A 72089-nucleotide genomic window follows, 5' to 3' on the forward strand; every position below is an offset into this window, starting at 1 on the left:
TCTCTGTGAAGTGCTGGTTTAGGAAGAGGCCCAGCTCTGGTGAGAGCTTAAAGTCTCTATATTCAATTTTTAGAAAGCAAGATGAGAGAACTCCTGGGCCTAGAATCTACTTGGTGCTTAATAATCATGAAACAAGTGAATAAGGGAATGGGAGAGAGAGAGAGATGACTGTTAGCCCACTGGTTTAAAATATAGATTCAAATCCTGATTTCTTCACAGAATTTGGGTTTGTATGGTTTTTTGTTGTTGTTGTTGTTGGTGGTGGTGGTGGTGGTTTTTCCCCTGAGCTTCTATTTCTCAAACTGTGCATGAAGAGTTTAAACTAGATAAGTTTTGAGATCTCATCCACCTCTGCAAAGAGTTATGACCAGGAAAATATACTGTGTTGGAAGGAATTTTAAAGGGAAGTAACAAGTTTTAAATACTGAAGGTCAGACAGGTCAGTAAAAAGTGAGCTACCAGTAGCATCTACATTACCCAGCACAATTGACCTAAAAGCCGTTTATCACTTTGTTCTTCACTAGCAATTTCATATACATCCTTAGAACACCTCATTCAGGCCATTTCACAAATGACAAGACTAAGGTTCTGCAAGTTAAATAATTTTCAGAATTATAGGCAGAGCTGTTTGGAAACTGAGTCTTGAGACTCCATCACCCCATGGACTCAAATATATAGGAAGGAGAGAGGGAAAGACAAAGTGACAGGATTCCACAGAGTTGGTTTGGCCCAGTTCTCGTTCCCTGAAAAGGAGCCCCATAACCTAAGTCTCATAATTTCCGATCCAGAGTTTCATGCATGAAACTTTACTGCCTCTTGAAAGGTGAATGAGTAGATTTGATTCACTGGAAGTCAGAAACAGCTTTTTAAACATTTGGGAATCAGGGTAGGTAGTTAGTCTGTCTTGTAAAATTTTCTTATGGATGTCACCATTAGAAAAATTTATCTTACCTTAGTAGAGTACAAAGCTTATTCAAACCCATCACATCTTCAGATTCAGTCATTGTTAGTTGAGAGATTCTACATTAATCCTTGCTGCATCTTAATTCATGAGATCTTGGGAAGTAGTGATTTGCTTTGCTCTCACCAGATTTCATCCATGAAAAACAGGTCACCGAGATGTCACATTTTATGAGGTTATTTATACCTCCTTTCGCTTTTGGACTTTTACAGATTATTTTTTTCTCTCTAGATTCCTGAGAGGAGATCAGAGTACTGAATTTTGTTTATTGAAGAAATTGGCATCTGGAAATCCTGAGTAAACAAAAGTACAGAATATGAAATATTGAAATACTTTAGCCATGAAAAGGTAACTTCTAATTTTACAATATTAATCAGGAGAAATTTAACATGTAAAATGTTCTTTATTTTCTAGTTTATTTATAAACAAATGTAACCTATTCTTGTAACTTTCAGAATCACCCTATTATGTTTTCATAATCTTATATATGTGTATATAAAAATATTCATATGCACACACATATTCCAGCACAATGATCAATTCTGATTCTTTTTGTAGAAAAGGGCCAGTAAGTGCAGTTTCTATGCATATGGACAAGATAACTTCCTACAGTATCAAAGAAAGTTAACAAATAGCAACTATAGGTCTATTAACATACTAATAACTATAAGTTCTAGCTTGTCCTAATTATTTCTAATAATCTCTGGGGAGACTAATATCTTTTAAAAGTATGTATGTGTTGATGATAGAAAGCAGGTTGAAAAGTACTGATTTATTATAACCCTTCATTAAGGTTAAAAGCATTCCAGTGAGATGAAGACATCTGCCTTGTATTTTCACATTGCAGAAGAGAAGTTAAGGACAGGAAGAACAAAAAGAAAGAAAACAATGTTTCAAGTTGAATTCAAGCCAGGTTTGAAGAAAACAATTCTTGCCTCATATCCTAAAAGTTCTCAAGAAAATTCCCCATATCCATGACTATCACTTATTATTATTGCTACCAAGTGTATTTAACATTGTGTATTAGCTATGAAAATTAGCTATATGCCCTGAAGTTATTTTTCAAAGTTTTACACACAGTTAATCAACACATGTATCTCTGTCTCTCACAATGTTTTATTTCTTAAAAAAAAAATAACCAAGAAAGCTACTACTGGAAAGAATTAAGATGAGTTAATTATGCAAGGTATTGAAAAATAATTTTTGAACTTGGACATTTCTTTCCTCTTCTTTTAAAGGTAGGACTGGCTAAGGTTGGCAATTATAGGGTGTAGTTAATTGTCACTTGATATCTTGGAAATCAAAGGAAAGGGCCACTGGAGAGAGGCTGAACTGAGCTGTTACTGGATTTTTATCTCTCTAAATGAGTGCTACTGACAGGAACCATATGTGTTACTTAGTTTAGCTGAGGAAGAGAACATGGGTGGTTTTCCAAGGAGCTGTGACCTGCCTGTGTATGCATGTCTACCTGTGAGCCCATGGACAAATCTGATGTATTTATGATGTTTAATAAACACTTAGAGCCACATGTGAGCTTGGGGACTGTGTTTCTCTCCTTTAAAGGATTATATGTGAATATCCAGGTTGATTTTGCCTTAGAATTAAAAATCAATCTTTCTACTTAGTAGTGTTTGTCACTGCACAAAAACATTCATGAAAGTGTAAGGCCCCCTTTGAAATGACAGAAGAAAGATGAAGTAGTTCCCAATTAAGCTTGTATTTAGCCCAGTTGAAAATAAGAAATACCCTGAGCAGAGCTGAACTCTCAAAACACTAAGTTAAGGATTTCACTTAAGTAATCAAATGCATTTAGTTTGTATTGTGGTATCAGGGTTCTTGAATGACAGGCATTTACCCAGGAAAAGCAGACAGAAGTGATATTTTAACTTGTATTTTGTGGTTTATCTTTTTCTATATTTTTACTTGTAACTTATTTATATCATTATATGTGAAGCCAGTTTCTTAATGAAAGTACATAGTTGGGGGGCAGGTAGGGTCATGATAAAAAATCATTTCTGCTAATCTTTGCTTTGAATGATGTGTATTATATCTAACATAATTATTGAAATATTTAGATTTAGGTCTGTTTTTCTTTTATGTTTTTTCCTTCTTTTCTAGTCATATTTATACATTTTCTTGCCTTCTTTTGGATTATATGAACAATTTTTTAGAATTCTATTTTGGTTTATTGTGATTTTGACCGTGTCTCTTTATACAGTCAAGTGTTTTTTTTTTAATCATTTCTCTACAAACTGTATAATACATCTAAGTTTTTATAATCTACTTAGAATCAATGTTTTACCATTTTGAGTGAATGTAGAAAATATACCACCATATTGATCCATTTCTACACTCCTCCTGTGAAGTTAGAGTTGTTATGTACATACATTAAAGCCCTATGAGACAATGTTATATTGCTTTCCTCTTCAACTTTTTGACATCTTCTTTTAGAATAAGAGAGTATATAATACCATGCATTGCTATTTCTGTTGCATTCCCTTTGTTCTTGATGTTAAACTTCTTCAGCAATGAATTGTCTTAGTTTTCCTTCATCTAAGAATGTTTCACCATCATTCCTGAAGGATATTTTTCCTAGATAGAGAATTCTGTGTTGATAGTTCTTTTCATTCAACACTTGAAAACCTTTATGCCACTTCCCTTATTTTTTTTCTTTTCTTTCTTTCCTTTTTCTTTTTCTCTCTTTCTTTTTTCTTTTAGCAACATACTCTTTCTTCTCTTATAAATTTTGAGGCATAGTGTCCATAATAACTTAGGTTTTAAAAGGAAGTTTTCAGATTTAAGTCGTAAATCCCTTGATGTTAAAAGGAATGTCATGCTTAAGTAATGAACAAGCATCATAAAACAACATAGGCATGACTGTATAGTTATTCAGATACCTGCCAAAGACATGCATACAACTCTAAAATTTGAGACCTATTTACACAGTGGTTCCACAACAGATTATTATATAATACTATAATGTGGATTTTTTTAGTTCACAAATGTTTCTCCTGTTTGTAAGTACATGTATATACAAATGTCCCCTACACCCAATGTATAACCTTATTTCCAAAACTGATCTGTTTGGAATTATATTTTCCTAAAACTGTGATTCTTAGACTTTAATATAACTAATCTTCAGAGGTGTTGATTCAGTAATTCTGGGATAGAGTCCAAAACTTTACATTTCAAATAAGATGATACCAGATAATATCACTGTTGCTGGTTTTAAACTAAATTTTGAGAATAACTACCATAGGGAATAGGCAGAGCACCCCAGAATTTGACTGGTGACTCATCAAAAGGCATAAACTGAAAAGTAAATTGGAATTTATGACTTTCTACCAACTTTGTGAGATTTTATCAAAAGACAAATTCATGTGACCTTGAATTGATTTCGTATCACAATTATTTTTAAGTTCTTCTGAAAGCAAATATTTTTCATTCAATTGCTAATATATATGCATATACACACACATATACAGTTTATACACGTGAACACATACGGAGTATATTCATACTATTATTATAAGTTGAAATTAGAATAATTCAATCAAATAAATTATGTGGTTTCTCCAGTGTTAAAAACTTTATAACTTGCAATCATCTTAATTGTTTCTCACACATTTAGATTTAACTTTCTTTTAATCTAGAGTAGACCTTGGCAAATTATGGCTTAGGGACCAAATATACCCCATGGCCCATTTTTGTATGGTCAGTAAGTTAAGAATGGTTGTCACATTTTTTAAATGTAAAGAGAAGGAAGAAAAAGACAGCATAGCAATTGTCTGTGGTCCTCAAAGCATAGAATATTTATATGTCAGATAGCCCTTGTTCATATCCTGACTCTACTTACTGTTTTGTGTAGCTTTGAAATAGACACAAACTTTCTGTGTATTCATATTCTCATCTACAAAATGTAGATGATGAAAGTCCCTAACTTAGGACTATAGTGCAAATTAATTAGTTAATACACACGAAGTGCTTAGAATAGCACCTGGCATATCATTAGCATAGATTAGACATGAGGCACCGTTGACATGGGTAGAGTATCGTGTATACATTAAAAGTAAAATTTGACTATGCATTCATAAAAGCATATATAAATATTTCTGTTTGATATTAAGTGAAAAAAGCAAAGCACAAAATGAACTGATGTTTTATAGAATAAGTAAAACAAAAAGTCTATGTGCTAGAAAAGAAACAAAGGAAGGAAATACTGCCACTTATTAGGAGTGGCCATGCTAGTTTGATGGAACTGTGTATGGTTTTCCTTCTTCCACCTTTCTATATTTTCCAAATTTCCTAAAATGCACTATGAGTTCTAGCTTAGCAGCAATACCTCAGGAGGAACTTACGCCTTTGCCAAGGTGCTTATCTCCTAGATAGGATAACAAGATGAGCTAAGGCTGCAGCGGCCACCATAACTCTGCCAGTATTTATTTTGGTCTCTGGAAGTCAGGCCCTTCACATTCTTTGTACATAGTTGTATTTAATTAGGACTCAAGCTAGCCATAAAGTGTGCATTAATTGTCTGTTATTTCATAAATGATGGCCAAAATAACAGCCTTTGATAGGAACAGTTTGGGGGTAAGCACCGCTTGGTCTGTTCATCTTCCAAGGCTCCCTGCCCCAAGCAAGAGATTTCTATTTGTTATCTCCTTTTATCCTGGAGAATTACTAATCCTGCACTACCATATTAAGTACCAATTAAGCAGAGATTTGTCATTCCTGCTCGAGAACATTGAGCTGGGCTGTGGCTGCATATTTCACAGACTTCTGACAGAAATTATTTTAATTAGACTGCTGCTAGCAGCATTTAAAATAGTCTGTATGGCCAGAGAGAGGAAGAATGGTTCCTCAGTCAGATAATTTACTTATTTTTCTTTTTCACTCACCATAAATCTTAGAGTTGAGGTTATTAAGCCTCTGGAGGGGGAAGGGGATCGTCAGGGAAAGAAATCAGCTAAACTTTATCTTACTTTAAATACCAGAAAAGAAAAATCTCCCACAGATTTACTGGAAAGAAAAAAAAAAACTTTTAAAAGAAAAATGTGTTCAAACAAAATCTGACAGGATATTTTTACATTCTGAATGTCTAACATGTTTAAACAATAAGGAGGATATGTGCACCTTTTACATATAATTAAGGTGGACTCTTTTTATTTTTGTTCTGTTCCCCCAAATTGAAGTCATTACTTGGCAATTATTGGGTTACTCTGACTCTAAAAAGCAAACTAAATAAATTACTAAATTGAATACCACATTTAGTAAACCTTGATTAAAAGCACAAGTTTTACAGGGATACATTTTATTTTATGAATTCATTTCCTAAGATGAGAAATTGGATGGATGCAAGCATTTATCCTCTTTTAAAATTCTTTAATAAGGATTTATCCTTTCACTTTCAGAATTTCTGATCAATACATAATTGGAATATTATTTGGAGTTCCTTATTTGCAAGCATTCTGATTTATTTAATCAAATCAAATTTATTTGAGTACATATTTTAAAAGCATGTTCTATAATATTTGACCATCAAAATGCACATTTTTCCTTTGAGTTCCTCACTCACACATATGATCTAATCCTCCCTTTAGGAAGTAGCCACAACCCTATCATTTTATTTATAATTGGAATTTTAGTGCTTTGTGGCTTACTTGAATAATTTTCCCCATGAAAGCCAAAAATTTCTAAAATACAAGATGAATTCAAAGACTGTGGGTACCACCCTGATCATTGAAAATAATAAAATGAGCATCACATGACTAAAGGGAACATTGGGAGAATGGACTTGCTTTGGATGTGACACTAGAAACACTGCCCATAGATACTCAGTGGACTTCAGTAAATCACAAAGGGGGTTTATAATCTCTGTTCAGTCTCCACTCAGACTATTTCCTCTATTTGTTAAATTTTTTTTCCTTAAAGAGGGGATAGAAGACATGATTGCATTTCTTAACATAAAGGTTTAGAAATGGTAGAGTGTGTAATTCTGTTGGAGAACTGCTAAATATGCAGTTAGAACCGCTATTGAACTGTAAATGAATGGAATGGGTTAGGGGAGAAGAGATAGTGGACACACCCACCACAGCTGGTGTGGGAGGGAGCCTGCCCATGTGAAGGTTCCAGGTGCTGTCCATGCTCCCACATGGAGGCTGTGCAATCCCAAGATGAATTTCTGCTTTGCTTTATAACGAGCCATTCTCTTCTTGTTGATATATGTTCTTTCTGGTATCTTCTAAAACAGACCAAGTTTATCTATGTTGAAAGTCTGTTGTGGCAGGTCTCATTCCTTAGTGATCATCCAAATGTCATAGGAAATGATTTAGCAGCTGCCCTATCTCCCATTCTACTCCACACTTACCTTCACCATGTGTAGTTTCGTGTGGCCCTTGAGACTAAACAATGAGCCATAGGTGCTAAAACAACCTTCTATCAGGTGTGCTGCCACCATGAATTCAAGAACAAACCCTTAGGTTTCTCCTGAATTACTCTCAGATTTATGGGGGTCAAACCTTGAGGCTGAGTTACTAGGCCATTGTTTCTCAAGTATGCCTCCGAAAATAACAGCAGCAACATCAACTGGAAACTTATTAGAAAAGTTTTAAAAATTATTCAAGCATTATAATTATACATAATAATGGGATTCATTATGCCATATTCATGCATGCACATAATATAATTTGATCAGTCTTATTCCCCAATACCTTCTCTTTCCCTCTCCATCTCTCTCTAATGATCTCTATTCTATTGATCTCTCTTTTATTATTATTATTTTAACTACTGCTATATATATATATATATATATATATATATATATATATATAGAGAGAGAGAGAGAGAGAGAGAGAGAGAGAGAGAGAGAGAGAGATAGATATTCATACATGGACATAGAATAATTTGATAAGTTCCGTTTTCCAGTACTTCTCCATGTACTCTTCTCTCTTCCCTCCCCTCTTGCCGCAGCCTGGCTGGCTGGGCAAAATAACCCGGGGGTGATGAACAACTTGTGTACGTTGATACAGCAGGAGTGGGAGCCCTTTACTGTAGGACAACAGAGGTATTTATACATTCCACACAACTTATCTTAATTAACATAAACTAGATACAGCAGTCAACCAATAAGAAATCTCCACACTTAATGGCTCTCTGGTGCCACCTCACAAACCACTCCCCCTGGCAAAATGCCAGGTGCCATCCTGACTTGTTTACAGACTCTAACATTTCCCCCTTTTGTTTAAAATTTAAATGACGACCATAGTGGTTTTTACACAAACACCACAAACAATCTGCTACAAGCAGAAGGGGAGGATACAAAATGCCACAATACCAAGCCAATTGATGGCTCCATGCAAGAAGCCCTTGGAAAAATTAGACCAGCAATGACACCCTTAGCAAAGATACCAAGTTACAATTTGTTGTAGATTACAGTTTGTTGTCTCAGTCCAGGTAAAGCAGTGTCTCAATAGGTTAACTCACAGTCCAGGTAAATCATAGTCCAGGTAAGTTCTGTAGGCAGCTAGCTTGAGCCGAAGTCTCGTCCGGTTTTCAGCAACACTGGAAATTCTTCCATCCTCGTCCTCACCAGCACTGGGACGAAGGCAGGAACTAGCTTCCAGGTGTGGGAGAACCATTGTAGTTACTGGCCTTGGAAACGATCACACTCGATCAAACTTCAGGGACTCGGGCCATCTTCCTCCTGCAGCGTCCCGGGCAGCCCCAGATGGCCCTGGGGAGAGTCCAGGGAGTGTCCCAGACTCCCGGAAAGAATCCCAGGGAGCGTCCCGTACTCAAACTGCCACCGGGCACAGGTTTGGATTTGGGCTCTCGAAGTGGCGTCCCGCTCCCCAGGCGGGGGGCGGGGGGCTGGGAAGAGCCCGCTGCCAGCACTTGGAAAGTCCTTGTTGTGCCATGACCGGCTTGCGCACCTGGCAGCCACCGCACTGATTCACGCACCCTCTGGTAACGAAAAGTATTCAGTAATAGCCTTTTGCAATTTCTTTCTTGATAATCCTTCCTCCTCTGAACTTTTTTCTTCTTTCTGACTAGAGTTCCTGGGCTTCCATCAACACATGCCCTAACTATTCTTGGTTCCACTGGGGTGCCTCTTTCCCTTAGTAATTTACTTAACACCCCTTCCATATTTTCGTCACAAAGACAATACAATACACTGAGACAAAACAAGACACAAACATACTGAATCAATCTTCTCCATTTTCTCGAAATGGCCATTTTTCCTCTTGCCCTATCTGCCTAGGGACGAGCAGATTTGCTCCCGTCCTATCTATGGACGGGCAGCTTTTTTTCGTCACTTACTCCCCAGTGTCCCAGAGCTCCCCGTAAGGGGCCACTATCTGCCGCAGTACGGCTGTAACAAAATAACAGAGGGGGGGGCTCCCATTCCTGCTGTATCAACGTATGTACACAAGTTGTTCGTCACCCCCAGGTTAGTTTGCTGCAGCCGGACTGTGGCACCCTCTGATACCTTTCCTCTGGCCTATTGGTCTCTCTTCTATTTATAAATGCAAATTTTGGCCTTCACCCCCTGACCACCATCAGTGAACACTGAAAGTCGGGGCCCCCTAAAATATAGTATTATAAGGCTTCCTGGTGATTCTGATGCTAAAATCTAAGAACCATTTCAATAGCCCAAACTTGACTGCAGACTTGTAATCAATTGGAAAGCTTTAAAAACTGTTGATGTCTGTGTTTTAGCACTAGAAATTCTAATCTAATTGATTTGGAATTTGGCTCCAGAATCAGAATTTTTTAAAAAGATCCTTGATTGATTGGAATATGTAGTAAAGGTTGAAAACTACTTTAATAGTTCAGACCCAAAACCAAATAACCAAAACAACTCTTGTTTCATCAGTTGCTTGGCAACAACTGTCTATTATTTAAGTACATTCCTTTCCACAAATTGTATAGCTAATTTTCAACCTTCTGAATTATTCTTACTGTCAGATGTTTTGTTGTATATTGATGAGTGAGGTTTGTTTTATCTCAGCACTTTCATTTTTATAGCCCTTTTACATTAAAAATTATTTATTGTTTCCATCATAATCATATACTCAGTATCTTCAGGGTTCTCTTGCTTTTGTAGTTATCAACTATGATGAAATTAACAGTTATCTATCAAAGCCTCAAAATGATAGACACAGGAAACATAATTTTAATGCATCTGTGGTGGCAGGTATATTCATTCACACACTTCTGCTTTAGAGGGTCATTTTGTTCTCACCTTAAAATCTTTCCGTTAGATGAGCTACTTTACATGATTTATTTCAACATTTCTTTTGGGAATTAAACTGAGTCAGGGCTAACATACATAGAGGTGGATCTAACATATAAACCACTTTTCACCATAGGCCTTCTCCCCAACACTTTGCTACTTGTACCAATATTACATTTATGCATTGATCTATTCAACAGGTTTTCACTGAGAAAATGCTACACATTCAACTAAACATTTAAGTAATAGTATTGTATCACTGATGCTATTGACAGTAGTTCAACAGATATTAGAAAGTCAGTCTGGTAAAAATTTCATCAAGAAAGAGCAGCCATAGTCACGTTCAAGGATTCTTACTGTTAAGTGCTGGTGGCATGTGGTGCTGGTCCCAAGAAAATGATAATATATAGTAGTACAGCATAGTGGCTTAGCCTTCTGCCTTCTGATAAATAGACCCAATTCAATCAGATATTTATTGAACATCTACTAAATATTTATTAAGCATCTTCTATGTACATGCCATGATAGTATTTCCAAGTTACCAACCTATAAAAACAAAAGAGCTGATACCTATACATTATTCCAGACAGGCATTGGTGGCCCTATTAGGTCTGGGCTAAAGCATTCCAATTTCCTGGGTAACCATACCTGCTTGACCATGCCTGGGTTACTTGGTATTGGGGGTTGCTGAGTACCATGTGAATAAATGCATTGTCTATTATGTGCAGGTTTCACCCTGTGTGAAGGAAAGAAATGGAGACATTTTTTATGAAAGGAGTTATTCACTGGCTAATGGTCCAATGAGATTTGGGGAATGTCTGCTATCTGACTCTCCTTTCTGGTGAAAAGTCAAGAAAATGCACATGGGAAGATTACAGTCTGAATGAATATCCTAACTTGCTTCAGCACCCTTCCCCCTTCAAAATCAACAAGACAGCCCACTGTTTTCCCAGTGCACAGCCCTTCTCAGCACCCCCCCCCCCAGGGGTCAGGATCCACTGGGTGGTTCTGACCCATCTCTCAGCATTAGGAGGTTAGAGGTTGATTGTGCTGGATGCCCCAGCATTTCCAGGGTTCCCACCCCTCAGCTTTTAAAACATTGTGTTTTGAAGGTAAAGGTGTGGCGTGTGGCCAGTGCTGAGGCAGGGGAGCGAGGGATGGGCGTCAGGGGGATGTGGCAAGGAGGAAATAAGAGCAAATTCCTCCAAAAACGATCTGACAGGAAATGACAGAGTATCAGCCTCCTACCACCCCACTTGGCCGCTTAACGGAGGGAAAAGTCCTTCCTAATCACGCAGCGGTGCCAGAGCGCAGTAGGTGAGGATGATGAAATAATAAAGCATTTCCCGTGTGTGTTTTTCATTAGGCCTGTTTTGTTTCTCTTCCAAGTGCTGGGGAAACAGAACAGAAGCCCCGCTCCAAGCGCGCCACCGTGGCCGCCTCCCCTGGGAACAGCAGCTGCGCTAACAGGAGGGGCGCCCTGGGTGGAATGGGCTCTAAAACCTTCCTAATGGAAATAATGATTTGTAAAGCCTTCTTTATACCCTTCGCTACATAATTAGTAGCCCAAAGAGCTAAAGATTAAGACCGCTGTTCTCACTCCCAGCATTTTTTGAAAATTTGGCAAAACAGTAAATGTTCCGTTCTGAGAGCCAAACAGGTCTTTGAGTAGACCCCGCCCTGGCTGGTCGGGTTGGACCTTGAATCACTCAACACTTATTACATAGAAATTAACTGGCTTGATGTCAATTAGTGAGAATTTGTTAGCAGCCATATCTAATGGACCTCCCCCTCACCCAACTGGGTAGATGTCATGGAAAATACCCTCCATCCAAGCTGACTTGCTCTTAGGTACCACAAGTTGGATCAGTCTCCTTTGTGTTGCTTGGGTGTGTTCAAGGCCAAGGCTGAACATCAATTTTTACCCAACTCTCAGAGAAGATAATTAAGAGGAGCTCAGAAGGAGGCTGCCTGGAAAATTCTCTCTAGCCCTAAGAAATAACCAATCCAAAATGCCTGTTGTTAAATGGGTCATAAAAGCACTGGGAAATCAATATTTGACTTTCTGTTTCAGGAATGGTGGCGGCTCTGTGTAGTATCAGATCAATCTGCTGTGGTCCCAGTGCCTGAGACCCAGATAATTCCTGTGTTAACTCTGGACCCTTGGAAGGTAGAAATCTCACTTATCTTTTTATAAATAGATATTCCCAATATTGAATAGCCTAGGTTAAAAAAAGAAAGTGTGATACATAAAATAAGGACTCATTAAATATCTAGGAAAAAGTGTTCAGGTGACCTGAAAAGTAATTAAACCCGTAAATAAGCAGATTACTGGCTGAAATGCGAGATTGATAGATGAACTCCTTCAGCTAAAAGGGATTGCTTAATGGACTGAACAACAATCTTGGACTCTGTCCACTTCGGAATCACAGGTCCAGAATCAGACAGGCTGCACTCCACCACTTCCCCTCCTAAGATAAATGAAGCTCCAGGAAGCTGCTGTGAGGAGAGCCCAGAGGTGAAACCCGAGGCTGTGTGCACACAGACGTGCCATGCTCCTAGTAAAAATAGCCAAAAAGATGCCCAGAGCAGTGTTTCTAAGGTCTCCTCCCAACTTCCCACCCAGGAGGCCCGAAGAACGTGTTTGTCTCAGAGGGTTTTAGTTATTTCTGGTTTTTCGAAAAGAAGACATTAATTGCATAAGAAAATGAAGAGCTAAAAATGAAGTTAAAGCTTCTGTAGGATAAAATAAGCTAAAATGATGAAAAATTACCTGTTATAATTGTAATTGTATTCCTACCTTAGAAAGGAGCCCAAATCCTGCCTTTGTCATTGTAGTATCTAACTTTCTGAATCCATGCTTTAACCTTCTTTTCTGAAGGTGGTTTTGGTGAGGTTTGAGTACTGTAAAATTTGACTCCAATTCTATAAAACTGATAAATTTCAAGTTTAACTATTTGGAGCATTTTGGATTTATCATCTTGGTTTTCTGCTTTGTTTAATTCATAAACTTGAATTAAATGAGCCATTCCCTGTGGTGCTGTGTGACACTTTCAGAAATTGACAATGTCAAAACATAATGTCTTTTCTTTGGTGCTGATAGGGGCTCGGTAACCTATGTGATCAATGCAATTTATCATAAGGTAGAGATGGCATCCCTGACTCCAGAGCAGAGTGTCCAGGTTGAGTTCTTTTCATTTGCTGCTATTGGACATCCGGGCCTCTTTGCTTCATGACAAAGAGATCAGTTCTTACACCAGCATCTCCCTGGTAAATTCACTCACAGTCTGATTTGGTTCACAACGTTGATGCCACCCCTGAGAAGATAACTGAATGGATCCCCTCAATAAAACCCAATTTTGAAATCTTACTTTTACCAAAGCATTGCTGTCTCTCAAAATTTAAAAGGTAAAATTTTGTTCTTTTCTCACTTGTGGAAGGAGATAGTCCTCACCCCTATCAAAACCCAGGAAAGGACATCCTGAAAGCCATGACCCACTTGTGGATGCATTTAGCTAACAAACTGTAGTTTACTTCTTGGTGGCAATAACAGGAAAGGAAAAAAGCAGATTCAAGGCATACAGGCTGGTCTACAGTCATGCGCTTAACCCTGAATAGAGCAGAGAACAACTCTGATGCTGAAGTCATTTTATCCTCCCAGAGTTAATCATCAGTAAGATCAGTATTTCCCAAAGTGCCTCAATCTATCTTTTGATTGGAGCAACTCATTTAGCTCCCCAAATCCTCATCGTATGTGCTCTGTATTATCTTACTTCATTGTGAATTATGGGAGGGTGGCTTGGGTTTTAAGAATTAATCAGTTTCCAGATTGAGTACAAGAGTCTGTGGTTTTAACTTTAGTAACTATCCCAGACCATCTATAGAAATATCCTTCTCCCTGATATTTGTCTTGATGTGACACCCAGCAGGGATGGTGGGTCAAGGTATCCTTTAGAAAAATGACCTGACGGGACCAAGAACTGATTTGCTCTGAATTAATTCAAGATCTGTCAAAATAGAGGCCTTAAAGAGAAAAGATAGTCTGAATGCTGCTGGAGTCTTTTGCAATATTACTCAGTTATTACCCAATGCATAAAGGAAATAGGCCTGAAGCTAATGAAATTTACTAAAAGAATGAATCCTATTGGGGTGAAGTGGCTGACACCTGTAGCCCAAAGGTCTCAGAAGGCTGGAAAGGATCAGAACATTGAAGTCAGCCTCAGCAACTTAGTGAGACCCTGTATCAAAGACAAAAAAGGGTGATACAGCACCCCTGGGGTCAATCCTTAGTAGTAACACACACACACACACACACACACACACACACACACACTCTTTTTATATTTTAATTTCCTTAGGTTTATTAACCAACATTTATCAAATAATGAACAAGTAGTATTGTGAGCACATGAACAACTCAACATTTTGACATCTACCTGCTAGTCTCTTAAAGGGGGCGGGGGTTCACCTGTAAAGTCCTGTGTGAAAGGGGACATTCTGATTCAAGGTTTAGTCCAGAGCTTCAATGTCCCTTATGGCATAGAGAATAGATGTTGACTAGAGTGACTTCTACAGCCTGAGAGGTGAGAATCCATAGTGGTCCAGCACATAGACCAGGAGCCAGATTGCCTGCGCCTGAATTTCCTCTATACCTCTTCCTAGCTGGAGTATCCTTAGAAAGTTATGCAGCCTTTCTGGACCTCAGTCTTCTCATCTATGAAAGATAGTTAACACTATCTCCTGGAGTTGTGAGGGTTAAAAGAGTTGATGTAAGTCCCATACTTAGCTTGCTCTTGGGAGCAGAGGAAGTGGGTTTATGTTGGCAGCACTAGCTGTTCTAATTATTATGTGGGCACTATTCTCCACAGCAAAGGCCTGGTATGGAGGGAGGTCAGGAAAGGTCCTCTCTAGCAGTGATCCTCACCACGGCCGACTGTACAGAGCACAATGTGAATGTACTGGATGCTCCTGGCCACCAGAACTCTCCCCACAATCCCGCCCACATACTAACTGCTGAGTTCCAAAATGTTCTCAGTCCTTCCCTCTCTGGCCAGGATCCTGTCACCTTCTTCCCAGACCTGCTGGTTTTCTCCAGGCAGCTTTATATGCACATATATGTAGATCAAGTGGGTACCCTAGGTTTCTTCAAGTCTGCTTCTTCCCCGTTATCACATCCTGCCCATTGCTCTCAGTGCGGAAGGATCCTCCTGGGGAGGAAGGAGAGGGAAAAGGCTGTGTGAATAATTACACATTTAATATTTCTATCTCTGTCACATTAAATAACTTTCTAAAACACATGAATATGATCCTATGAATCTTTCTAATCTGAAGGCAATACCTAGTGTCTAGTCATTGGCATCTATTGCAGTGGCAAATTTATTTTTTTAAAATATACTATTTGCTGTCGAGCACCCTGGCAGCATGATAGAATCATTACTTTATTATTATTTGTTGTTTTTAAATTACTATAGCAATCTACATTAAGAAACCTACCGAAGCCTATATTTCTCTTTTTACTGAACCATCAGAATGGATTGAAATTAATTTCAAATCACTTCTTAAAAAGAACATTCAGTGTTTCCTTGTTATTTGCTACCTGGTTGACAAAGACAAATTCTATTTTGAAATATTATGTGACATTACCTGATACTGTTTTCCTATAAAGAAAAAAAAAAACGTACACCTATTTTTCTGTTTAATGAACTAAGATAACTGAAGGCTATGGCACACAATACATCTTGTGGCTTTTATGATATTGTCCAATTCTGCAAGATTCATAATTTACTACTCAAATGGAGAAGGTAGGGGTGGGCAGGAGTGGAAATTACTAACCTGTTGGGTAGTACAGCTGAGTGTAGAGGCTGATGGTAACTAGGATGAGAGGTTCCTAGCTCTTCTCCAAGTGTGCACCAAGTTGGCCCCAAAGACATCCTTGCCACACTTCCGTTACTACTGAAGAGAGAAAATCTACAGAACCCCTCGGGCTGCCAAAGCTGGCATTTGCTACTCTCTCCTTCCTGCCTCTTTTTAATATCCTTCGCTGAATGGCAAGCCAGATTTCTATCCCCCGTCTCTTCTCTGACCCATGAGGTTCTTCGCTGAATGGCTGTGATTTTAGCTGCTTTTTTAAAAATGTGTATCCCCCTTCCAGTGCCCTGGGAAATGCCTGCCTGGGGGACTTTATTTCCCAGCCCCACTTCCATCTGAGTAAAGCTTGGACTAGTTCTGATCAATATTCTGGGACAGTGGAGTGTGTCCAAGAAGTCTTCTTCGTGTTCTCTCTTTCCCCTTTTACCCTTGTCAACAGAGGACCCTTAAGAAGGCTAAGGATGCCAGGGCTGCAAGGTGCGAGGAGAGTGGGTCTCCACATTTCCACACAGAGAAGAGCCGTCTTACTCCATGATGCTTATCTTGTACTGTTGCATGATTAAAAAATAAACAATTTTTAGGTTAAACCACTGAAACTCTATGGGTTGACAGAGAAGCAAGCCTTACCCTAACTTAGATAATAAGCTAGTTCCTATTTATTCTCATTGAACTAAATATTAATGCCCAGGGCCAAGCATTGAGTCGAGGACTGTGACTCGACTGGGGGATTTGTGTTACCTGGGGAGCTTTCCTCCCTTCTCCTTTCTCAGACAAAGCTGTCGTGGTTGCTCATGCTGAGCATATAGGAGCTGACTCTGCCATAACAAAGAGAAAACAGTGCTGGTTAGAATCTGAATTCCTGGATCTAAGTTCTAGTAACTTAATACTTACCTGGACTGATCAGTTACTTAACTTTCTGAGCCTAAGTTTTCTTTCCAGAAAAATGTGTGGAATGAGTGTATGGTCAGGCTTAAGACCTTGGGACCTGACAGCCCTAGTTTGTGATCTATAAAATCTTAGCAAATACCTTATTCTTTTCTAACCTTGGTTTTCTCATGCACAAAGCACAGATAAGAACACTTTTCTCATGGGCTTATTGGCTTGCTTACTCTTCCAATTTGTTTTGGTACTGGGTATTCCTTCTTTATTAATTCATTCAAAAGTATTTAATGAGCATTTATTCCGTCTGTGCCAGACAGAATGATGAATACAGGGTATACAGCTATGAACATACCTCCCTTACAAAACTTATATGTTAGTGGGTATGGCAGGAAATAAACAATAACTAAGCCTGTGCTCAGCTAGTGTGGTGAGATGAAATGAGCTGATGCCTTTAAATTGCTTATACAGTGCCTGGTAAATGGTAAATACTAAGAAGTGGATGCTATTACTAACATTAACTATAAACATGAAATGTTCAGTAATTACATCTAATAGCATCCAATAAGGCCATTGTGAGGATTAAATTTAAAAGAAAAGAAATTCAGAAGCTATTTATTGTTATATTTACTTACTTGGTGATTGTTTTAGTCAGCTTTTTTGCTGCTGTGACCAAAAGACCTGACAAGAACAAATAGAGGAGAAAGAGTTTATTTGGGGGCTCATGGTTTCAGAGGTCTTATTCTATGGATGGCCAACTCCATTGTTTTGAGCCAGAGGTGAGGCAGAACGTCATGGTGGAAGAGTGTGGCAGAGGAATGCAGCTCAGGACATTGCAACAGGAAGCAGAGAGAGAAAGAGAAAGAGAGAGACTTCCCCTCACCCCGGACAAAATTTATATCCCAAAGGCACACCCTCAGTGACCCACATCCTTCATCCATACCCTACCTGACTACAGTAACCACCCAGTTAATCCCTAAAAGGGGATTAATGTACTTATTAGGTTAAGGCTGTCATAATTAAATCATTTCACCTCAAAATTTTATTGCCTTGTCTCACACATGAGCTTTCAGGGGACACCTCAGATCTAAACCATAACAATGATTCAATCAAAGAATAGAGGTGCCTCCTCATCATTTCAGTGAGGTTGAGATATTTTGGGTTGGCATGAGCTGTCTATATCTTGAGATGAGAGAAGCAGCAGTCTCCCACCCTTCTCAGCCCATGTCAATCTGGTTCATTTTGTTGAAAAGTCTTTGAGGTGCTGTGTCTGCCTTCAAGCAGTAATAATATAACTTTGACTAAATTTAATGAGAGACAGTAGGACCCCTTGAATGGCTTCAGCATTTGGCTATTGGCACAAAAGGAAGAGGAGACCTTGGACCCTGAATAGAGAATCTGACTTGTGTCTTGCAGTGTCTACCTGCTGGAGAGTATCTTTCAAGCCCCTGGTGTGGAATCATTGTGTGCACCACTCTGGAATACAAACTTCAGCTTAAATATGCATATAGGAAGGAGACCGGTGAGAGCAGGCAGGTAAAAATATGTGCAAGGCACACCCTCTTCTGGAAATTCTTACCATGTGATTTTCCTATAAACACACAAGCAGAACACAATGTTAGCTAATAGTTTGGTTTGGATGAATAGAGAAACTATAAAATTCATCATCTAGTGTGGGACACTTATAAACGATAAAGAGGACAGAATTAATAATTATACCAAAATAGCAGAAATAAATTGGGACTGTCCTAGGTGACAAAACAGGACACATGTCCATCCTGGGCATGCATTCTCAGGAATATAACTTTTATTGACTATTAATACTCATATTTCTTTTGTAGAAGGACAGGTTTGTGTTTATAAAAATGTCTCAGAAGTAACAATATACTAGTATATTTCTATCATGGTAACAGGAACAAACCAATTCTTTTGGCTCTTCCCTCCTTCATGTGAAAGGACTTTGCTAGACCTTACTAGGGCTATAAAGTTAGCCAAGACATGACCCCAGGCCTCAAGGAGTTTGTAATTTGGCAAAATGTAAAGTCAACCTCAAGGCAGAATGGGCTGATGCTATGGGAGAGGGGCTTGGAGCAGGATTTTGGAATGGGAGTTCGAGAAGACTGCACAGAGGAAATGCCCTTGAGCTGACCTGTTAGATTTGGGTGAGGTGGAACTGGTGCAAAAATGGAGAGGAAGGCTCAGATGGCAGGAGAATAGGAACAAAGTTCAAAGACAAAGCAACTTGTTGGGATTAGAACATGATGAGCAAATGAATGTTCTTGGATGGAAGGGTTTGAAGATAAGCATAAAGGGGGAGATGTGGGCTGGGGCCACATGGTGGAAAGTTGTGAATGTCACAACCTTGGAGGGGAGGGTTTAGATGCCTCTTGTGCCTGTGATCCTAGAGGAGAAGGAAAGCGCTGCCACCCCCCAGCGCAAGTCCTGTGCTCAAGCAGACCACGTGGCAAAGGTTTTGGGAATGTACCCATGCTAGTGGGGTGAAAAACTAATTTTCAAACCCCAGGTGTGATATTGAAAGCAGGTCCTTTTTTCCTTTAAGTGAGTTGGTCTTTACATAGAGAGGCAAACAAAGAAGGTGGAGAAAAATACAAGGGCTTTTGATGTTTCGATTGTCTGAAGACCTATGGGTGAGAAAGAGGAAATTCTAAGAAAGGAATGTCATCTGTTAACTGCATCTTACCACTCTAGAGCAGAGGTTAGCATAGACTGTTGGCAGGTGTGGGCAGAGTATTCCCAAGAGGGTTCTGTGGAAACTGAATTGTAACAGGTACAGAACTTTCATCAATGGGCCTCAAGAGGGGATGGAAACAGCAGGGAGGTGGTCATGTCCTGTTGCTTTGGGCCATTTTCCAGACTGGTGTCTATGGAGCCCTCCCTCCCTCTTCCAGGTCTGGCTGTGCATGGTCCTAATTCTTATCAAGAGGGGCCAGATATCTTAGGTTAGTTCTCTTGGAAACAGGCTCAAAATGGTGATTTGCTTTAGGAAATTTATGGAGGTAGACCTTTGAATAGAGAAGGAACAGTGTAATTGGGCAGAGAAAAGAGCTGAGTGGCAGTGCAGTCATTGCAAAGACCCCAGTGGGTCCCATGGGAAGCTCTGATTGAAATAGTCCTTCAGAATTGTACCATACTGAATATAGGGGGAAAGCTTTTGGATCCCCCAATCTTATACCTGTAGACTAGCTATGCATACAGGATGCACTGGAGAGGAGGTATGGTCTAGATGAAGTTCAGCTAAGGGAAACAGTAGGAGAGGAACTCAGCTGAGAGCTGGCAGCTGTTACTGCTCCTGGAGGAAGACTAGAGCAATCCAAAGTGGGGTATCTGGGCCAGCTACTGTGGCATATGCTATACCAGTGATCCCCAAATTTAGCATGGTGCATCAAAATTATCAGGAGAGCTTGTTAAAATAGTAGAGAATAGGACAGACAGCAGAATACATCAGAATCTAGAAAGGCAATATGTCAATCAATGGAAGGGAAACTGATGTGATACAGCAATCTGTATACGGGGTAAAAGCGGGAGTTCATAATCCACTTGAATCAAACCGTGTAATATGATGTATTAAGAACTATGTAATGTTATGAACGACTGACCAATAAAAAAAAAATAAAATAAAATAAAATACAGACTTCTCAACTCTATTCCTGGAGTTCCTAATCCATTAGGCGTGGGGTGCAGCCCAAGAACTTGTATTCCCAACAATTAGCCAGATGAGTGTTTCTCTCACTTGCCTCATTGTAAGGTTTACCTCTGAGATCCTGATTAGCCACATCTTGGTTAGAATGTGGGAAGCTTTGTTTTCAACAAGCACCCAAGGGATTCCAACATAGGCAGGCTCTGGACCACTCTTTGAGAAACATTAAATGAGATGATGCCTATGTTCTTTATTTCCCTTCAAAATGGATCTGAATTAAGCCCACAGAATGTAGTGTAGTGAAAGTGTATGTTTACATCACTCACATGTGAACATATGTGTAGTTGACATGTATAATTAGAAGCTTAAAGAAAAATTCATTAGTGAAAAGGTAAAATTCATTTATAAAGAGAAATTTCATGGTGGTTTTTCTTATCCTTGCTCATTTCTTCCAAGATGAGATTTAATTTTCCATGACAATCATTTTATCAAATGACACACTCACAAAAACATAATTTTCCTTTGAAAAAATTCAATATACTGTTCACCTCCAGGGTCTTTTCTTTGCAGTGGAATGATTTGTATAATTTCACACCTTAGCAGCATTCTTTGAATTCTTATTGATAATTGTGCATGATTTGTTATGAGGACAAACTCACATCAATAGGAGCATTGAGCACTACAAATTATAAACACAAATAAAATGAAGCCATTGTCTGTTTTTGCTAGCTTGTCTGGCAAAACATTTGATGTACTTTAACCTTGAAGCTCAAACTAGGTTTTAATCAATTATTCAATCATTTTGAGACAGAATTCATATAGGCTTTCATTCAATCTATTAATTTTGAAATTATAACTTTACGATTAAATGAAAATGTTTTAAAAGACCACTGCATCTCATTCTCTAGTTTTTAAAGTATATGACTGCTGCAGTAGGAGGTTGTTAATGCCTATTTTTAATTCATAAACTTGCTTTTTTCCCCCCTGACAGTCAATAACCTCTTGGTTTGTAACAAAGGTTTAATGAACAAACTCAGTAGAACTGTGGTATTCTAAGATGAAAGGTTTGCAAAATACATCACAGACATTTACTAGTCGGCAATATGTATTATCATTAGTAATTAAAACTACATTACCCTTGTCAAAATGAATGAAAAAATGAGCCTTATGGTGTGCTATTCTTGTATTTTATCATATTTGTGTCTCATCTGCCTATCATGCAGTGTTTCCTGGGGTCTCCCATTGCTGGTTCTGCAAAGACTGGTAGCAATATTAACAACATGAAAGAAGATGATGAATTCACCCCTTGTTTCTACACCAGGGACCCACATGCAAAATCCTATAATCTGAAGTGGGTCTCCCTATTGTCATTAGTGAGTATGCAAACTTCTGCTTTCTTTATCACCTTAGAAAAGTGTTCTAATTCCTACTTTTACTTTTGCCTTCAATTTCTGATATATGAATACCTTCTTGATTCCTGAAACTTTTTCCCTGAAAAGTATTTTCCCCTGAAATATGTTCTTTGAAATGGAGTCAAGGAATATGGAAATAATTTGTTTTTCTATAATGTGTTGCCTATTTGTGCAAGCAACACTTCGATACTTAAATACAGGAGTACCTAACATGTACCAAATGCTGGGCAGCAACAGGAAGGGAAGATTAAAATCAATAAGATAGCTCCTGCCTTTGGAACTGGCTTTCCGATTAGAGAGACCAAATGCATAAATAAATTAATTAAAGTGAAATGTGTCAAATGCAGTGGTATCCATCTGTGAGTCTTATACAAGACACACATGTGACACATACACAGGACATTGCTGAAGGAGCACATGGGATGATCATCCATGTGGTTCCAATATGTCACAAGCAGAGGACAAAGAGCCAAGAGTACATTCCAAGGGGAAGGAACTTTTATCTATCTATTTATTTATTTATTTTGGTACCAGGGATCAAACTCAGGGGCACTCAAATACAGAGCCACATTATTTAGAGACAGGGTCTCACTGAGTTGCTTAGCGCCTGTCCATTGCTGAGGCTGGCTTTGAACTCATGATCCTCCTGCCTCAACCTCCAGAGTCGCTGGGATTACAGGCATGCACCACGGTGCCCTGCAAGGGGAAGGAACCTGTGGGTGGGGTGACATAGGCTAACTGGCTGACTGTAAGGGGAATAGAGAAGGTAGAGATTATGTTGATGAATGGGAAAATCTCCATGTTAGGGACTGATTTATACCCCCTCACCAAATTCATACATTGAAGCACCAACCCCCAATGTGACTGTATTTGGAGACAGGGCCTTTATGGAGAAAGATTAAATGAGGTAATTAGAATCAGTCAGGAGAGCTGTTGTCTTTACAAGCAAAGGAAGGGGCACCAGAGCTCTGTGGCAAGAGAAAAGGTCATGTGAACACACAGGAAACAGCAGCCACCTGCAAACCAAGAGAAAAGGTTTCAGAATGCAGCCCACCTAGCTGGCATTTGGATCTTGGAATTTCTACCTCTGGATCTGTGAGAAATAAACTTGTGTTTATTTCTAAGCTACTATTCTGTGATATTTTGTTACTGCAACTCTCGTAGACTAATACAGTCTATAAGGCATGGTTTCAGGGCTGGTGCCTGCAGTGCTAAGGAGTTTGGACTAGAAGGGATAGATGGCCACTTCCCAGAGCAATATTATGATCAGATTTGAGCTTCTGCAAGACTGCTCTGTCAGCAGTGGGGAGGGCAGGTAGACTGAAACCCTGAAACATGCAAGGAATAGCAACAGAAGTTAGATCAAACCTGCTGTTTGACTTTGGGACAATCACTTTACCCTTCTTGGCCCCCACTTCTACTCCTGTAAAACAGAGAAAGTTGACTTATAAATGGTTATCATGGCCTCTGTAATAGACATTAATCTCTGAACCCCCCTTACTTTGCCCCACAATGTGAACCCCATGATCTAGCCTCAACGACTAGAGCCAAATGGATCAAAGTGATAAATTTATTTAGCTTGGGCCAATCTGGCTCCTTCTCTCAAGACTTTGGGCTGAGAATTAATCACAAAGACTGGGTTTTGGGAACTGCTATGTTCTATGTGTTATTCCCACCATTCCCAGCAAAATAATTCACATGTTGGATGCAACAGTATTGAGGTAGGGCCTTTGGGAAGTAATTAGACCAATCAAAGGTCTCTGTCTTCATGGATTGAGTTAGTGCCCTTATATAGGAGACTTAACAGAGCCTGCTTTCCCTTTCACCACATGAAAGCAAGAAGATAATCTCAATGAGGAAGAAGGCACTAAATCTGGTAGTGCCTTGATCTTGATCTTGAACTTCCCAGCATCCAAACCTGTAGGAAATATAGTTCTGTTGTTTATTACTTACCCTGACTAAGGCATTTTGTTATACCAGCTTTAATGGACTAAGATAGAAACTGAGTCACATTAACAATGAGAAAGTTTTTGAAATCCTACTTATATACGCCCAGAGTAGCCATTGTTTGTTTTCTTCCTGAGATCTGATTGTTTAACTTTTCCTTGGGACCTTGAATTCTCACCATCATACCCTTAAATTATTTTTTTCCTTTAAGCTAGCTTGAGTCTGTTTCTGTTATTTATAACCAAAAATGTATCATCCAAACTATTTCTTAATCTGATATTTGATGACTCTAAGACAAGAGCATGGCAAACATTTGTAACTCATCCAGGGCCAGACATATCCAATCCGGGTTGTCAGTGTGTTATAAAATCCTCAATCCTCCTATGAAACTCTTCCACTTATGTGCTGATGTGTCTGAAGTTCCCAATATGGCTGTCACATGGGGAATTCCTACAGGGCTACTGTCAACAGAGTCTTAGATTCTCAGGTTCATTCCTTATTCATCTATTAGAAAACAGATCCCAAACAAGAAGGTTCTGAGGATGGAGAAAATTAGAAAATAAAAATCAAAAAAGTCAGCAGATCAGAAGTGAGATTTCAGGATGCTGGAATCTGCTGGAGATAGTCATGAAGTCCAAATGACCCTGAATGTAGAAGGGTTCTCCAAATGGGGGAATGGAAAGAGGCATCCACCAGTGAAGTCATCCAAAATTCACTAAGTTACCTTGGTCAACCTTGGGCCAGATTGGGGCCTATGTGACATTCTGTGAGAATCTGCTTTGGGTCTTCACTCTTCTCCTTTCCAAACTGTAAGCAGAGAGTCCCTTTAGAAAGCCTAGATAAGCAAGTTCCTGGCAGAGCCTTAGAAAGGCTCTTTGCTTTAAGTCACACTTGAGTCCCAATCTTGTTTTGCCACTTACAGACCAAGGGCTTTAGCCAAGTCACACTACTTCCTGCACTGCAGTTCAATTTCTTACAAAGTGACTGTGAGTAGAAATTAAACAAGATGCCATATGGAGAGATGTTTAGTAAATGTTCACATTGAAAGAAAAAGACCTATTTATAACTACCCATTATGGTTTAGATCTTAAATATTCCAAAGTCATATGCTAAAAGCTTGGTGGTCAGCCTCTGGCACTCCTCGGAGTTGGTGGAACACTTGGGAGGTGGAACCTATTTGAAGGACGTTAGGTCATTGGGGGAATGCCCTTGAAAGGGAGATTGGGGTCCTGACTCCTTCCTCTCTTACTTGTCCTTTTTGCTTCTCAAAGGTCTTGAGATGAGAAGTTCCCTCTGCCATGTGCTTTTGCCATGATATATCATGCTACCTCAGACCTACCACAGCACAGCCAACTGACGGTGGACTGACCTTTGAAACTGAGCCAAAATAAACCTTTCCTCTTGCTGTTTATCTCAGGTATTTTGTCACAGCAATGGAAAGCTTACTGATACTGTTCCAAAGTTAAATGGTATTCTTTGGAGATAAAAAGCCTTCGTCAGGATGCTATTAAATGAGAGAAAACTGAGAAATAGTCTGTGTAGTACAGATTTGTCAGATTTTGATGTTTTCCTATAAACTATGACTTGAAGAATTCATCTGGAAATAGGCATGATTTCTCAGAAATTTTTGTCCTTCTGTAATATCATTTTTATAGTTCTGCCTATTGGCATTTTGCTTGTTATTTAAGCAATATTGCTCTGGATGGAAACTCAGAGTCTGTGTTAGAATTCTTCACCCTCCGTAAATGGCCTACCTGTCTGTTTGGCAGATCCTTTATGTCTAAAAACAAACTCAGGCCTGCTACACTCTGGGAAACAAGAAACAAGAGTGATAACTAAGCACTCTTCTCCCAATCAGGTGCTATGAAGTTCGGTTATACAGTTATCAACTATTTTAAATCAACCTGGGAAATAAGCACTTACCTTCTCATTCAAGCTGATAAAAAATGTATGCCAACATAATAAAAAAAGCATACTGATTCTGTCCCTTCCATCTGTAAACTTGATTTCTTAAGAAAGAGAGTGAACTACTTACAAACACTTATGAGCTCATTTGGATGGTATAGATACTTACCTTCATATAAAGGTGTTACCTTAAGACCATGTTCAAGAAGAAGGTTGGAAAAAGGGTTGTATTAGATAAAACTACTGGCCCCATTGTTTTGACTTACAATTTCGCATACTTTTTGAGTGATTAAAAAAGAATCCATTTTCCGGGCATGGTGGCACATACCTATAATCTCAGCAGCTCAGGAGTCCAAGGCAGGAGGATTTAGAGTTCAAAGCCAGCTTCGGCAAAAGCAAGGCACTAAGCAACTCAGTGAGACCTTGCTCTAAATAAAATACAAAAAGGGCTGGAAATGTGGCTTAGTGGTTGAGTCCCTCTTAGTTCAATCCCCAGCACCACCCCCTCCGCAAAAAAAAAAAAAAAAAGATTCACTGACGGAAGCAAGAATCTCTGATTTGTCCGGTGTGATGGCACACTGCAAAAATCACCTCCATTTAGAGCATTGCTTTCAAACACTAATGGCAGCAACCCTCCAGGCTCTTCAGGATGCCAAATTGCCTATAATATCTGCCCTTGTCCTTTTTAAACCCTCCAGCATACCTGCAGCTATTTCCCAGGGTTCATTTGTCAATTGTTGGTGAAGGTTATGTAACCTTTTCAGAACTGAGTAACTCATGCCCTGGGAGCATACGTGCAGAACTGTGATTGTGTGTCTCTGTTGAGCTAATGAAGGTCTGAAAGTCCCCTCGAAAAAACTGGTGCTCCCTTCTCAGATGATCAGAGTGTGAATCCTAACTCAGTCATCAACTCTACTAATTCATTATATCATCATAAGCAAATTGATCAATCGTTCTGACCCTCAGTTCCTTCCTTAGTAAGATGGATACCTAGAAACGGAGTTGTATTAAATAAAACTACCAGTCCAAACTATGAGCCTTAACAAATATTTGTTTTCTCTTCAATTATAAAACCCTTAAGGTGATTCATGGTTAGGGACAGTTGCTAAGTTAGTTTTATTCCATGAAACAAGTGGCACTAACCACAACAAAACATTCTCCTTTATCGACTGGACAGAGATGAACTAACACAGACAATGAAAGCATATTTGGGGATGCTCCTTGCCAAGTCCACTTTGATGTGTTTGTTATACAAGAGCAAAGGCAGATGGAAAAGATGAAATGGCTCAGCTGGGTGCGAAAATATGAGACAGAGGCATTTTACCACGAGTTTTTTACCCAGGGAAATATTCGGCCCCCTCCCCAAGATACAAAAGAGAGCTTTTACTCAAAGCCCCTATCCAAGAGTCCTTTAACGAAACCTGACTTTGAGTTAAAAGCAGAAATGAGTTGTGAGGATCTGCTTTGGAGGCCTCAGATAACACTCTTGCTTATCAAGCCTTGATCAGGGAGGATGCCAGAAACACATGGGAAGGTCTGGCCCCTCTGACCTTCCCACCATAATGTTTGGAAACGAGAGGGCTCAGGGTATTTTAGGAGGGGCCTGAAAGAGAGATCAATGTGCCTAAGTTTAGTTCCATACACATTTATCAAACCTATACCAAATGCCAGACAGTGTGCTGGGAGCAGGGACAGCATTAGGAACAGGACAGAGACCAGAAGAACTGGCTCTCCAGAGTCAGAATGTTCCAGAGCATCAACATCCTGGTACATTCATATTCACACACTTGATTTGCACATGATGTTCCCTGTATGTGTTGCAAATTGGCCTAGCGACAATACAGCCATTATTATCTGTTATTTTATATGTATGAGCTCATGGAGTTCTAGGCATTTTACAGAATACAATCATTGTAATTTCATATTCAGTATTGCATCAGATTTGAGAACTCAGTTGCCTAATTTAAAAATAGCCCAAATTATATGACAAATCATATGGAAGAGGATGGTACATGCAGAAACTCATAATTTCTGAGTTTCAGGACTGACTTGATAATTAAATGAGGTGATTCATGAAAAGCACCTAATTCGGTCCCTGACCTGTTGTAGTCCCTTTGATTCATATTAGGCATAGCCAAGATTTGATTCAAACCAAAGAATGGTCACTTCACACACACCAAAAAGACAGTGAGTATAATTAGGCAACAATCAATAAAATTATGGAATCATTGGGTGTGAAGGGATTTGGGAATTTCATTTGATCTCATTTTGTAGCTAACCTAAGTCTGTCAGCCTTACTCGTAAACCCAGTTTTCTTGCCCTGTCTAAGCATGTTCGGGATGAATCAACTTTTGATTTTATTCTTTATGAGTGCCTCAAATCAGAATTACACCTTGATATTTTTTTTATTTTAATAAGCCACATGTGCTAACCAAGGATAGATATTTTCCCCCTAACCTCATAGTCTAACTTCAAACAGAAAATGTCCTTATGGAAAGACTGGCCAGATGCAGGTATGTATCTCTGGGAGTTGTCCTGGTTTCTTTTTAAATTAGGCAATGAATATACTTCTTGACATGCACACACAAGATTTGTGGCAAAAACACCTTTCTTTCATGTAACTGATTTTCCTTTAATCCTCATCTTAATGTATATCATTCTTGATGCATAATCTCAAACGGGCTTTGAACTAGTGAATGCTAACTTTGAATAATGAAGAAAGAAATGATGGTTTACTTTACAGCTGGGTTCAGCTGGGTTGAGGGGCAATGACAGTATAACTGCTCACCTTTCACCTTGGCACAAGCAGGTAAAGTACTAAGGGAAGTGATTGTAAGAGGTGACAGTAAGTTAAAACCCTGAGGCTGCGTGTTCCTGATGCATTTGCATTCCTGGGTTTGTAAGGTGGTGTTTAAAATAAAAAACCATCACCAAGACAGAAAAACTGCTATAGTTATATCATAGCACACTGAGTTGCAAACCTTTTAATGAAAGACATAATTCTTGGGTTGTCTACATCATACTATATTCTCATGCAAAACACTTTAATGCCTGGTGTAAATTACTTTAGACTTTCTTAGCATGTATTACATTTTTTAATCATGGGTGTTCAGTTCTATTTTCCATTTGGATCCAGGAGAGCAATATCCAAATAAAACAAGATGAGCTCCACACCTCCAATCTCCCCTTCTCTGCTCTTATTCCCTCCTCTGCCCATTCCTCTTTTCCTCTCCTTTGCTCTGCAACCTGCCTCCTCCTCACCTCCAGGGTAACTACAGTTCCTTGCACATCCTCAGTTGGAGAGTATAATTTGGTGGTGAACAAAGGCAGATTTTCCCTGGACAGAATGTTGGACAAAGAAGTCATCAGAAATGCTCCAGCCCACCCTACACCGGGCCATCTGCAAAAAGACTGGGCATAGCTCCATTCTTTTCATAGCAGGGTATGGGCACAAAGAGCTGCTCATAACCATCTGCCCTCAAGAAGGACACAGCTGAAAGAATTTTTAAATATTTACATAAAATGTCCCAGGCCAGGGTCCAGAGTAGGTGCCCCCTAGGCACATGCTGCCTGCCTGATGCTGCACTGCTGGTATGGGCATCTTTCTAAGACACCAGTAACACCAAACAGCTTTTGGCACATGCCACCCCCTTTCATTTCTCCCTCAAAGGCAGAATTAATCATTTATATAAGCCCTATCACACTGTCCATATGCTTTGTGTGTGTATGTGTGTGCATGTGTGTGTGGTGCTGGGGATCAAGCCCAGGGCCTCGCATATGCTAAGCACACACTCTACCACGGAGCTATACCTCCAGCCCCCTATGCTTTTTTAATAGCAAGTGCCACCATGGACCATGGCTGGTGCACAGAGTTTTCCTTGACAATCTGTAAGCACATCTGGGACCCAGATTTATACATCTAAGAATCTCAGTGTTGGCACGCTTAAAGTTTGCTGAGTGAATAAATGGTATATCCTATGGAGAAAGATGTCAGATGTACATGCTGCCATTTAAGTCATTTATATTTTCATCTCACAGTCTCCAAATTACATAATGGAAGTAGGGAATACTCTGTGATGGTGATACAATCCCATATTCTGGGTTTGTAAGGCAGTATTTAAAATAAAATAACATCACCGAGACAGAAAAACTCCCATATTCTGTGTTCTAGAAAATATGTAATGATAGTAAAACACTGAATGTGTTTATCCATTTTTAACTCAGGATATTGGCAACATGGACTGCATTTGTTTTTTTTGGGGGGGGGTGGTGAAGAGGAGTGAATAATTTAGTATATCTTCTGCAGGATTCCCCTTTTTCCCTGATGGAAAAAAAAAGTGCAGCTTTTACTTATTTATCCATAACCTTTGGAGGGCTCTATTTTTTCAGCTGGTTTTTCCTATCTAGGTTCAGGGTCTAAATAGGGGTTTGATCCAAGGTTAGCTAAAACCCTGGACGAAATGAGTGTTGGCATCTGTTCCTGAGACTATTGATTCTGGAGCTGTGCCAAATCTCTGGGGATTGGAAAGATTCCCTATCTGAGGCTACTTGGCTACAAAAACCCTTCCTCTAGCCCTTGCCAACTAAAACACAGTGGGAGCAAATGTTGTGTGGCAACCGGGTATAAACACAACAGTTGGAATGCTTCAGAAAGAAGTTTGGATTTCCTGGTTAAGTGTATTCAATGTTAAAACAACAATAACAGTGTTAAAAACACATTTGGGGATTGTTAGAATGCCTTACCCACTGATTCTCATTATTACTCTTAGAGGCTTACTGGATGCACTGATGTCTCTGAGAAATATTTCCTTCGAGGCTTCATCCACATGAGCAAGATAAGGTGAAGAATGAATTAAAATAGACTCCCCTCCCCAAATAAGGCAAATACGATATTTGCTAAACCAATGACTTACCTTTGAGAATGTGATATAATGAAAGAACAGAGGCTTGGGCTATACTTTTGACTGTAACCCTTATAAACTCTGAAATTTCGGGTAAATTGTGTTTCTGAGTGTCAGTTTCTTAATTTGTAAAGTGGGTAGGTAACTCATAGAACTCTCTGATGTGCCTTCTAGTACCGAAGCTTGGTGTGTTTGCTGTCCTCTGAAATTGACCTAATGTCCCCAGCCCAATGGGCTTATGCTTAAGTACAGGACAAAGACTTCTCTTCATTTTTAAATCATGATTTTTGATATTGGCATGATGACAGAAGATCTCATGAAGTTTTCATTGAGGAACTACCTAGCAGGGTGAGCCCTGTTAGGAGTTGAATTGTCCACCGCCCCCCACACCCTGTCCCTTCCAAGAAAAGATATGTCAAAATTCTAGCCCCAGTTCTAAGGAAGGTAACCTTATTTGGAAATAGACTTTTTGCAGACTTAAGCAAGTTAAGATAGTCATTAGGGTGGACTCTATTCCAGTACGACTGTTGTCCTTTTATAAGTAGAAATTTGGACAGACAGATGCAAGGGAGACGTGTGGAGACACAAGAGGAGAAGGCTATGTGAGAGTCGGAGATTAAGCTACCACAGGCCAAGGAGTGTCCAGGACTAATGGAACTAGGAAAATCAAGAAAAAAATCTTTCCCCTCAGATGTTAGAGGGTCCTGCTGACACTAATGTCAGATTGCTGGCCTCTAGGACTAGAAGACAATAAACCACTGTTGCTCTAAGCCAACCCAGTTGTGGTGTTTTGTTATAACAGTCCCAGGAAACTAAAACAGGATCTTACCTCCAATCTCCTCAGCCCAGACTCCACCTGGCTTCTCTGCAAGACAGATGGGTGTTTTGCCCGGGATGTGTGTTACTTGACATTTTCCAGATGAAAGAGTGGACGAGAGACAAGAAGAGAAAGAACAAAATTAAAGGGTAATTATGAATATGGAGAAGGCTGGGACCAGGGCTGATAGTTTTGCAAAGATACAGCCTCTTATTAGCAGGGAAGTACCTCTGTTCCAGTTACACAGAGGTATTAATTACTCCTAGCCCCCTGAATGTCCTGTGGTCCAGCTGATTGCTTCTGCCACCTGGTGGCCCTGCCTCTCCCCTGAGGCCCCTCCAAGATTTCCCCCAGGTTCCAGGAAATATGAGGATTGAGATGAGTTTTTACTATACAATTGAGCTACCTAAAATGCCTTCTGGCTTTCTGGTTCAATTTCTAGAAGCCCACCCTGATGCAGGAATAGGAGAGAAGGGAGGAAAGAGGATCCAGGGGAGAAAAGCAGGGAAAGACCAATACTCACAGAGACAGCCAGGGTGAGAGGTCCTGACTAACGGATGCCAGGGCAAGTGACCACCTGTTGGTGCTACACAGGGACTAGGGTGAACTGACAACGCATGGGTGGAGGAAACTCTTGTGTCGGCCCAGCCAGCAGTGGGGCAGGTAGAGGCAGCATCAATAACAATAATCACCATTTTATCTCTCTTTACGCCTTTACCTCAATCCTTACAAGACAACTAAAATGTATGCATCGTCATTTACAAGTGAGGAATCTGAAATGTACAGAAGTTCCATCATTTTTGTAAAGACATATGCCTAGTAAAGAATCAGGATTCAAACCCAGGTGTATTTGCCTCCAGCACCTCACTTGGAGCTGCGAGTCCTCTGAAGGGAGGTTGTTCAGCTGTGTGCCACTCGAATCTGAGTGCTATATCATCAGTCTGAATCTCCAGTCAAAGGAAATGTTTTGATCAAGTCAAGATGACTCATCTGTAAATAAAACCAGATAATAATGGACACTAATGAGTTATTTTCCATGTTGTTGAAGACTTTTGTCCAAGTCATCATTTAATAATTTCGGACTGTCCACTGCAAGTAGAGCATAGGATATTGTGATGTTTAGCATTTTCAGGATTTCTGAATTAGAAATAGGGACTCCTGTTCTCTACTGTCAATCTAATCTCTACAGTCATCTTGAGAGATTAGATACTATTCTTACTCTAACCCTACCCTTATGTCTATTGGATATAAAGGAGCATTTCCCAGATATATTTCAGATTTATGGATAACATAAATCCAATTATTCTTAAATAAGATTTGCCTTGATCATCTTTCCATTTCTGAAGCATTCTTAACTCTTTGTCTATGTTTGCTCAGTCAATCCTGTTTGGTAAACATCACCCAAGCATGCTTTCAAACACACTGCCTTTTAGAAATCAATGTAAATGTAATTCTACCAACATCAACTAAGATAATAAGATCTGAAAGGTCATAATGGTACCAGACATGCTATGAATAATAGCTGTAAATGTGACTCAATGATTGATTCAACCAATGACAATGAGGGTCCTGGGGAAAATGAGCTATTTAATTTTCTCATAGACCCTGATGTGTTCTAAAGCACCTTTATTTTTGGTATTGGCTTCCAGCTCCTTGTATTATCACTACATGTGTTGTTGGAGCCTGCAGAAGGAAAGGAGTTGCAAAAGTAGAACTTGGTTTTATCATTATGTCCATTGAAATCCCAGTCCTTGATCGTAAAGATCCTAAACCATGAACCTGTATGTTTCATCTGATGCTTTTAAATACAACTGTATGGCTTCCTGGGCCTACTGTAACAGAGCACTGCAAACTGAGTACAACAAGAGTTGATTTTCTCATAGATTGAGAACCCTCAAGTCCAAAGCCAAGGTGTTGGCAGGTTTGGTTCCTTCTAAGGCCTCTGAGCCTCTGAGAGAAAATCTGTCTCATGCCTCTTCTCTAGCTTCAGGTACCCACAGGTTTCCCTTTGCTTGTCCATATGTCAATACTCTCTTTTCACTTGGCTTTCTTCCTATGACTCTGTAACATAACATTTCCTTATGAAGACACTAGTCATATTGGCTCCAGGCCCCACCCCATGCCAGTACAGACATACTTTAGCTAATTAGATGTGCGATGACCCCGTTTCCAGGTAAGGTCACATCCTGAGATGCTGGAGATTCATATATATATAAATACACACACACATACACACACATTTATATATATATATATATATATATGTATATTTTTTTGGAGAAGGACATAATTTAACCTCTAACAACATCCAAGTTGACAAATATTAGAGTTTATGTCACTATAGCTGTTAGTTTATGAGTCCAACAAAACTATAATACACATCATATACACGTGAAACCTTGGTTATAAATAGATAATTTGCCTTTTTTTTTACTTTTTACATTTTAAAATAGTTAATACAAAAAAAAGAATACATATAACGTATATAAGATCCTGTGCCACACAACAATGTTTCAGTCAACGACAGACCCATATATGACAGTGGTCCCATAAGATTATGTCACCTAGTGACATCATAACCATTTTAGATTGTGTAAGTGCAGTCAGTGACATTCGCACAGTGATGATATTGCCCAACAAGGTACTTCTATTCCTGTCATTAAGCCATACCTGACTATATCAGGTAGACGTAATAATAAAATGAATATCTGTGCACCTGTCACCAGCTTAAGAAATAGGACATGGTTGATAAAATTAAAGCCCCCACATGTCTCCCTAATTCTGCCCTCCTCTTTTCTTGATAAGTAAGACAGACTGGGTCCCTCTCCTTGGAGCTTATGTTTCAAATGAGGGAGACAGACTATAACTAATGACAACAATAACAACACAGAGAGAGAGAGAAAAAAACATATGCTATGTAGTTGAGACAGAAAGTAACTGGAAGACCACTTTGGATGTGAAGGTCAGGGAGGGCTTCTTTGAGTGGTTACACTTAGGCTGACACCAAGGGAAAAGAAAGAGTCTTCTAGGCTGCGTGAAGATGCAGAGGGGCAGCAGTCTGGGCTAAGAGAGGAGAAAGTTCAAAGGCTCTCAGGCAAGATAAGCCTGACCAGCGAGGATGAGGTAGAATCTCAGTGAAGAACAGGCTTTAAACTTGAGAAAGGGTTTAGATTTTGTTTTAAGAGCAATGAGATGTTATTGGAGGGTGTTCAGCAGGAAGTTGCATGATCTTACTGCATTTCAAAAGAAAACTCTGATGTTCAAACTGGAAAACCAATGAATATTGGTAAATATCTATAAATCAGTTATGATACAAAAACTAGTTTTTCCAAACTCATCTTTCTTAGCAAACACAAGTCTATCCCTTTCTCTCTTAACAACATGAGATACATAGTTCTCCTTGGTAATTACAACTCAATGTCTCTATTATGATTTTTGGCACCCATATTGGTGTGTGTTTTAGGCAGGGCGAAAGTGGTTTTATGTACCTTTTAATATGATAACCTGATCTCAAATCAAACATAGGCTTATTTACAATTCAGATAAGAATTACAACATACTTTTATTAATCTAAATTTAATAAATAACTTTTTCATATTTGGACACTTAAAATAAACAACAAAAAAAAGAAATCTGTGGCTGCCATGTTGGGGATGGAGGTGGAGCAGAGGAGAAGCAGGAGACTCTCAGGACTAGATGGTTAGAAGGGGACATGGGTACAGCACAGATTTGAGACGTGCTCTGGAGGGGTACCTACAGGGCTTATGGAAGCACTAAATGGCGGGTATAGAGAAAGAAAAGGTGAGGCCAATATATGTGGTTTGAGCAGTTGAACAAATTATAGTATAATGGAATGGAAAATATTTCTAGTGGAGCAAATCTGGGGAATCACAGTTTTATTTTGTTTTGTTTTGTTTTCTAATGCCAATATGACAATCGTGAAGATTTAAAACATAGTTTGCTATGTAAGTCTTTTCTCTTTGTTTTTTATTTTTTATTTTTTAAAATGGCTCTATTCCTTTTACAAGAGAGTCAACTTTACATTAGTCAAGACACCTCTAGTTGGTGAATTTCCTCAGCCATTTCCCTGTGGTTTTCTTTCCCTTTGCTTCCTGCTTGCTCAACACTCAATCATTCACCACATATTTTAGTACTGGCTGTGTGGGTGAGCACAGTGCTGGCGCCTTACATACTGAAGTCATAAGTGGTTTTCTATGAATGTTTTACAACAATGGAATGAATGAATATGTGGCTCAGGATATTTTGAGGAATAAGTAGTCTAGTTCAGGAGATAATAAATATACTTTGATAACTAAAATACAATATAGAAAATGGTGAGTTGAGCAAGAAAGGTACTAATAAAGGATTGTGGGAACAGATTAAGCTAAGAGATTCAGGATAGTCTTTGCTATAAATGTTCTACATTTACCTAATAGAATATTACTCAGTTATGAGATTGAAGAAAATAAAACTACATGACACAATATGGATAAAGTCCACAAACACAATTTTGAGCAAACTAAGCCTTATGAAAGAATATGCACAGAGTGATTTCATTTATGGGAAGTTCCAGAAAGGCAAAATCAAACTATGGTGGTAGACATCAGCAAAGTGGTTATTCTGTTAGAGGAAGATGAGTGGAATTCTGAAGTTTGGGGTATATTTGTGTTTTTCTTTGGGCGGGGGACTTTGTGTTGATATATTTATTTCAAAAATAGATGCAATCAATATTTATATGCTTGTGATTTGTGTACCTTTTTAATGTACACATAGTACACTATCTCAAAAGCTGGGAAGGATCTGAAATTTCTCCACTTGCAAGCCTGCCAGTTAGAAGACATGATACTTCTATATAGAGGCCAAAGAATGTATTACTCATAGCATGGCCAACAGTATGAGCTTTGAGTTTACTCAAGTTCTCTTTGGTCCCCTCCCCAAATTTGACCAGAAGAGTCTCAGATAGAAGCTGAGCCTCCAAGCATTGGGGTTGTGTTGTGTGAGGGACTCAAGCTTGAAGAACCCAAATCCTTCATAATGGAATGCAAGCAACCTTTTCTGCTTTGCTCTAGAGAGAGACAATATCTTTGTTATGTTACATAGTAAATAAACATATCCTCTGCTGGGGCATTTTGCTATCAGGGGATACCATATATCTTCTGAAGCTGCTCTCTATACAAACATCCTGGAAAATATAATCTAGAACAAATGTCGACAGTTCTTTACTGTCAAGACACACAGAAATGTGAGAGACAGGTGAAGAATCATCATACAACAAGATAAGCTTTAAGAAAATGCTTTACATTTTAGAACCTATGGCATTTTAGCTGGAACTTTGGGGGCATGATCAGATTAGGGAAAATGACTTTTATGCAAGGAACAGTGGAGAATGGAGTTTGAGTAGAGCATGGAGTTTTCCCTACCTGAAAGGTCTTTTGACATAGGAGGTGGGTAAAAGGAGACTCTAATTGCCAATTTTATTGTCTTTTTTACTGCTCAGATAAAGGTTTATAGAAGGGAAGAAAACCACATTAAAGATTGAAATAAGATTTTAAGAAATCATCTGTTGATCTCATTCATTCTTTTCCCCACTCCTCAGACTGTGCAAGAATTTGGATTAGTTAGAGTGAGATTTTGAAAATGTTTCCATCATAATATGTGCACAGTTCAGTAGATTTTATTTTGAAGATAAACTAAGAAATATGGAAAATAGTAAACGCAATGCCTTTAAAAGTTTTTTTTTATTTCTGTAATTGAAATTTTTAAACCAAAATTATATTGGCCCTAATTAACTTTACTTTGAAAGACAGATCTCTAAATTTTCCTTGTCTTGTTTAGAATAAATCTAGATGACCCAATAGCATTTAATAGAAATGTGATCAACTTAATGTTAACATCTTCTTAATATTTTTCTCTCTGAAACATTCATTTTTATGCTACCAAGGTAAGAGTGTGGAAGTGAATATTAAAATCCCATAACCATATTTAGGTGCTGATGCTGCGTTTTCACATTTTATGGTCTATCTTGAGCTGTTTGATTGAACGGCAGTCTGCTGCTTAATCAAGAGCCATGTGTTATTCTATATAAGTGTACTGTATTATAAAAGTGAATGTAAAATTAATTTCAGGATATATATGTTTAATTACACAGCTTCGTGTTACACAGCTGAATCAAATTGTCCATTGCCTCTTAATAGCTTAGAAAAGTTTGGAATTAATTTAAGCAATGAAGGCTGAGATATTTTTAAAAGAGGCTTTTCTCAGATCATAACTCAGTTCTTGAAGTTAGGTCTTTTGTGGTTTTGCAATTTAGCCCCTCAGGTGGGGAAGTCAAGGGATATTACATTTATTGAATGTTTGCTGTATGCCAAGCAATCGGATAGGTGCTTTACATATACCACCTCATTTTAAAGCCTAACAGAATTCCATGAGGTGAGTGTAATTATTCCCATTTTATGAATGAATAAACAAATCACGAATAAATTACTTGAGACCACACTGTTAGGTGGTTGCACCAAGACTTGTATCCATAGCTGTTTGGTTCCATACTAAAATTATTTTTTTTTAAATAAGGCTTGTGCATAGTAGAATGGAAGGATGAGTAAGTACCATTATGTTAGCAGTAATGAAATTCAAGGTAATCCTTAACTCTTCGTTTTGCCTTTCTGTATGTTCTGGATTTTGGATAATGTGTAAAGGTATATCTTTACCTAGATGTAGTATAAGACTTAAAGTGACTTTGAGAATTCATGAAGGAAGATGCTATTAATGGCAAGAGTTCTGGTGAGCTATCTATATCAAACCTCTTGACAAAAGGAGTTTGAGCCTCACAATCTTCTGAAAGCCAGAGCTTTAAGGCTATTGCTGAGGCCCCAATGGTCATGGGTTGACAAGTTGTCTCCCATAGAGAACTCAAAGGTCAAGTTTGGTTCAAAAAATAACCAGTTCAGGGCTCTACTCCATGCTGTAGGGGTCTAGTGGTCAGACCTCAAATGGCTTAATTATTACTAGGTCATGTAAACAATTACGATCCCTATCTCCACACCAACACCACTTTAAAAATTACTCTAATAGCTCAAAATCATCAGAGTCATTACACTAATTTTTATATATCCTTCATCAAGATTCAGCTAATCATTCCCCCCTTAATCAGTCCCCTTAATATTTCTGAAATTAAGCCTAGTTGTCCACAAGAAGGTATGGCTGGGAGAAGGATCAGGAGGGTGTAGGAGATGCTGTCCTATGTCACCCACGTTCTCTCTATGAATCAAGGTATAATTCTCCCAGATGCCTGGAGTGTTGTCTACTGGCAGCTACAGACCTGCTGAAGATTTGTCTTTGGCTAAACAAGTTGCCTTGTGTAGGGTGATCTGGTCTCCTCAGGGAAAGCCCACATCAAATGGCTGAATGATAAGTAAGTACAGAATATAGTTCTCTTGCCTCAATTTGGGGGAATCTCTGAAAAGCCATTCCTGCTCCAGACATGCCCTGGAGGATCTCATGAGACTTCTGTGGCCATCCCAACATAGTTCCACTGCCCTTTCTTCCCAGTCCTCTGTCCCTCACTCCCTTCCAGATGTTGCTTCTTACCGTAATCTTCCATATTCTTCTGCATGCCACTTTCTCTGTCTCAAAGCCTCTTCTCTGGGGAACCTGACCTAAGACTTGCCTGAGATTTCCTGTGGCTTCCACTGCACCCTTCTCTCACTGGTGAGCTATAGAAGCAGGAGCATACAAAGGTGAATATCATGATCACCCTAGCAGGCAATTCCCAGGTGGATTGCCCTTCTTCTTAAAGGGCAAATGGCAAGTTTGCTTACAAGTTCCTGTAAGTCCACTCTCCAAGCCCTAGAGTCAAGAGCTATGCTCCTTGTTACCCTCTCACTGCCAACAGTCTCCATAGGATGTGAATAAAATGAGCATTGGCCTAAACCCAAACTCAAAGATGCAGTGACTGATCTGCTGGACTTCAGAGACCATGGTTTGCCTTGACAGGTCAGAGCCAAGAGTTTTCTGTGGTCACAGCAGAACTGCAGTAGCAGTGGTGAAACAGAGGTCTCTGGTTTATGATGAAAGAAAGATGCCACTTCATGGGTGGCCTTTGGCATTCCAAAGCTTGTCCTTTGGGCTGGACTCCACCATCAGTTCATAAAAGAAATCACAGAATTGAAATAGTCACTGCCTGCTCTGGATTTCAGTGAATGTGTAATTCAGTAACCTATCTTGGATTTGCAAACAACACCACAATGCTCACAGAAACCCACAAAATCAGAAGAATGAGATGGCTCAGAGGCCACACCAAGGAAATGTGTTATCTCTTTGCAACAACTACGAAAAATACATTGAAACAGATTATAGTGGGACACCTTGGTCAATAAAGACATTGGAATTTAATCACCCATGTAGGAGGAATGTTTTGTATAACATCAGAGGGAGTTATTTTTCCTGGGTACACAGGGATGATTATACATTTCACAGACACCCCACCCTGCCAGTACTTTCTCCAGATAGGATCTGCTAACTGCTATCCACAAATACATTTGTATTTGATTGACTTAAATGTAAAAACACTGCAGTAGAAACATCTTTAAACATCCTTGTGAGTGGTGGTTCCTTTCCTGCTCAACTTGTTTCTCTACTTCTCAGATGTAATTTTCTCTCATGAGCATTCATAAAGTATTTACAGCATGAAACAATTTCACTCAACCAGTAAATTGATTTTTTTTTAGTGGAGTAAATTTTGCAGAGAATTCCTCTGGTTAGGGCGGATGCAGTGTTCCTCAAAATCAAACCATCAAAAAGTTTTTTTTGTTTTGTTTTGTTTTGTTTTAATGATCTAAATAGTAACCTTCTTCATTCACATTAACTTTTTTTTTTTTGTCAAAATTGAAATAAAATCACAAAACTCACCAGGTTTCCCTCTTGCCTGGACAACTAGAACCTCAGAGCCAAATTTAATATTTAATTACAGTGACAATTTTAGCTTAGATTTTTAAATAAATTTCCTCTTCCTTTCTCATCCTACCTTCACCCTATCTCCCCAACATACAACAACGGTATAATTTAAGAAATAGTTTTAAGAGTTTATTCTGGGTAAAAGCCAAGAAAAATTCTGGAAACTATATCTATTTTTATCTAGTTGGTCCAATATCTTAAGGCTGCTGTGGAGGAGGCAATTAAACCACAATTAGTAAGTGAACAAGAGTAAGAAAGATGTTCAAGTTTAACATCTCTCCAAAGATCAAGAATTTGCTGCTGCATGGCTGACTGTGGATTATATATCCACCATAGAAAGGAAAACAGTCTCCTCAGTATGGAAATCTACTTTCCAAAACTGAGCAGATCTGCACCTCAAGCAGATCCATCAGATTAAATTGTGTCTTAAATCTTCTTTGGAAAGCTGAGCTTAAACCAAATTTAGAATATAAAAGGTTTTATTTTATATAACCTATATTCAAAACTTCAGGTGGGTCTTCAACATGATTTGCTGCAATGTATGTGTTTTTGGTGTGAGTCCAATTGCTTAACCTGTCTATGGTTTTAGTGATAAAATTTCATATTGAGAGCTTTCAGGCTACTTGTCAGTGTTCTCTATGTCTTTAATATACTCAGATAAGATGGACTGAACCTTTATAAAGACTGACATTAATTGATGACTCCCTATATCAATACCTCTCTCAATTTTAAAGTGTATTTCCATATTCTTTGTATGTTAGAATCTGAGATAATGGAATGTATATGTCAAGATAACATCGGCACTGATGTGGTAAAAATATAGCTCTAGAGTCCTGGTGATTTAGCACAGTAAAGGCCTAATTCTTACCCTGCTAGTCCCAATGTGAGCTGCAACTAATTTATCAGGGTACATGCCCTCTATGCTATGATACAAAGATCCACAGAAAATTCTATAGGTCTTCTAGCTCCACCATCTCAAAACCCACTCTACTTTGTTGCACACTGACTCTTGAATACCTCAACTCTTGAGAGACTTGTGCTCATGGATATTGCTCAGACCCAGTCATTGGGAGCACGTGGATTTTCAGTGAGCAGCAAAGTTCTCTAGCCAAGCAATGTTCAGCATTCTGAAGAAGTATGCAAACTTGTTGCATCTGATGCAGTGAAAATGAAGTTTATATCAATGTCACTTCTTTTATATAATGCCTTAGTAGTATTGTTTCTGAATGTATACATGAAATCCATGCTTACATTATACATTTAAAAGCAAATCACATCTTACTGGAGTGAGATGGTATCTTGGGGTGGTTTTGATTTGCATTTCTCTGACTGCTAGAGATGGTGAGCATTTTTCATGTATTTGTTGATTGAAGATACCATCTCACTCCAGTAAGATTGGCAGCCATTCTGAAGTCAAAAAACAACAAGTGCTGGCGAGGATGTGGGGAAAAGGGTACTCTTGTACATTGCTGGTGGGACTGCAAATTGGTGCAGCCAATTTGGAAACAGTATGGAGATTCCTGGGAAAGCTGGGAATGGAACCACCATTTGACCCAGCTATTGCCCTTCTCGGACTATTCCCTGAAGACCTTAAAAGAGCGCACTACAGGGATACTGCCACATCGATGTTCATAGCAGCACAATTCACAATAGCTAGACTGTGGAACCAACCCAGATTCCCTTCAATAGATGAATGGATAAAAAAAATGTGGCATTTATGCACCATGGAGTATTACGCAGCACTAAAAAATGATAAAATTGTGGAATTTGCAGGGAAATGGATGGCACTAGAGCAGATTATGCTAAGTGAAGCTAGCCAATCCCTAAAAAACAAATGCCAAATGTCTTCTTTGATATAATGAGAGTAACTAAGAATAGAGCAGGGAGGAAGAGCAGGAGAAAACGATTAACATTAAACAGAGACATGAGGTGGGAGGGAAAGGGAGACAAAAGGAAATTGCATGGAAATGAAGGGAGACCCTCATTGTTATACAAAATTACTTACAAGAGGTTGTGAGGGGAATGGGAAAATAAACAAGGAGAGAAATGAATTACAGTAGATGGGGTAGAGAGAGAAGATGGGAGGGGAGGGGAGGGGGGATAGTAGAGGATAGGAAAGGTAGCAGAATACAACAGTTACTAATATGGCATTATGTAGAAATGTGGATGTGCAACCGATGTGATTCTGCAATCTGTATTTGGAGTAAAAATGGGAGTTCATAACCCACTTGAATCTAATGTATGAAATATGATATGTCAAGAGCTTTGTAATGTTTTGAACAACCAATAAAAAAAGACAACTAAAAAAATAAAATAAATGCAAATCACAGCTTTGTTTCATAAAATAACTCTATCTTATTGTTTATAAGTGATTCTTGTGATGTAATATTAAGATCAGTTTTTGGTAAAGGCATCCTTTTATTGTTTAGGTGGTAAATGTCAATGGTATACCCTGTGTAGGTAAGAGATAGGGTTTTGCTTGAATAAGACTACTCAGAAGGGGCTGGGGTTGTGGTTCAGTGATATAGAGTGCTTGCCTAGCATGCATGAGGCATTGGGTTCGATTCTCAGCACTGCATATAAATAAATAAAATAAAGGTCCATTGACAATTTAAAGAATATTTTTAGAAAAGACTACTCAGAGTGCTAGACACCAGAATTCTAGTAATATTCTGAGGACCAAACAAATCTCTGCCCTCCAAAAGGAAACAAGAAACGAGAGGCAGTATTCAGAGAGACAATAGAATGAGATTTTTTTTTCAATGTTGGTGAGACTATTAAGAGAACTTCTCCTCTATGTTGGAAAATAGAATAACAATAGGCAGAGTAAGGGACAGGGAGCAATGATTCCAGGCAAGGGTCTATTAGGGGTCAATAATCCTTTAGAACAAGAATATACGAGTGGGAAGGAAGACATGGAACCTGTGACCTTGCCCACTATCTCAGTTTTTGGACAAGATCTCTGAGCTTTCATGGGGCCCAAGGGCTTGGTTTATCTTTGGGCCAACTTTTAGAAAGGAAGCAGAAAATCTTGTTTCTGAATGTATACGTAAAATCCATGCTTACAATTATACATTTAAAAGCAAATCATGTGGCGAATAGACTAACACAAGTGAGAAGATTCAAACAGAGATCTACTTTTGGAGACAAAGACTGGGCTCAAGTCATTGCTTATGACTGTAATGTTTGATTTGTATAGGGGTTGGGGTGAATGGGGAAGGATGTTGGGGGGATGGACAATAGCCAGATGATAGATTTGCTTCCAAAGTCAATGCAGAGTCCTTGCTGGATTCATATCAAGATTAGAAACAATAGCTAAGAAGCTATTGCAATGATGCAGTCTAGAGAAGATGATTTTATGAACTCTGACAGTGGTGAAGATAGAGGTCAAATACTTGGCAATGGATTCCATAGGACTTGTCAAAGTATTGATGGTGGGAGTGAGAAAGTTACAAGTGAATTGGGATGCCTTCCAGGTTTCAGGCTTGGGAAATGGGTCACGATGAGGCCATCTTCACTGGAAGAGAGTGGAAGCAGGCTGAGTGTGGAGAAGGCAATGGGACAGCTCTGTGTGTGCTGAATCTGAGCTGGAACACAATATTTCTTTGAATGTGTGCATTTCATATTTGTTTGAGTCAGCTTTTTCATCACTGTGACCAAAAGATGTGACACAAACAACTTAGAGGAGGAAAAGTTTATTGGGGCTCACAGTTTCAGAGGTCTCAGTCCACAGACAGCTGACTCCATTGCTCTGGGTCTAAAGTGAGATAGAACGACATGGTGGAAGTATACAGTGGAGAAAAGCAGCCCAGGACCTGGCAATTGGGAAGCAGTGAGAGGTCTGCTCACCAGGACCACAATCTATTCCCAAAGGCACACCCCCCAGTGACCTACCTCCTCCTACCATCCAGTTACTCCATTCAAGTGGATTGATGCACTGATTAGGTTAAGGCTGTCATAACCCAATCATTCCACCTCTAAATTTCTAGCATTGTCTCACACATGAGCTTTTGGGAGATGCCTCATATCTAAACCATAACACTACTCCTTCAAAAAGAAGAGAAATCATGAGCTAGGGTTGTAGCTCAGGGGTAGAGTGCTTGTCTAGCGTATGAGAGGCACTAGGTTCAATCCATAGCACCACATATAAATAAATAAATAAATAAATAAATAAATAAAGGTATTGTGTCCACTTACAACTAAAAATAATTTTTTTATAAAAAGGAAGAGAAATAACTACTTTCCAATATGTGAGACATAAAAAAATTGTGTAGCAATTTTCTGAATAGTATCATGTATCAATTTGAAATTAAAATAATAAAGATTCGATCTTCATGCAAAGTTGTACTCTACTAAGAATTGAAGGCAATCATTATTACTCAGATCCTGACTCTGGGTCCTGAACATTGGGGTTAGACTTGTGGTTTTTCCTGCTTGAATTATAGCTGAGTTTGAAAGATCCACTAGATTCTGTGCCTACATCAACATTCACAAGTTTGGTTAGCATCAACAACACGGAATGAGCAGGTCTCGTAGCTGGGCTCAGTCAGCCCCTTTTTGGCCCCATCCAAGATTCTGTAGCCCTTATGATCATCTGGCTGGCTTCTTCCAGCCAGGATCCAGACATTGCCTCTGGGCATGTGTAGGCCATCACTTTCTGTGGTTGCAAATAATTTCTAATGAAGTAATGCTCATCAAAGCCATTATGTCTCTCAAAATATATTATTGTTCTCCTCCCCTAAACTTCACACCAAATTCATTGTTTGGTATGTGAAAAATAGTATTTGTTGAATGAAAACATGAATGGTAAACCTCAAATGGAAGCCATTTAAAAAATAAAACTCATTACTCTATCAATGCACCTTAAACTCACACATATGTGATTTTTGAATAGTCCCCCTATTGATGATAACTATGCTGTCTATAGTGAAGAACATAAATGTGAACACAATTTTCACTCTCAACTATGTGGAAATAGCCAAACTCATCACATATCTCTAACCCGAGAATTCAACATATGCTTTTGAAAAAAGCAAGGTGGCCAGGGAGTCTGTGACACAACTTCCCCAAAGTAACATGATCGTGATTCTTTTCCCAGACATGAAAAATGCAGCAGAAAAAGGAAAAACACATTTTTAATTAGAAACATTCAGATTTACTCTTAATTTAATTCAGCTGCCCAGCAGCCATGATTAGATTTGCTTCATGATGTATTTTCAATACTATCTATTTTCATAAATGTAAACTTTCCCAAATATTGTTCTGATGAATCCTGACGTTTTAAAATATATCCTATTGTCCTTTTCTGTGCAGTAGACCAAGCACAGAGTGTTCACTCCTATATCATTGTCACTGTACTATCAGACCAGATGGCTACTTCATCACAGAATCAAGAATTAAGAATAATTTATGTTCTTTCTTGGTCTAGAATGTGAAAATAGAAAGCATTTGCTGCACACACACACTGAGGAAGAGCAGTTCACCCATCAGAAACAGCCTGGTTGGAGGGCATTTGGTGCTACAGATGCATCGTCATCAGGAACGAGATTTCATTCTATGGAGACCTGAACTCTTGGGTCACAGAGAAAATTATCAAAGCATGGGAGTTGCTGCTTCACCCCCTCACCAAATGAAGCCTGGAGGGCCTCTTAGTTAAGGAAAACAAGTTCAATAAAACAGTTCTAAAATGAGAAAGATTATATCTGCACCCTCCATTGTTTCATACTCAAGGATTTCTCCCTTCATAGGGGAAAAAAATGCACGAATGCAGGTTTAATATTCAGAGCAGTTGTTTTTGTGTCTGTGAACATTAAATGTTAGAAACGGAAGAGCTATTTATCCTCAGCCTTCTGAAGAGAACAGGGGAAATTTCTCTTTATTGGTCTATAAATAAGCAAAGTCTGAACACACCCTTTATTGGGAGAAGAGCCCAGACAACTCATTATACATACCAACTGGCTCCCAGCGTCCCTTTATCTGATATTGCCATAAGCATGCAGATGGAGGCATAGATGAAAGATTGTCCTCTCAAACTATCAAAAGCATTTAACCCCAAGATCAACTACTATCCCCTAGGTGAAAGAAAAATGCATATAAAATCATAAACACTCTGGCTAACAGGTGTTATTGTTGAGAAAAATCTAAGTGAAGTATCATTTAATGCAAGCTCTGAAGTGATAGATCCAATGATCACTGGTCTTTGTGCTGTAAAATTATTTATCATCAACAAAGTCAAGTGGGGCATTTGGGCTTTGTCTATATAGTAGCAAAATCAACCAGCTAGTTCAGAAAAAAATAATATGAACAAATACAGAAACACAAAACTTTCCCAAGATATGAGGAAAGATACCTGTTCAAATTCTGCAGACCAAAGACCTGGTTGCATTAATTTTTATGTATCAATTATTTGTGGTTGTGAACATGTAGAAAAACCATTGGAAATGTGTCAATTATATGGTCAATATAATCTGTCCTTACTATTTGTATCTGTTTAATCTGTTCATGTGTATTAGTTTTTTCAGATTACATAGCCCACAAAACAGACAGTTACACTAGGGGAATTTAGTTGGTGAAGGCAAAATTAAAAGACCATGAGTGTGAAAAGTGAGAACAGACAGAAAGCTTAACAAATTGGGAAGAACAACAGGCAGCCAGCAATAATCAAGTTCCTTTTCCAAGAAGAAACTCTATCTGCTTGCTCCCTGTACGTGATTTGAGTCCTGTACTCATATTAATGATGATAGCTCTTCCATCAATATCTTGGATTATTACCAGTGTCTGGGAGAAATTTTATTGGCTGCTGCAGTTCATTGAGAATTAATTGATATGACACACTTACTCTACATGAACTTGGAAAAAAGTCTATCGAGTGAGTGATTTAATTCATTTTATGTTAATTATAAATTATGCCAGGAAACACTATTATGGATTGACTTGTTTCCACCTCTCAGTTTGCATGTGTGAGCGGTTTGTACTTCCGACATGCTGGATACCCTGACTTTGACTGACGGACTAACACCTTAGGAAAGGCATTAATTTGGCATTCTCACTAATATTCACAATGTGGCATGTTCTTAAACAAATTAAGCCAGGAGGAGGCAGCAAAATGGCCCACTTACCTTTATTTGTAATTTAACCAACATTATGAGAGACAACCTCCACATTGGGCAATTTAAAATTTTTACTCACACTCTGTATATATTTAAATAATCTCCTAAGTGTTTCATAAAACTGAAAAGGAAGAGGGTGGGGGTGGAGCTGCTGCCAAATCAAACAGAAAATGAAAGATTATTTCAGAAAGAGAATGTAAAGAGTTGCTGGTGCACATTAAGGCGGCATCCTGAAAAACTCCTATTTTCATTTCCTGTGCAATCCCGCCGATGAGTAGATTCCCCTCGGTTTTCTCCCTCTCAGCGAGCACAGGCTTGTACTTTTATTAAAAGAAGTCCATCAGAATAGGAGTCGTTGTTATGCAGGAGCGGTAACTCACATAATGGGGGATGGCATTTCTTTCCACTCGTGCTGGTCCGCTGGTTCTAATAGCAACCTGGAGCTCAATTTCCTCCTCAAGAACATTGCATTTCATGTGGAATGTCAATTATTAAAATGCAGTGTCCCGTGTCTTACTTCTCACTAGATGAATTCATTTGCAAAACTTGCTAATTTATGCAAATGATCCTTAACCTGTAACTGCCTGGAATCTATTTCACTGTTCCTAGCTTTTGGCAGCTTGGAGGTTAGATGCAGGAAGGAAATCGATTAACGTGGAATTTGTCAATTCTGTCATTATAATATCGGTTATTGAGTTGTTTTTTTTAAAAAAAAAAAAAACACCAACAACAACAATAACAGATAAAAATGTGTTATTAAGTGGAAGCCAGCTGACAGGCAGAGCTAAAAAATCTGGAGATTAAATTAAAGATAAACCAGAATGAAAGGATCTGATACCTGCATCTCCTGACACTCCTGAGTAATGTTAGAAGCTAATGACCTCTTTTCTGGAAGAAACTAACTGGTTAATAACCCAAGGAGGGTCTATCAGCTACTGACTAAGACAGATACAGATAGTGGGCAGATAAGAAATTTCTTCTTGGGATTAAGATCTAAACTGGTCTGGGGTTTACAGAACATGAGGCACAAAGGAACCGTGTGTAATTTTTTATTTTCGGTCATGATTGCATAAAAAGACAAGGAAGTCCAAAAACAATGGTTGTCAAACAGGGGATTTCATGTAAGTGTGTGCACCTGTGTATGTGGTTGTAGACAGAGTAAAAGAGGGACCAGTGGGCCTGCCCAGTGTTCCTGTGCCTCAATGTATGCTCCCACGGGTACCCCCTACATCAAATCCTGAGGCTTTCCTCTCAGTGAATTCGGTTTAGTGGGTGCCTACATTAATGACACCATATTTTAATCAACAGTTCAGAAAATATATAATTGACTTTTGCCCCAACTGACCCTCAATTACTGTCACACAGTTTCTTTTTTATGAGATTCTTCCTGAAAACATAGAACCTTCTTTTTCTTTTCCTATTTGGAGGTGGAGAGAAGGATTCTGATTCCTGACCTGGCTTCTGAGTCCACAGGACACAAATTCATATTTTTTATTCTGTGTTCTTTATTCTCACATGTTTAGGAAGAACAGTAAGCATCCTAAATTAGATATGCGGGAGAGAGTGACCAGTCATTTGTGTGGCTTGTGCACATGTGTGCGTGTGTGTGTGTGTGTGTGTGTGTGTGTGTGTGTGTGAGAGAGAGAGAGAGAGAGAGAGAGAGAGAGAGAGAGAGAGAGAGAGAGAGAGAGAGGTGAGCTCTAGTCTAGATACTCACTCTGGGCCATTATGAAAACTGCCCAGCAGCCCCTGAAGACTCCTGTGTTACCATCATGGAGGCCACTCTCCACTATCCTGGGGACTCCCTTTGCCCTGCTGAGCATGGCCTCTGACTCATCTGGATCTGGATCACACAGATTGGTTGCAAACTGTCCTCCTATCCTGCTCTTCTCATTGCTGTATGTTTTCTCTGTCAAGTGTATCAATATTTGCAAAATAGGAGCAGACATTTGTTGGAATGGATTCTTTCAACTCCACAGTGGATTCCAATTAAAGAAGGAAAAAAAAAAAAGAATCTGCCCTGGGTAAAATGTACAATTACCACTTCAAGGACCCTATCCAAACTCGGGAGAATATTAAGAGAGAACATATTTAATCACTCACTTGCTCCTGTTTCTTCCAGAATCGTGTCTCTTTAAATCTACTGAGGAAGATATTCCTTTGGCCCACAGGATGCCAAAATGACTTGATGATTTATTTATGCAGCGCTTGGCAGCCCATAGTCCAGATTGTGGCTGGAGCTGAATTTTATGAGCCTTCCCCTAGTGAGTATATTTTAAAATTATATTAAAAATATATTTTTTTGAAAACCCCAGTCATGTTTAGCCCCACCTCAGACCCTGACAACAGTGGTGATAGGACTAAGGAATTAATATGTCTAAGGACCTCGCTGGTGAAATTTTTATTGCGAAAGCTTCGGAGAGTGTTAAGCTTTCAGTTGGGGAAGGGAAGAAATGGTATTCCATGCTAAATGCTTTAGTGATATCGAATGCGACCTTTTCTATTTGTAGCAATTCATCTGGTCACTCAACAATTATTTATTGGGCTTCTTACTATATTCTAGGAAGTAACGAGAGCCCAGGGGACTGTAAAAAAGACAAACACTGCCCCTTCTTTCCTGAAACAGACATCTCAGAAGAGGGAGATGGATGAGAAACAGGTAAGTAAATACTGAAGGTGAACAGAATGTTTTCAAATCACAAGAACAATAAGTCCCATGTAAAAAGGGACTTGGAGCTGGGTCCTGCCGGGGAAGCAGGGAGTTTCACATTTGCCTGGGAGGGTAGCTTCTCTAATGCCAAATCAGAAAAAATGGAGGATCTGGCAAAACAATTTTATGGACAATTTTACCATGACAAAATCCAGGTCAAAAGAAAAATATGCTGTCAAACTCAAATGAAAGCGTTTAGACCAACAGACAGGAGTTGAAGCTATGGTGGTTCAAGAAGTGACTTTGTAGCTCAGCATTGTGGGTTTAAACATGTACTCAGGATCTGTGCTCACTTGTTATAAGGGGACCCAGGTTTACAAAATCCAAAAAAAGACTAAGGAGAGGGAAGGGTTTATCAATGAATAATGAAAAGTGAAACAGCAAGGATAAGAACTTAAAATCCTGGCCAGTCTTTATTGAGATGATTAATGACACTTTTTTCTTTTCTTTTCTTTTTTTTTTTTTTTGGTACCAGGGATTGAACTCAGAGGCACTCAACCACTGAGTCACATCCCCAGCCCTTTTTGGTATTTTATTTAGAGACAGGGTCTCACTGAGTTGCTCAGGGCCTTGCTAAATTGCTGAGGTTGGCTTTGAACTCATGATCCTCCTGCCTCAGTCTCCTGAGTTGCTGGGATTACAGTCATGCACCACCGTGTCCAGCTGTATATGCCACTTTTTTTTTTTAAAAGGACACAACTCACATTTTTTATGCCATTTGATTTCTATATCAATCAAGTAAAGTATTATAATCCTCACATTAGATGAGGAAACTAAGGTATAGCAAGGTTAAACAGTTCTGTTTACCATGGTTAGCCATTTACTGGAAAAGGCAGATACTTCACATTAAAGTCACATTCTTTGTGATTATATTACATGTTGCTTCTGTTGCCAGTTGAAAGTGAAAATTCTTGTAATCCACAATTTTGTGTCTAGTGTTAACTATTGTATGTAGATTTTAGAAACTGAAGTTATGCCTCTGAACAATGGCTAAAAGGAGCATCTGGGTAGAGAAAGTGTTCCGGTTGGTCGCATCTACCAAACGGACTGCTTGAAGATTTGGTGTGCTGTGCAGTCAAGTGGACAAGGACTCAAGTTTAAAGTCATACTCTGGCTCTTACATGGTGAGACAGATTTTTCTTCACTCACTACTGACAAGAGAAGGTCAAAGGGACCCCTACGATTATGTCCAGACCAGAGAGTCTGAGGGACCTTGTTAGCGTTCAAACTATAACCAAGAGTAACCATTGCACTCTGGGTCTTTGCTAAAAAACGTCTGGCCAAGGAACAGAAACATTAATCATTCAAATAAAACTCACTTCAATCATTTTAATATCCTTTACTTTGTTTACTAAAAGTAAACAAAGACCTTTCTCAAAACATAAAACTTCAGGAAATTTTTCACTTATAAGGGAATAGATGTAATTATTACCATGTAATGTTAATTAAGTGTCAAAAACATTTTAATTTATTGGGTCCTGGTAATGCACAAAGATGTTGCACAGAACATGAAATTAGATACTTTCCTGCCAATTGAGTGTGGAATTATAATTCAACAATCACAGCTCAATACTTTTAAACTAATGGGAATCTATCACCAATAAACTTGTGATTGCTTGTCTTAAAAAAAATTTTTTTTTAATTAATGTGCCATTTCTTCACAATGTAGTCCTCAATGTCTGGGTCTTTCAACTGGAGGATGCTTTTGAAAGAATTATGTGTGTATTTCATTGAAGGGACTGAAGCATAAATTTGGGCCAGGGTTATAGGAATTTTGTTGGCTGGAAGTACTGAGAGATAGGTTCAACTTGAGTTGTCATATGCATAACTCCATGCTCTGCTGAGCTATTAGGGAAAATCTGTTAGTGAACAAATCTCATTCTTGAGACTAGGAAGCATCTTTCTGCTCTGTTTTATTCTGGGATGGTGATGCTCACAGGTGCATGATAGATTCTGCATTTTGTTCATGCTGTGATTCATACTCTGAAGCAGGCAAGTTTGTCTACATTCCAGAGAAATGTTCCTCAACATATTGAATGCCTGGGTCTCCTGAGAGACCTTTATAAAGGATTTTCTCCTCCAGAGCCAAAATCTTTTGGGTGTTTTATTCCATTCTTTGGAACTACACTGAATTAGTCTCATTCCTCTTCTACAGGATGGCTAATTTCTGGGTTATTCTGGGTCAGAGTTCCACTGGGGCCAGGAGTCCTAAGCAGGTAATACCAGAGTATGGATGGAAAGGTCTAGTTTGGGAATTACCTAGAACTGGATTTCAGTCTCAGCTTTGCAACTTTCTGTGTTAACTCAGGCAGTGATTGTACTAGTTGAGCCTCAGTTTCTTTATAAATGGGAATGATCCTGCCTACTTTATAGGACATCATGAAGAAACAGCACGGCACACTGCATCTAGTTAGGTGCTCAAAACTGTAAGCTCCCTTGACTCTGAAGAACCTTGCCTTATAAATAAATCTCCATCTCATACATCATTTCAAGCTGCAAATATACCAAGTGGATTTTATGAGCCAGTCATCTGGCTGCATATTTCATCTGAAAGTTCTAACTACTTTGCTGGAACATTGGAACCTTCCTCTAATGCCGTCCTTGGATTTCTTGCTCTAGAGCCCGTTCATAAATGGAAGGGTACAGAACAGCAGTAACTTCCCTCCACCTCAGTTAAACTCACCCACCTTATCACAGGGCCTATGGCATGATGGAGAATGAGCCTCCACATATTATCTACCAAGATGATCTTAAACTCCATCTTGCAGTGAAACGCAGCTTGAACCTTCTGCATGCTAAAGCTACTGTTCCAAAAGTAAAACATCAGGGCTAATAGTGGCTGAGTTCTGTTGGTAATAATGTGGAAAACAATCCAATTACTTTAATTAATTCATTATTTTCCCAAGGAGGAGCAAGTCTTGTCACTTTCACAGAGATAGGTGTTTGGTTCCTTTTAATTAATGCAACTTCTTAGAGGCAGGATTCTGAATAGACTCTGTGATTCCTTCAACACCGTCTATTTTCCTAACAGCTATCTAGACAGGATCAGTGTTGTTACTTCGAGTTATACAATGGGATGGAGGGAGTTATAGGTAATCCCTTCTTCTGTACTAGCTTGAAATAAAAATTAAATGGGCCTTGAGCGTTTGTGAATTGCAGTGTTTCATTGGGGCCATGGAACACTAAGCGAGGCTCAGAAACAGGGTGTTAATTCAGGCCTAATCATTTAATTCCACTCTGTTATGTGCCGTATTTATTGCCCTCCTGGATCTGTTTTCTATGGCCTGATAAAGAGACAGTGATTCCCTGAAGCTCAGTCAGGGACCATTTTATTTATATCGTTAGTTAGTCCAATAAAAGCACTGGCTTCAGATTCCTGCTGTTATTTTCTGTTTTGTAGCCCTGTCATTAACTATGAAAATGCTGATAGGGTTTTCATCTCCTGGGCTGGAGAAGCTCTGTGGTTGAATGTGGGCTTGGAAGGAGTAGGGAAGGTCAGGAGGAGATTGGCTGGAAAACTCAGAAGCTGGGTGTAAACAAATGCAAATAGCCTGGGAGTCAACTCAGGTTTTAACAGCAAATTAGAACTTTCCATCATTGCAAGTGTTAAGTGTTGTGAAAACTTGATTGATACAATTTAGAGTGAACTTGGGCCCTTTTAAGCTGTGATTCTGTTTATGAACCAGACAGGTTCTATTTTTTTTTTTAAAAAAGTCAAACTCTGCTACTACTCTTCACAAAGCAAAAATAGTTCTTATTTTGGATAGATGGAAATGGAATGTAGCTGTAAAGCTGTTTATGTATGTCAAGCAAAGGAGCATGATAAAAACCAACAACAGACATTCAGTGGAATCACACTTCAGAGTCTCTTTTTTTTTTCTTCTTCAAGTTTTAACTGTGTAGTTTTATTATTTTCCTAACAGTCTCTAAAGTGTTATGGAGAGGTCTGGAATAAGGAAATGATAGTAGGAGACAAATTTATAGAGGTCACTTGGATTAATGATATGGCAATCAGAAGGTAACACAGGTACATTAACATAACATACTGTGTAATTGCTAGTGCTTCCAATGGAGTTAATGTGTAGTTATCCATGTAATAACAGACATTATTTCATAGTAGATATGCAATTAGCTCATCTCATTGGTGTGTAGTGCACAAATGAAGCAAATCATTATTGTTGTTTTAACATTAAGAGGTAAGGATGTTTTGAAGGCTGATGGACCTTTATTAGACAAATCATCTTTTTAAGACTGTCTAAAACATACATTTACAAGTGAATGTGAAAAGTATTAACAGGTGGTGGCTTCTAGACCTGTGTTGGTATTTAGATGTTTAGAACAATCAGCACTGCACAAAGTTGTATTTGGAAATGTGGCTGAGGTTGCATCAGCAAATTTTCTTAGAAGCATAAACACTAATAACCAAAAGTTATTCAAGGAGGCCTTGAATACAGAGTTTGCACATTCTTATTGAAAGATAAGAAGTGAATATTCATTCACTTTGCCTACAAAGATTTATTGGCCACTTTCTATGGAATAGCTAATGATTTAGACCAGGCCTCCCAGCACTGTGTAACCTGATGATCCTCAAAACCTTGCTTGCTCCAGTGTGGCAGAAAGAGGTAGCAGAGGTGGCAAGACTTTCCACAATTCCCAAAGCAATCTGAAGTGAGTCAAATAAAAAAATCTCTCTCATTTTCCTAAATACAGAGAGATCTACTTTTGGATTGTGGCAGGGGTAGAGACTGTGCTTTTTGTATGGGGACATTTAATAAACAGCATCACTTAGCAAGTTAGAATTTATGAATCACGTCATTTTATATTACTGCCTTTCATCTTCAGAACAACCTTGTGAAGCAGGTAGGAAAGGTTTTTTTCTCTTCAGTGATGTGGTAACTGAGTCTCAAAGAGCTCATGTGACTGGTCCAACGTCACCTGTCACAGATGTGGTAGAGTCAGGGTCATCTCATCCCTAATCCAGTACAAGTCTACTAAATAAATATTGAGAGAAACTACATAAGAGAATGATAAATGTCCCCACTCATGTCCCTGCCAGTTCTAACTTTTCATAATTCTGTAGTAAGTATCCAATCTTGGATCTTATAGAAAAAAGGACCTGAGATAACCACAAAGAGATTTCAAAGAAGATGTGTACCCCAGGAGCTGGAAAGAGTGTAAAGTCAACTGAAGGCCCATGGACTAGCAGAGGGGAAGCAAGTGTGGTGGCTGATGTGTATCATCCTGGACTAGACTACAGAGCATGCCGGGAGCAGAGGGCTTGCATCAGGAAGCCATGGGAAGCATATGTTGAGTGGCAGACAGTACCCAGATGGTAGAGACCTTGAGTGCAGAATTTACTTTCAAGGAAGCGAACAGCCACTGACAGTTTTGGAGAATGACATCATACAAATGACTTTTTATGAGGATTATCTAGTGTTATGCAAAAAAAAAAAAAAAGTAGTTATTGTTGGTAAGGACACACATTATGAGCCCCTAGTAATCATCCAAGCACAGGGGAGAACTAACCCTGCTCAAGAGTGTGTACAACCACAAGGATTTAATCATTCTCTGGAGAATTAGAAAAAAAACTATTTATAAATGTCCTAAAGTATTCAAATAAATCAGTTACAGCTGCTCTCCCTTCTTGAGAAATAGTTCCAAATTAAATTTAGCTTTCAACATGTATGAAAAGAAAAATTGGGTGATCACCTGAAATCCAGGGCAATGCCCTATACTTAATAGGTGCTCAATAAACTTTTCTTACTATGAAGACAAAAATATTATCCAGTTCAAGCAAGAAAAAAATCATATTCCTCTAGATATTAGGCTTTTTCAGGTATAAAAATTCTTGTTAAAATATGATTTTTAAAGCCACTTTAACTCTTCCATGTATTTTAAATATATAAATGTAGATTAAATGAATGGTGAATTTCAGAGGTCAATACAAGAATTTTTATGAGCTGAATGACACAGAATAGCATAGTAGTAAGACAGCATTTTTGATTGAGTCTAGAGTATATAAAGAATTCTATAAAACTTTGAATTTTCCAAGGTTCACATTGTCAATTAATTGTTGCTTTAATCATTTTTCCTAGACAATCTTGGGCTAAATCCCAAGCTAATATAAATTAGCTTTTAGGGATACCCAGTTCTTCAATATAATTATCACACTGGCTGAGTAAAATTGATGAGCATTGTTGGGCCTTGGTTTTCTCATCTGGGCAATGGGAATGATAATAGCAGTGCTGCCCTCACAGATACATTATGCAATGTTGGTCACTATTGTGCTTCATTCCCTAACATGTTTTGTGTGTCCCTGCAACTTATAGTACCCAGAGCCCTCTTGTTGTCTTCATTTCCTCCTCACCCATATTAAAGTTACCTGTCCCATGTTCCAGCTCACCCCAGTGAGAACCCTCATTTTGATTAAGCTTATAACCTGCCAGCTGCATGCCAAGATGTTAATAAGTGTTAATACATCTAGTTTTCAACCTTCCCAGACATCTTGCTTGTATTCTAACAGAGTTTAAAACACTTCATCCAGACAGTGAAAATAGTAATAATTTTAGGTTCCTCCATTGGCTGGGAAGGAAGACTGGCAGGAAGAGCTGAAATCATGTCTACATGTAAGAAGGACCCTGGGGAGGAGTGGGGGAAGGTTGCCTTCCTGCTGGTCCTTTAGTGGCTCCATAACCAACATCTGATGTGGATGCTCCAGCCCTAACATATTTCCCAGTCCCTTGTTCCTATCCTTAAGAGCTCTTTTCTGGTTAATAACATATGCCACTGTCCCTTTCACATTCAGCCAAAGTGAAGGATGCCCTCATTGGATTCAGCATCTGTGCTTTCCATAGGTTTTATAGCAAAGGGTTGCGTCCTGGGGTCTGTTCCAGTTACAGGAAGAGCCCGCTGGGTCCTCCTCCTGTGTTTATAAATGCAGGCATTTAGTCCACAGTTGTATTTGCCATTGCTGGAGAAGAGAGCTTCCCGCACGATGGTCTCTTTCCACTCAAACCAATTGTGGCACTAGCTTCCCCTCGGCCCTGGCGCCTACCTACAGCTGTGCTTACTGAAGTGAGACTGTAATTTGCTACAGCATGCCAGAGTATTAATAGACAATTATTTATTGCAAATCTGAACCATTTATACTGTTTACTGGCTGACACAATGTAAAATTTTGATCCAAATGTTAATGTGTCCATGACATTGCATAATTCTGTTCCATGCCATGGTTTTTTTCTCTTCTAAATGAATCGAATTTGCAGTACAAGGAAACGGCATTTTTAATGGATGAATGATTTACAGCCTCAAACTTATAAGGCTATTATTTGTGTAACTAAGGGAGAATTGACTAATTGCAATAACACAGCAAATTAGACAAATTTAAGATTGTATTGGGAACAAATTGATAGGGAGAAAATGAAAATAAGTCACAAAGTTCTTAAAGGGTAACTGAATAAATCTCACTTTAGCTTTACAGGGCGATTGTATTTTGGGGGGAGATTAGGTACCTTTGAGGCCAAACAGATTTATAAATATTCAATTGAGTAGAACATAGATAAAAATTACCTCTTCATAAAGAACCATATGTGTAGGAAAGAGCACTTCCAATTCTCCGAATGTTTACTGAAATTGCCTACACAAATGTTTTCAGCAGTTGGGTGAAAACAAAGAGCTTTATCGCTATGTGGTTATCATGGAAAAGGCACCAATTTTCGCATATTTACCTTCTATTTGTTGAGCATGCAACAGCAACATGACGCCAAGGAAGAATGATTTCCTGATGGAGATCTTTGTGAAATTTCAAAATAAAAAATGTGCAATCAGCAAAAATACCTTTTTGAGGTGTTCCTGTTAAGGTGTTTATATCGATTCCTGTTATTCTGATACCTCTGCCCGTGGAGAGATTGCTCAGATAAAAAGACCCTTAAAACAGTTCTAATTAAATATCTAAGAATTACACGGGGATATGGAAACACAAGGACATTCAAAGTGAAGATTCCTTTAGCTTGTTAGTCTGTGGGGATTCCACAAATTTATACTGTGAAAAAACAACTGTTTGGTGGGGGTGCTCAAGAATAACAAAATGTTTGTGTATCCTTCCAAATTAAATTTTAAATGGCCTTCTCTCTTCTCTGGATGGCATGACCCTCCCTTTTACTGGCTTTAGCGATTGCTTTGTTGGTTTTCTTTCCTGTTCCTTGTGACCAGTCATATCCCCTTCCAGTTGGTCTTCACGATTTAGCTAATCATCTTTCTCAAATGTGTATCTTGTCTACCTGACTCTTGCCAGAAGTTCCCCAGGATGATCAGGATAAAGTACAAGCATTTTAGCAGGGTGTTACACAGTCCTTCTGAACTTCACATGGATGTCCTGTTGTCATCTTGCTGGCTGGTCCCCTCTTCCCCTGCCTTCCTTATCCAACAATCCCTGCCCCTCACCCTACAGGTGAACCGTGTGCTCCAGGTGACTTGTAATCCTCAGAGCAGGCCTCACACTTATGTTTAGGGTCAAGGTCTTTGCATATTCTTGTTCCCTGTCTCTTTGTGACGCTCTTCCCACTTTCATTGGCTCTTGCTGATGCTTCAGATATGGATTCAGATGACATTGACCTTGGGAAGCCTTTGCTGAACCCAGGAGCCAATTGGCTGCTCCTTTCCAAGGGCTGCCTTGATTTCCCCTGCTTCCTATCACTCCCCTGCCATAGCCAGTTGAGAGCAGTCACTCTTTAACCACTTTTTCCACTGAGCTGGAAGTTCCTGGAAGGCATGACTTGTCTTTTTAACTGGGTGTGGCCATAGAATAAACATGTGAGGAAGAAGTAAAATGCTTCTTGAATACCTTCTTTGTCTCGGGAGCTGAACATGGTCCTGTGAAAACATAAAAGTGTTTGCACATGGTCCGTTCTCTCAAACAGAATAGGCTCTCATTAAGTAGGGGATCACAAGACATCTAGAAAAAACAAAGCAAAACACCACAAGTGTCACAAGAAAGACAAGACTTGCTGCGGGGTTTCAAAAAATTGAGATTTGTTCTTTAAAAACTATTATCTTCTCTTTCACTCTTTCACTTACTTTGTAATTTGAAATTAAACCCTCCATCAAACACTTATTAATTATGTAACCTCAGACAATTTACTTTACTTAAGTCTCAATGTCCTCAGTTGTAAAATGAAGATGATAATATTTACCTCACAGGCTGCCGTGAAGATTAAGAGAGATCATGCAAAGGGCCCAGTATGTAGAAAAGACAGCAAATAGTGCTGGGGATATTATTCAAGATGTGTCCCACTGCTTTCTCAGACCTGCTCCACTGTACTTCAGGTTTTATTATTTAGCATCTCATATTTCACCTGTTGGGAAGATATTTTAGAGTAGGAGTCTTATTCACATATGGTAAGTAGCTTGTTTCCAAATTATGACACAGTATACTCAGTTCCTTCCAATATTGTTTGTAAAGTAATATTTGGAAGGACTAAGCTTTAGTTTGGGTCTTCTTGAAGTTTTAAGGACCCGAGGACAGAAATTATAGCTCATATTCTGCAGTTAGCCAAAGACTTTTGTTGAATTTGAATTGAAGAACTTGAAAATTTCTGATTTAATTATTCAGCACATATTCATTGAGTTTCTGGATTGACTCTGTTGCTGTATCCATCTCTCCTTCCACAAACCTCCATCCACAATGGAAGTGTCAGGACCAAAGGAAAGTACTAACCAACCAACTGCAGCAAGATAGGATGCAAATGACCAGACTTCGGTATTAATCTTAGTGCCCAGGTCAGATTCAAGGACCAAACACCATTCCTATGACTTACCCAACAAATGAAGCCAAGACCATTGTGCACCATATAAATAATGGACCCAGGAATATATGGTGGTCAGTAATCTGAGTTGCAAAATGAAACACATGCAACTGAGTAATTTTGTACAAATTAATTATCTTTAAACTCCTGATTCTTCAACCATTTCATAAGACAATGCATATAAAATAACACAGTGAGAACTCAGTGCATAGATATTTCTATTATCATTTTGAGAATACATTAGGTTAAGGATACCTGTTTGGGAGGGAGGTTTTTGCATTTTTCTTACTCAGATGAATGCTTAGTCCATTCTCATGTTAGAATGCAATCTAGTCTTCCTCCACACACTGCCGAAGAAGGGGACCCTTGTGAAACACATTGGGGGGAAAAAAGGATCAATAGAACTTAGAGAACTTAACCAAATCAATTCAGATAGACATTCTATATTCTCCTAAAATCACCAGTACTGCCTTCAGTACAGACATCTATGGGTCTCTCTGTTTTATAATGCAAAAATCTGAATATGAAAATATTAACAAGAAAGAAAGGAAGGAAGAAAGAAAGAGACATCTGTAGTCTCAATTAGAAAGGAGCCATGAGAGTTGTTTGGCTCTGCATTTAGGAAAAATCTCAAAATAGCTTGTGAGCAATTTTTCCAATACTCAGTTACAAAGACAAAAAGTTAAAAATGTATATATACAAGAGACAGATTCCAACCTGGGATCACAGACTGAATCACAGACTTGTAGCACACAATTAGGAAAGATTGTTCATACATCGTTTAAATATCTTTGGAATGACACAATTATTTTATATTAAGAATTTGGTGTTAAAGGCATTTTATTTGTTAATTCTACTAATGAAAATTATGCCACAAGTTCTGTAACCTGTTTAGTGGCTGCTTCACTTTTAATACTCGGAACCTCTAAAACAAGAAGGCACCTGGGCCATTCTCTTTACTTCTGAGGATTACACCCTTTCTAACTTACTCATCTGGTTAATGCTTGATTTTGAACAATAGAAGGAAACTATCCTCTTTTCATATTAAATATATTTATTTTACTTTCACATCCCATTTAAGAAGAGAAGCCATAAACAAGAATATATTGGTTAAGAGCCAGTTTTTAATTATGTCCAATGGAAGAATTCCGTGGGAGTTGTGTAGGGCTATGTCACTGATGTACATCAAGAGGAATTCAGATTTAATATTATTTGTTCTAAACCAGAACATTTTACTTATTATTCATAATACATGTTGAAAGCAGACACCAAAATGGCTCATTTGGAGCCTTTCTGTGCTTGCCGGCTAATGCACATTAACGCCAGTACACATTCTGTATTACAGATCCATAAAATGCATTTGCATAATATTGAAATTATAATCCCAAATGTGTACTAAAAACCTTTATGAAAAATTGTTACTGCTCAGCTACTATACAGTGGCTAATTTTTAATCTTCAGCCTCTCAGCTGCGAGTAAAGACGGGGTATTCTTTAAATAAAAGTCTCGGGAGTGAGAGCCTGAAGCCCCCTCTCCCTTCTCTTAAGCAACCTCTTTTTAGGAGGGTAATATAATATCCAAAGTGTGAAGCAGTTGCCTTCACAGTGACCCTGGCATTTTGAGGACATCTGGCTTGATTTTTTAAAAAATATTTTTTTAGATGTTGATGAACCTTTATTTTATTCATTTATTTATATAGAGTTCTAAGGATTAAACGCAGTGCCTCACGCATGCTAGGCAAGTGCTCTACCACTGAGCCACACCCCAGCCCATCTGGCTTGATTTTTAAGGTGAGGGGAGAGTACCTCTAGTTTCTCTGCCTTCTATCAGTAGTGGGAGGGATGGCCACCCATTGCCTAGGGAAGTCTGTCCCCTAGTCTGTGAAGAGCCTTCTGAAGAAGAATCAAAGTGGCTGGGGTGGCAAATATTTTAAGAGAATACCACTGGCCCTGGTCATGTATATGTTTTGTGCTGTGGTGGAGCCAAACAAATTATAGAGATGAGCCCTCACAATAATTCAGTGAAGTAGCTATCTATCCAATTTTTTAATATTTGTTTTTGTAATTGTAGGTGGACACAATAACCTTTATTTTATTTGTATGTGGTGCTGAGGCTCAAATCTAGTGCCTCACACATACTATGCAAGCTGTCAACTGCTGAGCCACAACCCTAGCCCCTATCTGTCCCTTTTGATGACACAGGGTCTCAAAGAATTTCAGCACTTTACCAAGTCTCTCATCTTCCCAATGTTGATCCATATCTATGACCCACCCTGTCTAATTGCTGCATACAACAACAGTGTGATACACATTTGATTCTTCAAAAGATTTCACAACTGTGTTCTCAGACAATTTTCAGAGTTCTAGATGAGACTTTCCAGAATGAGCATCATAGATCTATGTTTGTACCAAGCCTTTTTGGGGTACACTTTTATACTGGGAATGCTGTGGACAGGCTGAATTCTCACCTTGTTCCAGTGGGGCTTTGCACTTTCTCTGTGGAACTAGTCATCTCTTGGCCATTGCTCCTCTTGCCTCTGCCATGGTCCCAGGCAGACCTGCTGTGCAACCTCAGGCCATTCTGCTCCACCAAATTGTGAAGTAAGGAAATGTTCTCTGGTGTTCTTCCACAGACTCTACCTCCTTTTTCCTCTTTTCTGAAAGCTATGCTACAGGAAAGAGACAAGAAAACCCAAGTCAAAAAGTCCTGTTTTGTCAGGAACCATCTTACACTAGTGGTTCCTGACAAAAGCCGGGAAGAACCAGAGATAAGACAAATAAATCCTCTACTTTAGTTTGGGAATTTGAATCTGGAAAAGAGTTTTCTTATTTAGTCATTTATATAATTTTCATGTATTTGATTTTGGTGGGTATTACATACACAGTACAAATTCAGACAGTATCATGGTTCAAATGTTATCTTTTATACCTTGCAAAGTATTTCTTTTTTCTATTCCTTTTTTTAAAAATCAATAGCATGTTAAACACGTCATTCTGCACCTCTTTTTTTCCACTTTTATAGGGACAAGTAGAACTGCCTCTTTCTTTTAACAAAGATATGTCATAGCTTATTTAATCAATCTTCTTTTGATAGATATTTTTCAGGTATTTGCTATCCCAAACATTGCTGCTAAACTAAATCATGGGTTATTTTTGAAATGTGTGAATAGATCTATGAGATAAAGCTCAGGGAATGTAATCGTAAGATTGCAGAATATATACACGTTTCATTTTGGTAGATTTTGAGAAATTGTCCACCATAAAGATTGCTTCAATTTACACTCCTCCTTCCACCCATTAGCATCAGTGCACAGGGCCTGCTTGGCTTAACATTTTAGATCAAGAAGTTCTGGGAAGCAATGGCTAAGACTTGAGAGAAGCTGGATTTAGGGGAAAGTTGGACAGAAACCCAGGTTGGTGGACATCTAACCTGTACCCAGGTGACAGAAGAGAAGGACTGGGAAAGTCTTGATGAGCCCATTCCATGCATTTCAAAGGAGCCTGAAATAAACCCAAACATATGGGTCTCCTGACTGCTGCTAAAAATCTCCAGGAGGTAAATTCCACAGCTTTCTTGGGTAAACTATTTGGGCTTCTCAAAACTCCTCTGAAAGTCAAGACGTTTTTCCTTATGTCTAATATAAATCTTTCCTGCATACATCCACTTGTGAAAAACGTGTGCTAACATTCCCCCAAAGCGATGCAAGTTCAACTATCTACACACCACAATGCCATAATTTCATAGCTAAAGTATGTATCTTCCTTTTTTAATAGCACACATCTCGTAAGTCATTTTAGAAACCTTTGATACTTCACAGGAGATGGCATGAGCCCTTTTATTTCACCCTGCATTTAATTTAGCAATGGGTTTTACAGAGACTGTGTGTGTGTGTGTGTGTGTGTGTGTGTGTACTTGAAAATGTTGTAGTGCTTTCTTTCTTCGTTTATATTATAATCATAGAATTATGATACTTTCTCATTAAATACTGACTAATGTATAGCTTTCTTAACAATTTGTCCAGTATTACTTTTGCTATAAGAGACAAAGGCTCTGTAAGTGACAGGCTTGTAGGTAATTTCTGAGTGTATCTTTCTCCTGCTGTCGAGCTACAATAACTATTTTAGGAACATTTGGCATCCAAAAAATCCCAGCATTGTGCAAATTAAAACATCTGCTTATACTTTGACACCCTCATTCTTCAAAGGTTAGTTGGATTTGTGGTTGCTTTGTTCACAAGACTGCTCTTAGGGCCCAAGGATGCACATTTAATTATTGGGAAGATGTGTTTGACAGAGCTGTGGGGGAAAAAAATTACCCTTCATATTCAGACCAGCATTAACATTTTTATAGAACAAGATTGCCTGAGAGTCAAAGAAGGGGGGAAAACTGCAGGAAAATAAATATGAATCTATTTGGTCACTAAACTTCTCCTACTGATTTACAAGACTCCAACCAATGACTCTTTGCTGTTCCCTAGAACTCATCAGCTTGCTGTTAAACTGGCATTTCTGATTTCTGCTGAGGTTAAAGACAGCAAAGTAAACTCTGCTTCCAACAATAAATAACAGAGGGAGTTATTCTTTTCATTCAAACAGGCTTTAGATCACAGCAGACAGCTACAACCAGGTGCATTTAGCTACATTTGTCATTGCCATGAATGCAAAACATGTAAAGAATCTGCTGCAAACGGGTCTATAGCCAACCTTTTTCTGCCTTAAATATTTTTCCATCCTTGGTTGTGGCTGAGCTATTGTCACCCATCACCATCACCATAAGGAAGAGCCAAGGTGCCCGTGGTAATGCCAGCATCCCCTGATTGGTTTGTTTATTTATGCAGGTCCTCAGTGCCAGGTAGCAGATTGTGCCCTGGAAGGTTTTCTGTGTCTCGAGCCAAAGACTGGTAATCTTCTTGCTGGGCAATGCCGAGATAACACATGTCAAGAGGCAGCAGTGGCTAGTGAGCCAACTCATCACTCCCTTAGTCCCACTACCCTGCCTCTCCCCTCTCCTTGCAGTCTCACTGCCATTCCACAGGCAAATGGACCTCAGCTGCTGTAGGTCAGGGAGGAAAAGACTGGAGAGGGATACATAGAAGGAACAGCAACAGGGATTTGGTGAGGCAGGGACCACAGGTGAATAAGGACTCTTATGCAAACACACAGCTGGGTATGAGTTATTTGCATACCAAGGGACCCTTTGTTAAAGTGGCTTGCCCAGCTGTGTGGGCGCTTGGGAGGGGGGGATGCTCTGAAGCAGGAGATGAATTCTCAGAGAGAACAAAGTACCTTCCTATCTAATTTGTGCACAAGTTGAGGGAAGGCACTCTCATCAGGGACCTGCGGCCGAAAAGCCACGTGGTTCTGAGATTTATTTTCCTTCTGCCGAGTATATTATTTCCAAACTCGCCTTTTCAAGATCTTGCAAATTCCCTTGAAAGATAATTTAACAATTTAACGAAAACAACAGCAAAAAGCTGTGTTGATGAGAGACAGAAGTAAGGCTGGGTTTGAAGTGAGTGACGAACCTCGTAATGAGGTGTGCAGCTTTGTATATTAAGCGGTTTCTCTGCAGTACTTTTCCAGATGTGATGGAATACATTTATTTTTGTGCTCATCTGAACTGAAATAATACAAATGAGATACTAAAATGATATCATTACGTGCAGAAGTAGGCAAAGAATTTAGAATCCCAATTCTATAAGTTAACAGCTGTGCATGAAGCAATTCGGAACTGCTTGGAATCTGCAGGTTGCCTAGGAACCTGTCTAGTTCATATGGACCGACCATGATCTACGTGTGAGTCCTGCATGTTGATAGTTCAAGGCTACTTTATTTCAGGCAAAAATAAATAGCTGGTAGTAAGAAGTCTGTCTCCACTGCAGCATGGCTGAATACAGCCACTGCAGTCGTGCAATAAAACGGGATGAGTTTAAAACTACCAGATGGTACCCTGTACAGTGCCTGAAATAAAATAGAGAATTAGGGTGCCCCAAGGTGTGCACAGGAAAGGCAATTACATGAAATAAATGGGCCTCGGGCCTACAGGATGCTCAAGTATGCTACACAGGAGACATATAGTACATCTGGTGAACAGATTTTATCACACACTGGAAAGCCATAAAGCACGCCGTTGAATATCGGATCCCCGTCTCACAATGACATTTTACCTGTGTTGGTATTCAGTGCTGTTTATTTTAAAAGGTGCTGTAATCTCAATGATGTGTTTTAAAAGCCTCCTTAACATTGTTTTCTACTATGTCCCATTTTGCGGGGGGCAGATTGATAAGACACAAGGAGAGCCTGTGGACAAATAGCCACCGCGGTCGCACGAGATCATGTTTTTATTTCGTTTATCTCATAGCTGATGTGATTTGAGTAATAGGATTATACTTGTCAGCACTCCCCATTTGGGAGAATGCCAACATATTTTTAATGCTAGTTCCCACATCTTTGCAGATTCACCAGTTTTCCTCCCCACACCCCCCACTCCTTCCTAATGTTCAAAGAAAAAGCAATTTTCAGTGGTGGGGGTTTGTGAGGAGGATTCGTTGGCATGGAGCCCTTTCTTGATTCTTCCCCCACAGACGCAAATCTGCTTTCTGTTTGAAAATAGTGTGTGCTCCTTTCTGTTGCAAAAAAACAACAAAAAAAAAAAGACTGAGGAACACATAACATTCATTATTGTTTTAAGAGTTGCTATAATAAAATCCTCTCAGTACTTAAAGATAGTTTTAGTGTCCCTTCTAGGATTCATCCTCGCTTTCATAATTGGGTAATTGCATCCCCTCCCCCACCAATAAATATTTTCACCCAATTAAGTTTAAAACTATAATAAATTTTAAAGAATTATCGTCTAAAAATTCATACCCTAGAACCAGTATTAAGTATGAATATTTATCTTCAGCCGCTGAGCCTGTTTACACGCTCTGCTCCCATACCTCCTGCACAGTGGCCTAGCTCCCAGAGCTGCCTCTGGCAGTGTGGCTGTCCTGGGAGCCAGGAAAGACCAGTGCCCTTCACTACCTGGATGGTTTTCAGACTCCATTCCTTCACCTCCATGTTCCTGCCCTTCTTTGTTTCCGGACAGCATTCTGTTCCCCTTCATTCAGTCACCCTTCACTTACTCATTCATCTGTTCTTTCCTCCATCCTCGTTCCTCATGGTTAAGGCCAGTTGTGGGGAACCACACGCAATGAACTAGGTGGCTGTCCACACCCGGATACTTTCTGTTCCTTCCCCTATGCTGCACAAACCAAAGCGTCCACATGAATCTGTCAGGCATTGATCACAGGCTGAGCCCTCTGCTGCACAAGAGCATACAGTCTCCATGCTCAAGGGCAGCTAAATGGCATGAGGCACTATCCCTACCATCCAGATGTGTGGTAGATACAGAGCAGCACTCCAAGACAATCCTTGAGTTCACATCTCAAACTCCTACCCACTAGAGACACCAAACCTCTGGTTCCCTTCTGTTGAAATAGAAACTCAATCACAACCCCAAGGCCAGTAGCTTTTGATAACAGCAACATCTGGAATGGGGAGCCAGGAGTGAGGACACAGGGGCATCACTGGCAAAGCTAAGGCCACGGTTTGGACAGAGGGACAAACCATGGCGGGAGTGAGAGAGAGAAATGGAGAATTTACTACCAGGGTTCACATAGGACCACAAGGAGGGCATGAGTATCCTGGCTGGCAGATGAGGGGAGAATGGACCCTGACTTGAAGGCACTGCCCAGCACCCACCTGGTCTTCCTACCTCCAGGGCTTGCTCAGGTCTGTTTCCTCCTTTCAGCCACTCTGTCCCCTCCTCCTAAATCAGCCATTCTACCAAACTGCCCCAAAGCCCAGGCACATTCTTCCCTAGTCACCTCCTCCGCCTCTGCCGTCAAGCAGAGGTTAAAACCACCTCATTCCCAGCATACCCCGCAGTGCTGGGTGCCCAGGCAAGTGTATTTCAAAGAACATACAGTGGGGAACAGTACTTAAAACTTGGAACCTGCAGTTAACATGGTTTTGGGTGCCAAGCTCTGCTAATAAAGAGAACGTCAATGATGATATCAAGCTAGTAGAAAAATGATCATATATTTAAAAAACAAAACTTTAACTTCAACAGTCTATATAAATTTCAAGAATTTTTGAGATCATCCATAGGGAGTTGTTTGAAAAAATTCAGGCTCGTGGGAGCTGAAAAATATCAGAACCTAGTAACCTTGGCTCTTAAAGCCTTTCTGATAGATGGGGGCTTTGGAGGTGGCCATCAGTTTATGAAAAAGAAATACCCTAAAATTTCAGGTTTAATGTTGGAGCTAGAGCTAAACCAACCTGGTAGTTGGTTTGTATCTTACACAGAACCAATTCAGATGAGGGTAACAAAAGTTCATGTTTAATTCACTCTAAAATATTTCTGACAATGTTAATTGATTTCAAAGATTTCATCTGAAGAAATAAGAGGACTACATTCAAGAAAATAAAAGGAGGACAGGGAAGAATTGGAAGAAATTATCTTTCATGTAGAGATTCAATTTTTACTGTTCTCAGATTTTTCATCAGTCCTTAATAAGCAGTGAGCAGAAGCTGCAGGCAAGGGCAGGGAGAGATGCTGGTGCCTCTCTTTTCAGGAACCTATGCAGGAGAAGGGTGTAGAGAAAGCTTGCGACATGAAGCTCTCCAAGGGTAGGTTTGGCTACAGGTGGCTGCTTGCTGGCCAATGTCAGTTGGTGTGTCGCCTGTCCCGAGGGTGGAGTTTTCTGGAAGAAGGAATCAAACCAGAATTAGCCAAGGTTCCAAGGTGCCTCTCATAGATGGAAGTAGCGTGAGCAGGTGTGGAGAAAGGTCGTTTCCATGGCAGCCGTCACTAGGCGCTCTTCCAGGGAGGCTGTTTGGTACTTAGCAGACTGGTTGCAAGATATCAGCAGTTCCAAACTATAAGCCCTGCTCTTCAATGTCAACAATTTATTCTGAGCTCAAAAATCTTTGCATTTGCACCCTCCCTCACCCATATGTTGAGACTGCAGCTCCTTAGAGCCCTGCTATAAGCCACCATCCATGAGCAGAGAAAAATCAGAGAGCAAGACATTATAGTATACAATGAGAGAGACAGGGAATCTAACTCCTGCTCTTGTTTTCTAGCTGAATAAATTGAGGCAAATTATTTCATCCCTTAAGCCTCAGTTCTCCATTCTGTAAAGTAGGCATGAAACTACTATTCTTGTCCTCATAAAACTATAATGAGGAATAAATGAGATAATCCACATAAAAGTACAAAGCCAGGCTCTTAGCAAGAAACCAACGATGTTTAGCTGTTGTTGCAAATAATAACTGTAAATAAAGATGAATGGAGTAGAAATGCAGAGAAAAGCAGAGGGAGATGAGGCTCTTTGGGGAGTATTATCCAAAAGCATCAGAGGTGCATAAGAGAAAACAAGACACAGTGGGATGGTGGGCATGCATGTGATGAAGAATAGAATTAGACTGGGCCAGCTCTCTAGCTAATGTTGCAGGATTTTCTATCATTTAGGAGTATTATCCAAGGGTGAGAACCCTTTGGGATAAACATAGACAAGTGGTGGAAAAGCAAATCAGAAACCTTTCTAGAAGCTGGCGTAGTGGCAATAAGTCCTAAGTATCCCAAGGCAACCGACCCAGAAGTTGTTGAATGTGGTGAGAGGTGGGCCTTGGCTGTCAGTGTACCTGCAGATGTAAAGACAGGGCAAGTAGGGAGACAGCTCCTAGATGTCAGTGTTCACGATTGGGAAAGAAACTGGAGTCAGAACAACTCCAGGTTGGAATCCCAGATATGTTGCCAATGTCTTTTGAAGGGCCTTAGAGCCTAGAGGAGCTACAGTCTCAACATGTGGGTGAGGGAGAGTACAAATGCAAAGGTTTTTCAGCTCAGAATAAATTGTTGACATTGAAGAGCAGGAGAAACCTATTTAGAAGTCTGAAGGAATGTAAATGACATCAGATGTTGGCATTCAATTATTTTTAAGGTGACAGTAAAACTACATTTCGAGATGTAGGGAAAATAAGAAATGTAGCAAAAATATGAGACTTTAATTGACCTAGAGATAGTTTCAAAATGTTCTGAAGATAAAAAAGGATTGGAAAAATATCTGATGTGTCAGAACTCACCAGCAGCGATGCAGTGCGAAGCAGAAAGAAAACCAGGCTGTAGAACTATTTCCACACCAATCTCATTAACTCACAGGAGCTGTGATTTGAAAGACCCAGAGACGCCAACAGAGACCCTGTGATGCTAACTTCTCAGTACTAACTAAGAGCCTGATCAGGAACAGAACTTTGCAAGGTATAGATAAAAGAGAACTGGGAAGACAGAAGAAAGAAGTACATGAGAACCCTCACAAATGAAAACTCCACAGATGCAGATCATTTCTTTGTCACACCATCTTGCAGGATATGTCTGCCTTTTCACCACCCTTTACCACCTTACAGTCTTGAATTCTGGGTTTTGTATCTTTGACCCCCTTAATTCTCCTTTATCAAATGTGAGTAGCCAAATCCACTTACCTGTGCACACATAGCCATACATTCAATGTATACTTAATATGTAGCAACAACATAGAGGATATCAGTTCCGCACTCTGAGAGCTTACAGCATGGGGAAAGGCATGTGTTCACAGAAAAATTAATAGAACACAAAGCAGGAGATCAGTATTATGAATTCTGGAAAGACAGTGCTTTGAGGATGTGACATTGGAGGCAAAAATTGTGAATTCTCTTTGGGTGGACTGAAGGGGCTTCGTGGGGGTTTAGGATTTTAACAGTGAGGGGGATGCGAGCAGATATTTTAAGCAGAGAGGAATGGGAATGAGCTGAGCTGTTTTGAAGAAATAACAGGAAATCTGGTGGCAGGGAGGACAGGAGAGTCGAAGACACACTTCCAATCATGGAGGGCCTGGTTTGACAGGCGATCAGTTCTATATATAACAAAGATATTGCCCTTAGCAATGTGGCACAAACAGACAAATAGTTCTGAGAAAAAATGACAATGGCCTGTACTGAGCCTCTTGTTAAGAAGACGGAATGGGAAGGAGAAGTTGAATTTGAGAGACACTGGAGAGGTAGAATCCAAGACCAAAGGACCTGCTGGGTATGGAGAAAGGGAAGAGGTTAGAACAAAGATCCTTTTCAGAATTCTCATGCTCTTTAGCCTTTCTCTCCCACACATTATTGCTTACTATTCTTGGCTTCTGGAAGCTTCCTTCTGTTTCTTTTAATGAGGCAGTGCTGCCCTGCTTTTTCTTCTGTTCATAAGCAAAAAACTTAAGTGATCTTTGGTTAGAAATTTGGCTCTTCATTCCAACACTCATCTCTCCAAAAGATAAGTGATTTATGTGACGCAGGTCAAGTTTGTGTTAAGTGGTAGGTCTGAGACCATGAAACTTATCTACTGAGCTGAGTTCCAACCCCTGGGAGAAGAGAAAAAGATGAGATTTAGTTGCAGGTGTGCACAGATGTGAGCTTAGGGAATTGAAATGTTCCTAAAATTTTTCTGGTAGGGGAACTTAATGCTTCATACCGGCAGGCAAAAAATAGTTTGAAGTTCATTCCCAAGATAGTGAGTTTTTAAATAGAGATTTGATTTAGAATGGTCGACATATAAATCTTCTTCAGGCTTCCACGTGAAGCACATGTTTGATCCAACAGACAGCAATGAGTCTTTAAGAGCTGTAATGGCCCATCATGTCAGAGGGTATTTATGGATTTACAGAGTCTTCAGATATCTGCTTCTTGTGCAAGCATGATAAAAGCCTTGTTAAATTTTTGCTCAAATAAATGAGAGCTCAGCTAGCTGTGTTTCTTAAATTAAATGACTCAGCCATTGTTCACTTGTAAAATACCCAGGGGTCCTAGTCTACATTTTGGAGAAATGTGTTGTAACATTTCTATTGGAAGAACAATGTGGTTTGGGC

This window comes from Urocitellus parryii, chromosome 1 (genome assembly GCF_045843805.1).
Source record: "Urocitellus parryii isolate mUroPar1 chromosome 1, mUroPar1.hap1, whole genome shotgun sequence".
Classification (NCBI taxonomy): domain Eukaryota; kingdom Metazoa; phylum Chordata; class Mammalia; order Rodentia; family Sciuridae; genus Urocitellus; species Urocitellus parryii.